This window comes from Durio zibethinus, chromosome 18 (assembly GCF_047325235.1).
Source record: "Durio zibethinus cultivar Kanyao isolate XHJ-2024 chromosome 18, ASM4732523v1, whole genome shotgun sequence".
Lineage (NCBI taxonomy): Eukaryota > Viridiplantae > Streptophyta > Magnoliopsida > Malvales > Malvaceae > Durio > Durio zibethinus.
The window spans coordinates 16506185-16578273 of record NC_143179.1 but is presented as its reverse complement, the minus strand read 5'-3'; the positions used below and the strand labels follow the sequence as shown (position 1 = coordinate 16578273).

Genomic DNA, 72089 nt, shown 5'->3' with positions numbered 1-72089 from the left:
GGGTACTTAAAAAATTTTATTTCATTAAGTTTTTCATATGATTCCTTAGCAAAAAAAAAAAGATTAAATAAAAATAAAAATGAGATTTTAAATATAAATAGTCATACCTAAACTATACCTAAAAGTTAGAGAGTTCTGCTGGTCTTTTTATATCTAAAAATTTAATTTCAAAATGTTACAACATCATGCATGACATCCATTTGCATTTTCTTTATTACATTGTTGTTTGCATTCATTTCACATGCTTATATCCTTTAATTATTACTATTTATTTGTTAATTATTACATCATCAATTTTTTGCATAAAATGTTTTTCATGAAAAATGTTATTAAAAAAAATAGATTTTGAAATAAAATTAAAATAATATTCTAAGTAAAATAATTCTTGATACTTCATCTAAAGGTTGAAGTATCACCAGCAATTATCATTTACGAAAAATATTATTCCATTTTAAAAGAATATCATAATGAATTTTAGATGAAAAGAGTTATATTTAAATTCTTTCTAAATGTTGAAGAATTTTAAAGTAATTCTTTAACGTAAAGATTTCACAATATTTCTAAATAATATTCTCTTTTATAAAAAAGATAAAATTGATTTTTTTTCTTGTAAAAGAAATGAAATGAACTATTATTAAACATCAAGTTGAAACCATTTTCATCCAATACCAATAGATAATACATGATTAATTGGTATTGTTTTTAAATAGGTATTATGGAAGTGCTAATCCTTCTTTATACGTAACCATATATCCGAATCCAAATTTGTTTTCAAAGATCAAAAATATCTTTTTGATAAACTTTAAACAAGTTTTAGGATTTTATTAAAAAGACAAATTTTTAGGTAGCTAATCACACCTAACAAAAAAGATTGGTGGTGACTTTATGTTTATTAATTTTCAAATTTTTACATCCCATGGTCAAGTTCACGAACTTAGACATTAGGACAAAGACTTAAAAATACCTTCTAGTTGTTGAGAGCATGTAAATCCACACATTTGTACTCCATACGCAAAATGTATTTAGAGACTTATAAATGCTCATTGTAATGCATGATGATTTGGATATATACTCATATTGACATTTTTCGTTTATAGCCATTCTGTTAATCCAGATTCATATTTAATGACATGTTTTTCAAGTGGAAGATTGTTGTAATTACCTCAATCAGTAGACTAACAAAGCCATTATCTAGTGTTTGACCAAGAATTGCATTTTCAAAAAATATTTTTTTCATATTTTCCAACAAAAGGAAAAACTACAAAAGAAAAACAAAGAAATTTCAAGAAAAAAATAGAATGATGTTTTCTTAATTTTTATGTTAGCCAAATAAAAAGCAAAAGCATGAAAAAAAAAGTCTTAAAAAAGATTTTACCCCTTTTTATTTCAGTTAAATACTTAATTTAGGATTAAATTTTGGGTGATTGCTCAATTCAAGACTAGACATTTTATTTTATATAAATAAAAATTAAACATTATCAAGTTGTAACAATGTAAGATTTTTCTAATAGAATTGAGGAAGTGTATTGAAACACTATCAACTCAAGTAAAACATTGAATTACTCAGCACACATGTCATTTTTGTTGATGTAGCAAGTTAATGGTGTATTTTTTTACGGATGTGGCAATATTATTACCCACATATTCAAGATAATAAAATATATATTTAAATTATAATTTAATAAATTAGTTTAATTAATTAACTTTTAAAAAGAATTTATCTCTCCAAATTTTTCCCCACGTCGCCTTCTTAAAAAACTCTTCTTACACATCAACAACTTTCCTTCATTTGCCTTGCTTGTTTCCCATAAAAATATCACAATCATTTTTCAATGTTTTTCTCTTTTTTCTTCCTTTAAGTTTTCAAAACAACAAAAACTCAACAACCCAAGCACTAATAATCTCATTCACAACAATTAGATTCAGAAAACCATAAGGGTTCAACCTTGAATTAGAATCACAAAGTTGTGAATCAACAAAGATTCTTATCATGTTCATCCATGGCAGAGCTAAGGTTATATTGATTCAAGATAAGATCATATTTTTTAATCAAAACCCTAGAAATAGAAAAGTTAAGGGAAGGATTTCTGGCTTTTGATAGTGGGTATTATTTATTGGGAAATCAAAGCTTTGGAAGTGTTTGGTTATGGAAAAAAAAATATTGAATTTTGCTTGGATTTTCTTTTAAAAGTTTGTAAACAAGAAGACGATATTGTATTTTTAAAATGTTCACTTGCATTCCATTTACTCTAGAATCTTCCACACTACTTATGGGTTTTGGTTTTCAATTGAGCTTTTTTTTAGATCTTTTGGCATTAGTTCTTTTTTAAAACTAATTTTGGGTTTTAATTGTTGATTGAAAATGTATCTTGATTTTAATTGTTGATTGAAATTGTATCTGGGCTTTAATTTTTCGTTGAATTATATCATTTTGATATTCTTTTTCAAGCAAGCAATTAGAAAATAAAAACAAAAAATATTAAAATCTTTTTGAAACTCAAAGAATTCCACGTTATTTTTATCTATTAAGTTTAACGACGCGTGTCTTTCATAACCACATTTTCATTTAAAAAAGTCCTATATTATTACAAGTCGATAACATTTAATCCTTGTTCATAGAAATAAAATGTTTATTCCTGAATTGAGCAACCAAGCAAACGTTTACTCTAAATTGAGCATTTAGCATTTTATTTCAAACAAAAATTTTCTTAGGTAAATTTGAAATCAAGTTGTTTTGTATTCTATATATTTTTGTATTTTTACATATAAATATTTTTTAGATATTACTTTTTTTAAATAAATAAAAATAAAAATTTTAGAACTAATCAAATTGTCTAATGAGTTTTTTAAAAATAATCTAGTAAAGAGTTCAAAAAAAAATGAAAAAAATGAAAAATGAAAACAAGAAAGAAAGAAAGTGTAAAAAAGGATTTAGGATAAGTAAAAAGTTTATTGTTTCTTTTTGATTCAATCATCGCATTTCACATTCATTATTAATGTGATTTTTATATTTTTGGCCTCATGCATAAGGAATTCCATTTTGTATGCATATTTGCATTGTTATCATACTCATGCCTTCATAAGCATATTTTGTATATTATGTAATTTAAGAACTATTTTACGATGTTCATTCAATAAGAGTGATAACACATACTTTTTAGTTTAAACCCCTAAAATAAGTATGTATCATAATGGGTATTAGAAGGGTGAAAATGGGGAATCAACTAGAAAAAATAGTTAATGCATTAGAACTTAATCAAGAAGAATTTGGGCATGAGGTTTGAGAGATAAAACAATAGATAACCTAATTGGCAAAAATGGTTAAAGATTATGGTAGAGTCAAGTTTGTTTCTCCTCAAAGATCTTTATCATTTTCAATTCAATTAGTTGATCATGGCTAGGTTTAACATTTCTAAAAAAGATTCCAATGCATGCAATGTCTTAAGTGAACATCAGAGTTTGAATAAGCTCATGAAAAGAATGGATGAGTTGATCGTACAAATAAAGAAACTCCAAAGTTTAATGTTTAAATTAGAGTCACTGGGTCTTATTCAACCCTCACAAATTATTTCAAATCCAAACATGCATTCAAACTTTTATGGTCCTTGTTTTCAACCTCTTTTTCAAATGCTTAGGACCAAGCCCCTAAACGTCATGCAACCTTTGAGGATTTCACATCTAAATTTACATTCTTAACCTACTATTCTCTAAGCACTTGTTCAACCAATGTCCTAAGCTCAAGCCTTTGCATCATCGTCAAATAATTGGACTCCTAAGTAACCTATTACCAAAAAAAAAAAAAAGCCTAAAAAAAAACATGTATAATTGGATCCTATTTCCATCCCATATGTAAAACTCTCACCTTAATTAGTCCAAAAATACCTTGTTGTACATGTACCTTTAAAACCCTAGAAAGCCTTTTTATCCAAAGTGGTATGATTATAATGCCAAATGTGAATATCATGACAGGATCAAAGAATATTCCATAAAAAATTGTACTACATTTAAGGATAAGGTTTAGTCTTTGATCGATGCAAATCCTACAAAATTTAAAGAACTAGATCATGATTATGATAATTGATGGTGATAGAATTAAGGGCCAAAGTTCTAAGGTTGGAATACCAATTAGGGTAGTTTTTTGTTTAAGTTTGTATATCCTTGTGAATATTGGAATGGGCTTGAATATTTATATTAAATGAATGGACATTAAGTTTCAATTTTGATACATCACATTGTCTTATGAATTTGTAAATATTGTCATTTGAAGTTTTTTTTAATTTCTTATAAGTTTTGGATTCATAGCATTTTTTTGAAGAAAAAAGAGAAAATGAAAAGATAAAATTAGATTTGAGAATAAAGCCCCATATAATCATTTTTCAAAACCATAAAAAGATAAAGAAAAGAAAAAGAAAAAAAAATCTCTCTTGTAATAAAAGGTGAAAAGAGTCTTGAAAAAGTTAGTGATTACTATTAAAAATAAACTCAACCCAACAAAAACCTTCACATTTTCTCTACAGATATTCCTATACCATGAACCACTTAAACGAGACCAAAGCCCTAATATTTCAAGTGGCACTAATTCTAATACCTTGAACCTTGTTTTCACTTAAACATGCTTTGATAGTCTTTTCTTCAGCGATAAACAATGAAATGGTCTATTTGAAATTTTGAGGTTTCTAGAAAACTAAATAAACATGAAACCTCTTTAAAGATTCTAGATGTAGGTATTTTAATAAATGTCAAAGCTACATAGTAGCTTCAAATTTTGCTAAAATCGAAGCCACCCAAATCTCTTTAAATGACCTCAAGCATACCAACTTTTCAATTCTCGACCGTCCAATGCCTTATGGCATATTGACAAAAAAAAAAGATTTCATTACCTTTAAGACAACTTGAGTTATAATAAAATCATTTTTTTAAAGTGACATGAACCATTTGACACCTCAAATAAGTTCATTCAACATGATTATTTTATCACATTAACCTTCATTGGGGGTGGTTTGGCAAAATGACGAATCTTTATCGAATTATGATATGGATAATAAATAATAATAATAAAATAGGAAAAAAAGCAAAAAAAAAATGACATGAAAAGAAATTTTTAAAAAAAAAAGAAAGACAAATAAAATTTTTTATTATGGCATCATGCACTTGGGTTATTCAAACGAATCTAAGAAATAAATATCTTAATAAATGTATGAAGAAACCAAAGAGAGAAAATCAAAGAGTTCAAAGAAAGTTAGAAAGACTAAGAAAATCCCAAACAAAAAAAATTTTGAAAAAAAAAAATTCTTTAAACCTTTTTTTTTAAAAGAAAATTACTATTCAAATTTAAGTAATTGTGCTTGAGATAATAAAATGACCTTCATTTATCATCCCTTCGCAAATATGAAAATTTATCCCTTGCTACCCCTTTAAACTTAATAAAATTCTTTCTAAATGAACCTTAACTAAAGATCTCTAATTATGGGGAAAAAAGAAAGATGTATTCAAGAGTTAAGTATAATAAAGTCCAAAAAGAAACCCTATACGTTGAAAGTGATATCCAATAAAAGATTCCCAAAACTTTTGAATCCACTCAAGGAAAAGAAAAGGAAAAGAATGAGAATGAGAAAATAAGAAAAGAGAAAAAAATAAAAGAAATAAGAAAGAAAAAAGGAAAAATAAAAGAAAAATAAATAAATAAATAAAATGATTGAGCGAAAAATATGGGACAATGAAAGTGCAATGCGCCAAAGTGAATCTTCTAAATGAGAAAGAATGATCCTTAGTTTAATCACTATTAAACACTTTTTAAGGGCCTTTTTATCCCTTTCTTTCAAAATCTTATACCTTAACTTAAGTTATGTTCTTAGAAAAATCCATATTGGATCAAGCATAGATGTTTAAATCAATAAGCTTCATTTTGAAGAACAACCATAAAACCTATAAACCTTTTTTTCTTCCTTCATTACTTAATTACTTGTTTGGACCATTAGCCCATTTTGGATAAACTTGAATTTTAAGCGCATAATGTAATAATAAAAAGGAAGAAAAAAAAAATGTGGCTCGTGTAAGCCCTATAAAAAGGCAGTCCAAAGCAAACCTTAAGAGCTTTAAAGCCACCTCTAATGCTAATTGAGATAGATGCTAATCAAAAGCAACTTAAACCCTTTGACAAATCAAAGAATATCAAGGTCGCAAAAGTTTGAAATCCATAAAGGGGATTGATATTGAAATTTTAAGCCCCTTTCCATTTTAAAATGACCTTTTAAAATCTTAAGCTCATTCCAGCTAGCTTCAATATTTATTAGAATGCCATATTTGAAGACTAAAAAGAGTGTCACAATGTTTAGTTTCAAAAAACTCATACCTTTTAAGTTATGAAGCCTTCTTGACTAAGCAAAGACCTTGATGAGCTAAATCATTCAATGCAATTCCTTTATTTCTAATAAGGAACACCAATTCTCAAAAGGCTCCTAGTCACATTTGCTTAGATATTTTATTGATTAGGAAATTTAATTATGTGAGGCAATTTTATTGGTCATTGAAAAAAAATTTGAATGATTAATTAGGCATTTTTGCAATAAATAAAGAAATTGTTTTTAGAATAAACATTTTTTTAAGGAACAAATTAAGTTTTTCAATGAGTAGAGGAAATGCATGATTTATGTTCATGATTCAAGTAATCATAGGCATAAGGTATATTGGGATCAATGTTAGAAATAAAAAGAAAAGATAAAATTAGAGTGAAAATTAAAGGAAAGTTGAGAAATCCTATCTAAAAAGAAAAGAGAGTAAAAGCTAGTAGAAAAACAATAAGAAAAATGAGTGAAAGAATGAGAGAATGGTAAGTTGAGATACTTTGGGAAAAAGTTGAACCCTAAACCCTAACCAAGCTTTAAACCCTTAACTTAACCTAAACCCTACACCCTAACCTTAAACTCTAAACCGAATCTTAAACCCTATACCCTAAACCCTAAATTTCACCTTCTAATCCAAGTCTAACCCAAACCCTAAATCCTACCTAAAACTTTACATTGTTTGGTCATTGAAACCAATCAAATCCCAAAACTTTAAACCCATTTCAAAACCCAAAGCCTTCCCAAAATGCAAAGAATTTGCAAGAAAATCTCATAAAATAACTTGCTCCTAAATACCGCATAAAAGATGGAGTACTTAGAAAATTTTATTTTATTAAATTTTTCATATGATTCCTTAACCAAAAAAATAAGATCAAATAAAAAGAATAGGATTTTAAATATAAATAGTCATACTTAAACTTTATTTAGATGTTGAAGATTCTGGGTGGTATCTTTATATTTAAAGATCCAATTTCAAAATTTCATCTCAACATCATACATGATATCCATTTGCATATCTTTATAATATATTATTGTTTGCATTTATTTCACATGCTTTTTTTAATTATTACTATTTATTTGTTAATTGCAACATCATTGGTTTTTTCACATAAAATGTTTTTCATGGAAAATGTTATTAAAAAAAATGATTTTGAAATAAAACTAAAATAACATTCCAAAGGAAAAGAAATTTTGGTACTTTGTCTAGAGGTTGAAGAGTCATCAACAATTATTATCTAAGAATAATGTTATTTTCATTTTAAAAGAATATCATGGTGAATCTTACGCGAAAAAAATTATTTTTAAATTCTACATAGATGTTAGAGAATTTAAGGTAATTCAACCTAAAGATTTTCACAATATTCATAAATAAGGTTTTCTTCCATAAAAAAATAAAATTGATTTTTTTCTTTCAAAAAAATGAAAGGAATTATTATTAAACATCAAGTTGAAACTATTTTCATCCAATACCAAAAGATAATGCATGATTAATTGGTACCATTTTTAAATACGCGTTGTGGGTGCTAATCCTTCCTTATACCTAAACCCAGCTCTATTTTCAAAGACCAAAAATATCTTTTTAATAAAATTTAAACTAGTTTTAGGTTTTGATTAAAAAGATAAATTTTTAGGTAACCAATCACATCTAACAAACAAGATTAGTGGTAACTCCATTATTTTAATTTATAATTTTTTACGTCCTATGGTCAGGTTCACAAACCCATATGTTGTGACAAAGACTTATAAATACTTTCTAGTTGTTGAAAGCATATAAATCCATATGTAAAATGTATTCAGGGACTTATAGATACTCATTGTGTTGTATAATGATTTGGGTATATACTCCTATTAACATTTTTCGTTTATGGCCATTTGATTGACCTAGATTCAGATTTAACAACTTATGTTTCCAAGTGGGGGATTGTTATAATTACCTCCATTAGTGGACTAACAAAGTCATTATATACCTAATTATATTAATTAATGTCAATTAATGAGTAATTTTTGTAGTACCATGTTGTAATATACTCAAATTAGTAGTATGATATTCGTCAAGTGTGATCCTGAATTAATTTTATATTTAGACCTATTATGGATTGATAAATTTTAATTAATGTGTTAAATGAGGTCTTTACTCTCATCCTATATACATGAGACTAGCCTATTAGATTACATAACTTCAGTTTCGAGTAGAAAACAATTTTCTTTCATATCTTTTTGTACAGGTCTTTATTCGGACCCTCGAAAAAAGCATCGAGAAACATAGGACTATAGCTACAATTTTGTGGACTTCAATTTAACGGGATTGAGCTCTCACCCATATCCAAATCAATTTTAATTTTCGTATAAAATTATGTTAGTGAATTGATAAATTTTTGTTTAATTTCATCAAAACATTGTTTTTCTTTTTCCTTTCTTCACAACATTTTTAACTTTAAAAATTATCTTTGTTTTGGTTCATTAATAAATGTTTTTCATGTTGATGTGATAAAACTTGTAAACTCTATTAAGTACAATGAGTACTAATTTACTTATACCAATTCAAGTTTTATATTTTTTCAACTGATCCTTATGAATAGTATAAAGTATATAGACCCCTCCATTACCAAAGGCATTGCATTTATGGAAACTTTCACTCATGAGGACAAGCAAGGAAGTGAGGCTCTCCACTTATAAATGTTGTGAGTTCATGGTATAAATCATAGTATGTCTAATAGGTACCCTAACGAGCTATTGCATGACCTTTAAAGCATGTCCCAACACAAAGGCAAAACCTTTACGACACCTCTGCTACATCATCCTTGTGAATGGTATTTAAAGAAATAGATTCAACAATTTTTAGGCATAGTGAATTATATGAATAATTTTTTTTAGATCTCGCTCAAATAACTTATCCTCTTAGACAAATACTAAAGAAAAAACCTCATAGATGGTCTCAAAGACAGACATATACAATAAAGATGCTCAAGGTCAAATCAAATTCTATTTCAAACCTGAAGATTACCTCAGATGGCAGAAAAATCTTACAGACTGATGCAAGTGATAGGTCTATAATTCTTCTTGAAGAGAAAAATAAAAAAAGACAAATATGCATATACAAATGCAACAGATTCAAAGATTCAAAAATTCATTATCATTCTACACTCAAAGAGATTTTAGCAATAAAACATAAAAACCCAAATATTTGAATTTCATCTCATTGGTTATCATTTCCTTATGGAATTAGACATGATAGCCTTTGATTAGATGAAAATTTTCAAGAAAAAACATATACCAAATGCATAATTGCTAAAACTCTCCTAATGATTTTTAAAGTATTCTTTTACCACAAAACATATAAATGAAAAGGATAATGTTCTTTCAGACATATTATCCATACCTCTTCCTCATACTTTGAAGATCATTCTAATCATTGCAATGATGAATCCCTTATCCTCTTCTCAACCTTCATCTTCCATCTTAGACATCCAGGTGAGAAATCTTCTTCCAAATATCCAACAAATAATTGTAAAAAAAAAAACGCTTGATAACAAAGCAAAAAAACTAATTTATAAACTCCAACTTGGTCTTATAAGAGCTCATACTGACCATGGATTTAGATTAATTGGCCTACACCCACAACACCCTTTTCTTTACTTGCTTCAAATACCTCCCCCAAACCATATGTACAAAGAAGCCTTTATCCTTTTGTGGTACTTTTGTCTAGTGTACACCATTACCATTGAATTTAATGGGTCAGATCTCCATTGTGAATTATTCCATTTGAGCAAAAAATTACTTCTAGGCTCTTAGGTCAACCATAACTTAAGATTTTCTTTGAATGGTTTAAGCCCATTCACCAATGGCTTCAATACACTTCATAGATCAGGCATATTTCTTTATGTTATTATGTCATTTTCATGTTTCACAAACATGCCAGATAAATGATGATGTTACAATCAACTTTAAGGTATATTCAGATATTTATGCCTATAACCCTTACTCTTTGTACAAAAATATTGTTCCTATACCTTGAAGAATTTCAACTTTTGCTCAAATAACTTTACAAAATCAATAAGGAACACATTCTCAAGATTCTAAAGAATTGCAATCCTTCAAAAAAGAACCATGGTGGTGGTACCCCCATAATACATCAAAGAATTATATAGTCATCTTGATAAGTGGATCTTAACACCTCCTTGGACTAATTGGTGAAGTGATTTTATCACAAAAACTTGTGAATTTTGATCTCTTGAGTTTTGCAGAATTGATGTAACTTCCTATATTGGCAAGATCTATATGATATCACATGGATTAGAGAGAAATTTAAATTAAAGCTTTATGATCAGTAGTTGAAACCTCAAGAAAGAGATCCAAAAATTTTGAAGAAGAACTATTTGAATGGGTTGATCATCACTTGTTTAGTTAATTTTGTGATCGATTTAGAGAATAAAGATCCCATGTTATCTTTCTTGTTTTAATCCAAGTTATGTATAATTATATGTATAACTTTGTTCAGTTTGTTTAGTGTGAAAATATCCAAGTTTAAAGCTCTTACTACAATAAGACAAAATTGGTGATGACAAATCAACATCAACTTTTGTCAACATCAACTTTATGTCAAGCATTATGTCAAATATATTTTACGTTTACTTTATGTTAAAGTTATATCAACTTTATTAAAAGAACTTTAATAAATAGAAAGGAATATATTCTCTTACATTAACTTTATATCAAGTTTTATGTTAAGTTTACTTTATATCTACTTTATGTCAAAATCATTTCAACTTTATTAAAGGGACTTTGATAAAAAGAAATGAATATTTCTCTCACATTAACTTTATGTCAAGTTAATGGCAAGTTTACTTTATGTTTACTTTATGTCTACTTTATATCAAAATTATATCAACTTTATTAAAAGAACTTTGATAAAGAAAAATGATTATATTCTCTCTTTATTAAAGCTACTTTATTAAAATTACCTTACTATTTATTTTTATTACTTTATGTCATAGTCTTAGGTCATATCATGTCTAAGTTATTTGCTTTTCCTTTTTCTATATAAGCTTGTAACCTCTATCTTGTAAATTGTGAATGCATCCTATCTACCACGTAGACCTTATCCTCTAGTTGTAAAATCTATTGTGAAATACTAAGTATGTGTTTCTAAACTTCCTCTTTTTTTACTACTCTATTCCATTCCCATCTTAATCTTATAAGTAATTCTTAACCTTTATATCAATGGTTTATAGTGATATAAGTTAGTATATTTTACAGTTGCTATGGTATTATAGATCTTCTACATTATAATTCTTATAAATTTGTAAACAAACTATCGCTTCATTTAATAAAGAAAAGTTACTGTACCAAATAATATTAAAACAGGCTACCATAGCAAAAGGTATAGTTTCATAAAAGTCATGTCACTAGCTTGTTGTCATGTCAAGAGGGCACTTATTTTTTAACATTGACTAAAATACATTGATCTTATGCCTAAACTATGAATTATTTATATTTGGTATCTCTTTGAGAAAGGGAATCAATCTTTGTGAATAGTATTATAATATTTTTAATTTTAACTATTTTAATTTAAAGATAAAAAATTTATAAATTTGACATTAATTTAAATAGATACCTCCTCAATAAGTAAATGCTTTTACTTTTTGTTTTCAATCCTATGTTAATTTTTAATTTATTTTTTAATTTTCTCCTATTCTATTATTTTTTGGATTTTATTGACAGGTATCATAAAGTCCTTCTTTAAAGTTAGTCAATATACTATTTTTAATAATATTTTTATTAAATATGATAGTTGACAATTAAAATTATAAATTTTAACACATTGAAAAATAAATTATTTAATATAATAACTAAAAAATACTCTTAAAATACAAGTTAACAAATTTTTATTTTTATGATAAAAATATAAAATATAATTATAAAAAAGTATTAAATATTTTTTTAATATAATCAAAGGTATCCCTGACCATATAAAAACATAAACGGACCGATACTCGCTATGATTAAAAAACCAATTTAGGAAAGTTTTCTCATTTTATCACATAGTCAACCATTAAAGTAAAAGAAAAGGAATTCAAAATTTAAAAAAAAAAATTGTGCATTCAAAATTTTTTTCCTAATTAAAAAAATTTGGAAGCTAGCAAGAATCCAATTAAGATAGTTGGTTATTATAGTTGGACTTCGAAATTTAAAAAAAAAAAAAATTTGAATCACGCGAAAAAAAAATTTTTTAACCAAGCTTTTATTATTTAGTGTTATATACTAGTATATATATAATAGTATTAAATTTTTTTATTTTGAGAAATTATTTTTATAGCATAGAAATATGTTATATAATAATACTAGAGTGTTTTATTTTTATACCATAGAAATAGAATGAAGTAAAAGTAAGGGGAAGAACTTAAAAAAAAAGAAAAGAAAAAACACGTTTTCCTAGCAAAGCAAAGACCGCGTCTATAAAACGCATGCCTTAGTCTTCTCTTCATATTTTGCTCGTATCAGCTCTTGTCTAACTCTCTCGGTCTTCCTCGGTTCTCTCTCGCGCGGATCTCTTCTCACCGGGTAATTTCTAGGGTTTCTCTTTTTCTTCTAATTATAATTCTTCTTTGCTACAAACACAGGTCTTTGCTTCGATCTGTTACTCTTTTTTTTTTTCTTTCGTCTTCTTCGATTTTGCGATTTAGGGTTTTTTTATTTGAATAAATTGATTATTGCGGTTGATTAATTTGTAATGATATGGGAACCTTAATGTTGTTGTAAACAGGGTTCATATCGTACGCCAAATGACTTTTGACCTCAGTTGGGAACAGTCGCCATCGATTCTTTGGTGTGATTTTGGGTTTACGAACCGTGGGAGGCTGTGGTGTTGTTCTCAAAAATTCTCTTTTAGGCATTGGACTTGGCCCGTTTTCCACGCGTCAAGCATTATTTGATCCTTTTTCTTTTTTGGATTACTTGATTTGGTTCTGTTGCTTTACCTTTATTCTTAGCGGAATCACAAGTTTCTAATTCACTTGCTCGTGAGTTAACTCATTTATTATTGGGTATTGGGACTTCAATTTTGGGACTTTAGTGATGGGGAAAAACTCTTTGCCACCGGGGTTTCGTTTTCACCCTACTGATGTTGAATTAGTTAAGTATTATTTGAAGGGGAAAATTTTGGGCAAGAAGATTTCTTTCAATGCCATTGCTGAGGTTGACATTTATAAATACGCTCCCTGGGATTTACCAGCTATGTCGAGTTTAAAAACTGGGGATCTGAAGTGGTTCTTCTACTGTCCAATTGAGAAGAAATACGCCAGAGGGGCTAGGTTGAATCGTGCTACTGTATTTGGGTATTGGAAAACTACTGGAAAGGATAGGCCTGTTAAGTACAATGAAGAAGTTGTGGGGATGATAAAAACTTTGGTTTTTCACCAAGGTAAAGCTCCACGTGGGGACAGAACAGATTGGGTAATGCATGAATATAGACTTGAGGAAAAAGATTTGGCTGACAGAGGGGTTGTTCAAGATACATATGTGCTTTGTGTTGTTTTCAAGAAGGATGGTATGGGCCCAAGAAATGGTGCCCAATATGGAGCACCATTTAAGGAGGAGGATTGGAGTGATGATGAGGATAAAAATTTGCCTGTGACTGGCTCTCTTTCCAGTATGTCAATGCTAGCCATTGGTGGTGCTAGTAGCTCATGTGTCCCTGAGAGCCTATGTGCTGGACCATCTGTTGAATCAAGTGGGTTGTACACTCTACCTCTGGTGGTTCATGCTAATGCTGCTGTTAGTGTTACCGCTGATATTGATAGTAATGCTTATGCCGCCCCTATATGCATGGATGCTCCCCAAGTTCCAGTGGTTGCCAATGCTATGGCTGTTCCTGCATTGATGGAGGCTCCTCAACTTGCCCAGGTTCCTCAAGTTCAAGAATCAAATGATAACATTTTATCAATGTTGGAGAACTTCATTGAAGATGAGGCATTTATTACATATGACAGAGGTCAAATGACTGGTAATGCTAATGATTCTTTCTTCCAGGCTCCTCAAGTTTCTGATGATGATGATATCACATTCATGTTGGCACCCTTCACGGAAGAAAGCGATTTGAACAATGTTTTATATCCCTTTGAATAAGATGTCATAAGATATATACTTTTAACTATTGAAACAGCTAGTCTGCATTTGGGCAATGTTTTTAGACGAGTTCTTGTATTATTAGGAACAAGTTTTTCAATTGTGTTGCTGCTGTTTGGTTTACCATTTGAGATAAAAGTTGTAACAACTCCCTTTGGGATTTGTTTCTTAGTTTGTTTCGGTTTGATTATCAGCTTATGCTTTTATAATTGTTTTTATGGAAATTCAGTTTTAACATGCAATGTGTGGTGGCCTTGACTGATATATGTTCATATCATGTTTCAATGAATGCTTCATAGTCACATCTGTGGAATTAATGGTTCACTATGGCTGTGTGGAATTTTTTTTTTTAATAAGGTTTAAAGACATTCCTGCATTCAGTTTCTACATGTTTTTAAATGGTCCTCTTTTTTATATTCGGATAGAATCGTAAGGCAAGTACATACAAGCAATATTACAGGTATATGAGATTTTACAGGTTTTGAAAATTTGAAAATTGAAAACCGACTTGACCAACTTGGGAACCGACTGTGGGATCTGAGAAGCCAATAGCATTGGCCGTAGAGGAAAATGAGATTAGGAGAGTGGTTGGATTCTAAAATAAATCTACTTTCTGTTTGCTTACCTTAATACTCAACTTGCAGTGATCTCAGAAGTTTGTTTACAAAAGCACTGCTACATAGAAAAGCATTTCCTTATTCTAATTTCCTATGATTCTTTTAGTTGCCGAAAAAGCTGTATCCGAATTTTTTTTATGTCCGGACAATGTCCGCTGTCTGACTACTCGTAGAAAATTAAAGCTCTTGTGGGTGGTCATCCGACTGTTATCGGTCCAAAAAACCTCCGCTTGAGTAGCATATCTGTTTTTTTCTTCTTTTTTTAAATCAAGTATCCCGTAAGAAACTAAGGAAATAAATTAAATAGAGAAAGGTGTCATGGGCTCATGAATCGCCAACTGACAATTTCCATCAAAATGTTCCCATTTCAGTCAAATCGACCAAAATGTCTTGCTGATGCAAATCATTTCAAATATTCAAAAAACTCACCAGCAAAATGTTTTATGAATGGTCATTGTTCAAGCTTTTTTAATGAACTGAGTTCAAAAACCAAAAAAATCTGAAATCTCTATACTTTTGTAATACTAAATATGTTCAAGAATTGAGGTATTAATTTATAATCTAAACTACCATACAATATGAACATAAAACTTCTATGGTGTAAACAGAACATATGATTAACACAAATCAAAGGATCTCATCAACGGCAACAATTAATCATTAAGGATAGTCAAAATCTTCATTGCTATAATATATAGTGCATAAAATTATACTCCCTCTAATATAAAATATTTGCCATGTATTGATTTTTAAGAAGTTTAAGAAAAAAAATTTGATTTTAATGTAGTCACTATTAAAATTTAATTTTTTTTATAAAACTAAGTTTCATGATTTTTAATGTAAAAAATTTCAAAAAATCATAAAAAAAATAATTTCAAAAAATAAAAAGTAAAAGTTTTAGATATTCAAAAAAGAAAATAAAACATAATTTTGGGACACCCCATAAAGGAAATATGAATAAAGAAAATGGGACAAAAAAAGTAGTAAAATAAGATAAAATAATATTATGAATATTAATAGATTAAAAAAATATCATTTTATCTTGTATTTGATATGTGCAATAATTAAGATAAGGTAATTTTATTTATTAATCAAAATTATCCTTCATCGAAATTTATATAGTTAAAATTATTGATTATGATTTTTAATGGTATAATAGGACATATAAGTTCAATCTCATAAATTAAAAATAATCATTTTCACTTTAGGAGAATTAAATCATCTTATGCCAAGAAGATTAATTTTCTTTGCAATCATATCATTTTCTTTTGATACAAACCAAATATTATATAAAATTATTATCATTCCATCTTATCTATTATTTTATACACCAAACATAACTTCATATTTTGCAAGAATAATAGTAATACATAGCGTAGCATAAAGTAAGAAAAGAAATTAAATTTTTATTTTTTTGTTTCTTTTTATTTTAATTTAAGTACAATTTTTGAAAAAAAAAGTACTCAAGCCAAATTTTTTAGTAAGACACATGTACACTTATTATCAAAAGAGTTTTTGGCAACGTGAACATGGTAGGATTTCTCATCGCATTGAACATTATAATTAAGAAATAATTAGGATTGCAGTGTGATAAAAGAGATGGACATTGCATGGCACAACGGTCGAACATGATAAGTTTATAACTGGTTTAGCTGGTCTCCAATTTAATATGTGCCAAAATGAGGTATGTAAATTGCATGACACATTATATGTAGGTGACAGAGAAGAAAGGGAAAATTGAGGGACTCATCAGACAATTCAAAAGATTAAAGCAACATTGGCTTTTTAGGTAAAAGAATATATTAGTTATGAAGTGATCAAAAAGTAGAAGGGTATACATAAAAGAACCATTAGACAAGTTTCTCCCAAATCAAAACATAACTGGTTTTAGGACCAAGAACCAAAGGCAAACCATACTGTCTTTCCTCATTTACTCCACCAACTCTTCCCCTGCCCCCTCTACTTGACAAATAAGGTAACAAAGTTGATGAGCCTAAGGAAAAATGAAAAGGGATGGGGACCAAATGAAAGGAAGAATGTACGCAACTGGCAAGGTCAAAAAAGGTTTACAAGACTATAAAGAAGTAATAATGCCAATTGCGAAGTTTGATTGATGGCTATATTGGGGCAAAACCTGGATGGACAAGAGTTAACTTTGCTTAGCACATGCAAATGTAACTGTTGGGGATATTTAGTGGTTAAAAGGGCATAGTTGTCTTTTTCTATGTTAGAAGGCTTCAGCAGACAACTAAGAATAATTTCAACATTTGTGATGACCTAATATGTTAGGTCAATATGACATATCCAATGCCATATCAGCTCAGCATTGTCATTTTTATCCCTAATGGTTTTCCGTTAATTATCTATAAATATGAAAGTCTAGACACCATAAAGTCAAGTTCATACTACTCATATTTCTCCTTATTACTCTCCTTTCAACCTAACATATTCTGACTTACGCATTGAAGTGCAAGCGTAGGAAACACCCATTGTTTTTACCTCAACTGCCATTCTCTTCTATCTTTCCAAGAATATCCTAAGATCAGAGCTTAGCATAAACATTTGACGCGCCAGGTAGGGATCTTTTTCGACTCACTAGTCAAGCACAAAACAATACCACGAAGGAAAATAACCTTAAAGGAAAAAGAGACAGCCATCTTAACCAAAATAGAAACACATAATAGTTAGCACTCAGAACGACCTCCCTCGCCACAAACAGGTCGACTATATACCAATTTCAGGCCTTAACCGAACAAATCCAGGCTCTTAAATAGATGTTGTAGACCATAACTCCATCACAAGCTTCAAAATTGTTTAATCTAATCACCCCTAGCCAAGGAGTCATGATAAGACAACCAAGCTATAAGGAGCTAGAAGCCTTCTAAGCCTCCAAAGAAGAGGAGTATAACACTCCAGTTCACCATTATGCCAGTCACAATTCGACACACTCCATAACCTAAAAATCTAAATAGACAAACCCTAAACCCCAATCAAACAAGGACTTGAAAGCTTGGATGTAGGTCATAGAGAAAAAATTGAAAACAAAAGTAGTGGCATTTGGGGATAAGCTTAAGTTCTTGGAAACCTCGCCCTTTACCGAAAAAATTGATAGAGTCATGCCTCCCAAGAGATTTAAAATGCTGACCTTGAAAACTTACGACGGTATTTCCAATCCCTTCAATTATTTGAAACTTTATAGGACTAACATGATGATGAAAGGAGATGTGTAAAGGCCTTACTACCACTCTAAAGGGTGTAGCACGATCTTGGTATAACAATCTAGAGTTGAGGTCAATTATGACATTCAAAAAGCTCAACCATTATTTCTTATCTCGATTTGTAAGTAACTAAAGAGCAAAGAAGATAATTTTAAGTCTGATGTTGATCCACCAAGGTCATAATGAATCTTTAAAAAGCTATGTTACACATTTTAACGTGAATGTTCTATAGGTTAAAGATGTGGAGCAAACGGTCCTTGTAACCACTCTGACAAGTGGACTCAATTATAAAAAATATCACTTAAAATTAACCTTATTGTTAAAACCACCTAAAACTCTAGCCGACATCCTACTGATAGCTGAAAAATATAAATGCCGAACCTATAATGAGAAACAACCGAGGTGAAAGAAACCCATCTCCTCTTTTTAACGGTGAAGGTGAGAAAGGTTCATCATCCCTCTTCAATCGTAAGAAAAGCAACGATTTTTATGATCCTTCTGCATGAGAGAGACAAAATAGAGCTAGAAACCCTAGTGGAGAAAAAAACTACATTGCACTGAATACCTCTTCAGAAAGGACTTTGATGCAAATTGAAAGAAATCTAACCTCATATGGCTTAAACCATCGAAATAGAGCACAAAGAGAGATCTAACTAAAAGATATGCCTTTTATAAGGACATAGACTATAATGTTGAAGATTGTATCGACCCAAAAAATGAGATCAAAGCCCTGCTATAGAGATGTCAATTAAAGCAGCGAAGATAGGGCCAACCCAAAATAGACTACAGACAAGGTCGAAGAGAGCCCACCCAAGGTAAAGAGACAAAGCCAAAAAATAAAAGAAAGAAAGTTCAAAAAAATGAGGCAATTCAAGAAAAGTTTCAAATTTATAACAATAGGCTGATCGTTAGAGAGATTAGTATGATCACTGGAGGCAGCTCTACCTCGGCTAAAAAAAAATTCAATCTAAGCATGGTTATGGCAGTAAGCACCTTGATAAAGAGAGAAAAATATTGAAGAGATGAATTGATCTCATTCAATCCAAAAGATCTTAAAAGAATCTAGCAGCCACATAGTGATCATTGTCATAGTGTACAACGATGTAGTTAAAAGAATCCTATTTGATAATGGGAACTCGATCGATGTCTTGTATTACGATACATGAAAAAAATGGGAATCAGTGAAAACTAGCTACAACCGATCACTATGGCACTAATAAGATTTAAAAATAAACAAGTACCGATGAAAAGAACAATCAAGCTACCAATCTTTTTAGGGATAGAATCGAAGACTATCACCTCGATCGTAGAATTTATGATCGTCGATGTCCTATTAGCCTACAACATAATATTGAGCCAACCTAGCTAGACTGTTATATGGCTTATAAGCTTTGCTCTCCATCTAAAAATAAAACTTTCAACACCCAATAGGGTTGGAATAGTTATGAGAGATCGGTTCATGGCACAATAGTGTTATGTCATAATAATAAAAGAGGAGACTAGGAAGCAGACTAGCAATTTGATCGAAATTGAGACCAAAAGTATGAAAGAAGGGTAACTAGCAAAAATTAACAAGAAACAGAAAGCCATGAATAAGAATATAAAACATAAGACTAACCTAGTAAAAGTGCACTCTTAAGCTACTTTGAGCTCTTAAGCTTTAACAAAAAGAAAACTTTTATTCTATTTTTTAATTTTTTTTAGATAACTTCAAAGACAACGGAGCTCTTAAACTAGAGTGAACAATTATATGTTATTTGGATCGAGCTAATACGCTAGCCAAAATACAATATGAAATAAAAAATACATACCAATTTCACTACATATATATTCAACAAGTCATCAATAACATACTGATCATCATGTCAGGATCTATTTTAAAAAAAAAATAGTTTCAACCTAATCAAACAAAAAGAGATCATTGATCAAAGATCAAACTCAGATGAAAATCAACCTGAGCCAATCAAAGAACTCGTAATCTGGGATAGCATTCATAAAAAACATATGCAAATCGAAATCAAACTTCAACATAAGGATTAGTTAATTCAACTTTTGAGAGATAATGTCGATTTATTTGCCTAGACACCATTCGATATGCCTAGAATTGATGCCAAAGTAATGGTCTATAAGCTACATACTAATCCTAAGGTAGAACTAGTTTAACAAAAGGAAAAAATATTTACCCTAAAAAGTCAAAGGGCTATCGAGAATGAGGTTTATAGATTACTATAGGCAAGCTTTATTAGAGAGATCTACTACCTTGAATAGATAGGCAACATAGTCATGGTCAATAAACACAGAGGAAATGGAGGATGTGTTTTAACTTTATTAACCTGAACAAAGTATGCCTAAAAGATAACTCTTTTCTCTCTAGCATAAATTGGCTAATGGATGATAATACCAAGCATGGCCTCCTCAGCTTTATGAATGTTTATTCTAGCTACAATCAAATCAAAATGCTAAAAGATGACAAGGAAAAGACAGCTTTTATTATTGAGAAAAGCTTTTACTGTTATAAGGTAATGTTTTTTGGATAAAAGAATGCAATGACGACCTACCAAAAGTTGATAAATAAGGTCTTTAAAAATCAGATCGATCGTAACAGGGAAATATATATAGATAATATGATATCAAAAGCAAGAGCTTGACCAAGCACCTAGAAGACCTCAGAGAGGCCTTTAACACCTTGAGAAAGTATAAATTGAGGCTTAACCCAAGTAAATGTGCCTTTAAGGTCACATTATGAAAGTCCTCTAGTTACATGATCAACCAAAAGAGGATAAAAATAAACCTAAAAAAGGTTTAGGCAATCCTAAACATGAAGGCACCGACTTCGATAAAAAAAGTATAAAAGTTAACTAGTAGATAGTCATTCTAAGCCTATTTATGCCATTATTCAAAATTCTCAAAAACATCAATGACTTCAAGTGGACTCTTCAATATCAAAAAGCTTTTGAAGAACTCATATAGTTTTTATCCTTTTCACTTATTTTGTCTAAGCCAAGACCTGATGAAATCTTAAACTTATACATGACCATCACGGACCAGACCTTTAGTTCGATCTTGATCAGAGAAAAAGAAAAAAAATAAAAATCGACCTATTTTATGAACAAGGTATTGACAGGGCCAAAAATTAACTATAGTGACATAGAAAAACTAGCATATACAATTTTCATTTCGACCAAAAAAGGTCGTATTTCCAAGCTTATGCGATACATATGCTGATCGACCAACCACTAAGATTACAAAAGTTAAAAATATTAGGAAGGCTAATTAAATGAGTAGTAAAGCTTAGCAAGTTCAACCTATATATACTACCCAAGTCAGTCTTAAAATCTTAAGTACTAGTGAACTTCATTGTAAAGCTTACATTGGCCCAACTTGCAAGACAACCTAAGGAAAATGTGAAAACCCTGAAAAAAAATTGAAAGTTTTATATTGATAGATCAACCACAAACCATAGCAAAGAAGCTGACCTTATTCTAATCAACTCAAAAGGATTACAATATCTATACACCCTAATATTTAAGTTCGGGGCATCTAACAATGAGACAAAGTATGAGGCATCGATAACTAGTTTAAGGTTGGCAACCGAGCTACAAATCTAATATATAACCGCTTATAGCGATTCCCAACTAGTGGTTGACCAAATAAATTGAGAGTTTGGAGCTCAAAAAGATAAAATTCAAAAATACCTAGATAAAGCATTGGTCATAGTGGTTGAGTTCAAGAAGGCTGATTTAAAGAAAATGTCAAAGTCAAAAAATTTACTGACAAACTCTTTATCTAAGTTGACCTTACGAATAACAACAAAAATGTCTAGATCAAGTCTTGGTAAAAGAACGATGCATAAAAACATCGAGGACAAGCTCGTAGGATAGATAACAGAAAAAAAACCTAGAAGACATCGATCAAAGCGTATCTGACCATGAAAACATTACATAAAGATAGAATTTGAGCTAAAGCATTAATGAAAAAAGCTTTTCAATACACAATAATTAAGAAAAAATTATATAGAAGATCTTTTAGTCTACCTTATTTAAAATGTGTTAACGATGAAGAAGCAAACTATGTCTTGTGAGAAATCTACAAAAGAATATATGGAAGCCACTTTGGACCTTAGCCATTAGCCTACAAAGTACTTAGGCAAGGCTATTATTGATCAACTATCAAAAAGGATACAATCGAACTAGTAAAAAAATGTGATAAGTGTCAGAGGTTTGCTCCATGCAATATCTCCCCTCGATCGAAGTAACCCCTATCATCAGCTCATGACCCTTCATGTAGTGAGAACTAGATAGCCACATATCAGAGGAGATTTATCTTAGTAACAGTAAATTACTTCACAAAATAGCTTAAAGATAAGGTTCTACAGAAGCTCAAGTAGAGAAATTTGTGTGAAAAAATATAATATATAGATTCGACTTACCTCAATCCATAAAAACGGATAATGACAAACAATTTAAAAATTCGAGGTTCAAGGAATAGTGTTTAAACCTTCACATCGACTTAAGATTCACGTCGATCTCCCTTTCTTAATCTAATGGCTAGGCCAAAATGATGAACAAGACAATATTAAAAATCCTAAAAAAAAAAGACTAGATGCAGCAAAAAGGAAATAGGTCGATGAACTATAATGGGTGTTATGGATCTTGTAGACAACCACCAAAGTACCAATAAGAGAAATCTCGTTCTATCTGGCATTTAGAACGAAGGTTGTAATACCTATTGAGATCAACCTTTTGAGCTTAAAAGTCTAATTAGGGTTAGAAGAAAAAAATAAAAAAGCATTTAAGGCTGACCTAGACCTTATCGAAGAATAAAAAGATATAACCCTAACACGGATAACAGCTTATTAGTAAAAAGTGTCCAGTTATTATAAAAAAGGTTCTATTATAAGCACATCAAGAAGAGTAACCTGATACTTTAAAAAGTTAAAGCCTTAGGAGTAAATGACCAAGGTAGCAAATTAACTCCAACCTACGAATGACCATATATAGTTAAAGAAATCATCCATGAAGCAACCTATAAATTACAGAATATGAATGGAATTGTCATCCTAAGGACATGGAATGTGAATAACTTAAAGGTCTATTATCAATAACTCAACCTAAATTAAGCTCACACTTATACTTGAATACAAAAATCAAATTACACTCAACGACCTCACACCTAATTGACCTAACATAATCTAACCTAAATCTTAGATGGATTTTCAAGTTAATTTAATTCGAGTGACTAAGTAAATCCTCGATTCATTAAACCAAGCTCAAACTTCTTTGATTAACCGTGCTTATACGAATAAAGAAAAATTGTAATAACAAAACTGAGCTAAAGCTTGGACTGAATTGAACAAAATTTTTTATTTGATTTTTTATCAAATACAAAAGTTGTTAACAAATAGTTTGTCAAACAGGTCATTCCAATCCGAGTCATTACAAAAATTGACCCATACATTAGTAAAAATTTACAAAAGTTAAAAACAAAAAAAGAATCATGTGTTAGTAACATCAGTAGCAGCAATAGTATGAGCAGTGTCCTCATCAACAAGAGCAGCAATGATGACTTTATCCTCTTCAGCCTTCTCTATCTTATGCTCAGGCCCCAAAGTTGCCTTAAACTAAGCATTTATAGCCTCATCATCATCCTCTTCCACTTCTTCCTCTTTTTTATGCTAATTTAGAGGAGGCTTTGATCTAATATTGTTGATATCAAAATTAAAAAGATCAAGGTTAAGGTGAAAAATTTTAAATTGTACCTCATCATTGGTCAGGCAAAAAGCATTTAGCACATTTTTCCCAGAGAATTCCACTTTTAGCTAAAAGAATTCGTTGGAAGCCTTGAACTCCTCCATAAGTTTTTTCTTCATATCTTCTCTCTTTCTCTCTCTCTCTTTAACCTCTAACTCAAACTTCAACCTCATTATCTCGACCAAAACATCATTAAGCTTGAGCTCGATCTGCTTCTTTATAAACTTGACTAAGGTTTTATCAACCAGGATGGCTTCTAGCTTTACTGTCAACTCATCATTCATCTTTTTTTGCTCAACCTTTTTCTTATAGGATGCACTTAGGTTGGATTTGACATTGCTCAGAGCATCCAAGCTTTTTTTATTTTCCTCGATCAGGGCAACCACATCCTTTTCAGCTTTGGTAGGCAGGTCATAACTAAGTAGGCATGGTGGAGGGCCTAGCTAGTGTTGTCTAAGGCTTAAGCTAGGAATTTCTATTGGACTACATAAAACTAACTCAGACTTAAGAAAATTAAAAACAATAAGAAATTGAGCTGAAGTCAAGTAGTACTTACTAAGAAAAGATACCATGACCTTGCAAAACATCCTCGCTATATTGAGGTTCTTGGTGGGTCGTAAGAACGAAATCTAACCTTGTAAAGATCTTCTTCAAGCTGGGTTTTAACACCCTGGCTTTGGGATTCTCTAAGGTGAAAGGAGACCTTCACCATTGGTTTTTTAATAGAATGAGGCACTTATGCTGAGGAGAGATCTCGACCAACCCTAACTTTCATCTTTCACGCTATTGGAGAGCACTGCACTGGGTGGTTGACAACCTTGTCCCCCTAGCAAGATGGGGTCTTGAGCTAAATTTTCTTTTAGTCTCTTTTGGGCTTAGGGGCATACTAGTACAAGGCAAAGTCAAAGTCATCGTTGGTGGATAGCTCTCTAAAATCGAGCTAATAGTTAGATAAAAATTAGGTTAAAATAAATCATACAAGGTTACCTTAAACTTACCCTAGTACTTTGTCTCATCTATTACTTCGGGGAAGTCAACTTATGGGCATTAATAATGAGCTTTGCCTATAAGTGTACTCTATTATTTTATCTTGATCTGATAAATTTAGGATGAAAAAAGCCACTGGTGCATCCATAAAAATGTCAGGCACAATTATTATTCCCACACCTCGACCTCGATAGTACCTTCAACCATGATCGCATTATCTTTATTTATTTTTTGTTTTTGAAGGCAAAGGAAGAGTAGCTTTCTATTTTTTATTGAGCTCGAACAATCGACAAATAGTTTTTTATTAGGTCAAGCTATTACATAATATCACCTCTTATCATTGGGGTGCATTTAATATAAAAGAATTCCCTGAATAAAGAGAGAGAAAAAAGAATGTTTAGATGTTGATAAAGAATAATGAAAGCAATTATATACCATATAAAGTTTGGAGTGAGCTGAGTGACAGTCAAATTGTAAAAATTAAAAATTGAAACAAATAAAAAATGAAGTGAAAACCTCAGACCAACCATGAAAGAATCTCAATATACATAGAGCCAATGTGACTCCAATTTATCAATAAGCCAGTCTGAAGAGTTCAACATTATTATACTGTACCCCTCTTTAGAAAAAAGGTCATCATGAAAGTGCGAACGTAATGAGTTGAACATATGTTAGGACAGTCTTCAGGATTTACCCTACCCTTTAATTCACTTATCACATCCTTGGGTGTCATACCAAGGTCACAAAGATTTTATATAGGGACCTTAGCCAGTTTGTCCTACTTTATAGGATTCCCTTCCCCGTCATCACTTTTCCCAACTGAGGTAGTCTCTTCTCCTTATTCCTCTTCGAACCCCTCATCATCATAAGAATCTTCATAGCCAGAAGACTTTGACTCTTAAACAAGAGCAAGATTTCAAGGTTGAACCCTAGCTAAGAGCAACTTAACTTTTGAGGAAGAAGGATGAGGTGGAGACCCTTTAGAAAAAAAATGATCATAAAAAAAACTGACCGAAGGGGATAGAAATGACAACAGGAGTATCAATATGTGGAAGAGTAAAAATAGAAGAAAATTGATGTGACTAAACCCCAAAAAATAGAATAGCCAAATATGGAAAAAAGTGATGGATTTTGTAAGTCGAAGTATATTTGAGCACATAGTTCCTTTATACTCAAGACTTATTTTCTTCTTGCCCGAGCATTTTTTTCATTTTGTCACAGCCTTACCTTGGACATTGGGTTGAACCAAAAAGCCATCTTTTGACAATCATGACCTCTAATGACTGGCAGAATCAAGTCGTCATCATCCTGCTTGAGCTAACCCCCCTAGGTTTTACCTTAAAACTTTCAGCCTCTTCAAAACTTACACTAGAAGACATAGTTAAAAATACGTACCAAAAAAATTAAAAAAAAAACTTTAAAGTCGAAAAGCTTTTTAGATCAAAAAATTCAAATCGAACTAAGAGCAAAAAAAGTAAAAAAATGGAAAATGAAGCCTCACTAGCCTTTCATATAGTCGCACACAGATCAGATAAACAGTACAAACCACATCATGCGTCAAAGTGAAGATAGAAAAATATCTTTTCGTCGTTCTTCTTTAAATTTTTTCGCTTAGACTACCTCTCTCCTAATGCCATCAAACCGGCTAGATCGAACGAATTCCAAGTTAGATCGACAAAACTCAACAACCTTTTGGGATAAGCCAGATGCTCGATTCATCACCAGAGTTCAAAGTTAAAACTCAAATCCAAACTTCTAAAATAAAACACAAGTCTCACATCAACCAGACAAACCCCACCACTAATATCCCGAACCATTCTGAATAATTAATACCTTGGCAACCTTTAAGTTGGCTATGCATTCAACTTAAGAAATAAATATAAGATCAGATGCTCACCAAGTCGAATCACGACTCAAGGCTATTTATCTCTCAATACCAATCTCTTCCATGACATCGGCTTCAAAGAACCAAGTTTCACGTCATCTTCCTTTACCTATCAGATCTACATTGAGCATATTAATCATACATACAGTAATCTAATACTCAGAGTGCTTAATAAGGAAATAGAATGTTGGGGGCATTTAGTGATCAAAATGGCATAGTGGTCTTTTTCCCTGTTAGAAACCTTCAATAGACAACCAAAGGTAATTTTAATATTTGTGCTGACTTGACATGTTAGGTTAATCTGACACATCCAGTGCCAAATCAGCTCGACATTGTCTTTGTTATCCTTAATGGTTTTCCATTGCTTATCTATAAATATAAAGGTCTAGACACCATGAATACAAGTTCATACTACTCATATTTCTCCTCATTACTCTTTTTTCGACCTCAACTATTCAGACTTGTGCATAGAAGTGTAAACGCAGAGAACACCTTTCCCATTTGCCTCTAACCGTCTTTTTCTTTTGTCTTTCTAGGGATACCCTAAGATCGAAGCTCGGCACAAACATTTGGTGCACCAGGTAGGGATCTTATTCCACTCACTAGCCAAGCACGAAACAATGCCACCAAGAAAGATAACGTTAAATGAAGAAGAAACAGCCATCCCAGCTAGAATAAAAACACATAATAGTTAACACTCAGAACGACCTCTCCCACCACAGACAGGCTTGACCATGGAATAATTCTAGACCTTGAACGAGCAAATCCAGGCTCTTAAATAGATGTTGCAAACTATAACCCCATCATAAGCTTCAAAAGTGCCTAACCTAATCACCCATGACTAAGGAGTCGCAGAAAGACAACCAAGCTATGAGAAGCTGAAAGCCTCTTCGGCCTCCAAAAAAGAGGAACATAACACTCCAGTTCATCATTACCCAACCATAATTTGCCACATGTCACAACCTAAAAATCCAAACAAATAAACCCTGAACCCCAACCAAACAAGGACTTGAAAGCTCGGATGTAAAACATGACAAAAAGTGTTGAAAGCAAAAGCAATGGCATTTAAGGATAAGCTTAAGTTCCTGGAGACCTTGCCTTTCACCGAAGAAATTGATAAAGCCATGCCTTCTAAGGGGTTTAAAATGCCAACTTGGGAAACTTATGATGATACTTTCGACCCATTCAATCATTTGAAACTTTATAGGACTAACATGATGATGCAGGGTGTAGACGAACCCTTGATGTGCAAAGGCCTTGCTACTACTTTAAAAGGCACAATTTGGTATAGTCTAGAGTCAAGGTCAATTATGATATTCAAAGAGCTAAGCCATTCTTTTCTGTCTCGATTTGTAAGTAGTCGAAGTGTACAAAAGACAACTTTAAATTTGATGTTGATCCACCAAGGTCACAATAAATCTTTGAAGATCTATATCACCGTTTTAACATAGAAACTCTACAGGTTAAAGACCTAGAGCAAATAACAATTGTAGCCACCATGACAAATGAATCAATGATAAAAGAGTACCACCTGAAGTTAACGTTGTCGTTAGAAGCACCTAAAACTCTGGCCAATGTCTACTGATAACTAAGAAATATATAAATGCTAAAGCTACAATGGAAAACAACCGAGGTGAAAGAGGCTCATCCCCTCCCTCAATGATCGAGGTGAGAGAGGCTTATCCCCTTCTTCGATTATAAGAAAAGCAAAGATTTCTACAATCCTCTCTTAAAAGGAAGACAATAATAGGCTAAGAGCCCCAATGGAGAAAGGATCTACACTACATTAAATACCTCCTAATAGAGGATTTTGATTCAAATTGAAAGAATTTTCAACCTCAGATGGCTGAAACAACTAGGATAGAATACAAGGAGAGATCCGACTAAAAGATATGTCTTTCATAGGGACATAGGCCATAATACTGAAGATTGAGTCAATCTGAAAAAGAGATCGAAGCTCTAATAAGGAGAGGTCAATTGAGAAAGTTTGTAGAGTAGCAAAGATAGGGCCAACCTAGAATGGACTACAAACAAAACCAAAAAAAGCCAACCCAAGGCAAAAAGGGAAGGCCAGAAAATGAAAAAAGGGAAGTCTGAGGAGACGTTCCAATTTAAGAAGAGGTCTAAACTAGTAACAACAAGCCAATCGTCGAGGTAATTAATGTGATCACTGAAGGCAACTCCACCTCGACCAAAAAGAAATTCAATCCAGGCATGGTCATGGCAATAGACACCTTGATAAAGAGAGAAAAAGATTGGAGAGATGAGCTGATCTCATTCAGTCCAAAAGATCTTGAAGGAATCCAATACCTACAATAACCCTTCCTAGAAAAGTGATCCCATGAGTTCCCCATCCCTTAGCATAAATTAGTGCTCCATTTTCATCAACTGATTGACCATCGGCTGTACAATGGGCAAAAGCATCAATCATGCAATCGTCAAAAAGAATTCAAGATAAATCCGTCATCCAAAATACTTAACTGGTAGTCATAAAACAATAAACATAATTCTACCGTTTAAACTGTACCTTTATAGCTCAAAAATATAACTCTGACAAATAATGCTCTAATTGCAAATCACAACAATCATATAAAACCAAGTTTCCAGTCTAAATCAATACCAAGGAACGGTTCCAATCAATTCAAAAGTCTGTTTCATATTCAAGAAATTTGTCATGGATTCTCCATGTATCTGTTGGATTCAAGTAAATTGATTTTCCCTTACATAACTACCATCTGATCTTATCAAGAGACTATCATTTTAATCTTGCATACTGCGACAAGATATACAGTACTCAATGGTGATAGAACTTCTAAAACTAGTTTCATGCAAAGTAATTTTGTCCAGTGACTGGTTAATTGTCTCTCGGATGACGAGCCAACAGAAACAATGTCTAAAAATTGAAAGTAAAGAAGGAAAAAAGGTGATTTGGACATTGAATTTCTCTCAATTAACCAAACTCTCAAATAATAGAACCCTGCTATTGTTAGATAAATGTTACTTGGAGTAGCATAGCAATTTATCATTTGCAGTATGACTGACTCTCTGCAAAGATGATCGACCTGTAAGGGTTTTGCTCTTGAGCAGTTCAATTCAATGATGCTTCAGTTATTTTTCACTCAAGCATTTGTAATGGATCAAATATAGAGAATAGCATGATTATCTAATAAAAAACAAACTTTTGTACAATTCATTTCTTCTTTATCTAGGATGCTCTTTCATATGGGCTGGTTATAGTCACTCATAATCAGGTGAATCTCTTAGTGGCAAATAAACCACTAGTTATTTGATGTGCATAGCACATGAAAGAGATTTCTTTTTTACTTTTTTTGAAATTTTTAATCTATCTTTGAATCTCTCTTACTTTTATAGTTACTTGTTGAAAAGTACATTAAACACAAATTTATTCGAATCTATAATTTTTAGACACTAATTTCAATATCATGTCAATTAATTCAAAAATAAATTTATACGAAAGATAAGTTTTAAATGTATAGTTTGATTGAAAATTTTTCACTTTGTATATTTACAGTATTGGGCACGTCTAATTCTTTCGATGACTGCGTTTGGTTCCATATATATAACTAGAAAAATATCAATAAAATATAACAGGACGGCTAGAAATATGCTGCAATTTTCTAGAGAGAAGTGCAGCACCAGCTTGAGCATCGATCACAACTCTCAAGGATTAACATTGTTTTGTCCGATGATTTATGCTCCTAAAAGATTTTTTTTATATAATAAGGTAATTAACACAACTTCCCTCATTTAATCCACACGAAAAGATGTTCAAGTTTCAGCTCTTTCTTCTCCAAGTGCTCGGAATTCTGTTCTTCTCACAGCAATTTTGTCGTAAGTATCTAATGGCATCTGGGTATATGTATCTTTAGGGAATCCTTTTTTTTTTATCCCCTGTCAAATCTTGACTTCAAACAAACGAAAATATTTATCATTTCTTGTCCACAAGTTTTAGTCATAATGCCATCTAAATTTATATACATATGACCATATATGCTTGATTTTCATGGCAGTCTAATGGTTTCCCAGCAGCATGTTCTAAATCCATTGTCTGATATGATTCAGATGGCAAGGTGATGATGGAGTACATTGGAGCCACAGGCGCTCCTGTAAAATTTGACCCTGTTCCAAATGAAGATGGCATTGATTTCCACTTCATACTTAGTTTTGCTATTGATGCTGATCCCTCTGGCAATGCACAGAATGGCAAATTCTCACCATATTGGGCATACACGTTAACCCCAGAATCCGTCGCAGCAATCAAGAAGAGCCACCCCAATGTGAAAGCCTTAGCTAGTCTTTCTGGATGGAGCCTAGGGGATACAGTCCTCCGCTGGTACAACCCTCTCGACAACCAGCTATGGATATCTAATGCCTTCTCATCTTTGAAATCAATGGTCGAAGAATATCATCTTGATGGCATTGACATCGACTATGAAAACTTCCCCAAACATAATTCAACTTTTGCTTATTGCATAGGTGAACTGATCACCCTCCTGAAGAACCAAAGTGTCATTTCTATAGCCACCATTGCTCCATTTCATGCTACAACTATACCTTACATTGAGCTATTTGACAATTATGGAGATGTAATTGACTTCGTTAACCATCAGTTCTATACTGATAAGGTGAGGAAACCAAAAGGATATTTGGAAGCTTTCAAGCTTCGAGCTGGACAATTCGATAAGAATAAATTGTTGCCTAGCTATGAAGTCAATGGAAGGGGTATTCAAGGTGATGCATTTTTTTATGCATTGAGTCTTTTGGAGGAAAATGGATATACTGTTAATGGAGTTATGATCTTCTCAGCCGATGCTTCTTCCTCCAATGACTATTACTACGAGAGGAAATCACAAGATTTCTTGCTAAATTCCACTAGTGTTTGGAAAGTTGTTGCCCAAATTACCTATTAATAAAAGTAGGAATAAATTTTGGCCATAGGTGAGTGCTGCTCATTGCTGTAATTAGAACTATATTAATTTTATATATTGTTAGTAAATTATATAATGTAATTTTATTAATAAAAATATAAATCAAGTATCATTATATATTTTATTGATAATATATCAAATGTAAATTATATAAATAATTAAACTATACGATAAATATTAATTACTTTTGGTTTGGTTTGAGAAATGCATTGATAATCATGGATTCTTGATTTCTCAAAATGCGATGGTATAAGATGATTAGTACTATTCTCTTAGTTTAGCTAAATAATTTTTTTAATTTACTTTTGCTTAATCGATCAATTTTGCTTTATAATAGTAGAAAGCAAAAAGCCCCCCCCCCCCCCCCAGGGAAAAAGAAATAATAAAAGGATAACGGAAACCCAATAAATTACCCTATCAGGCAAGAGAGTGATAAAGATAAAATCCTCCTGCAAGGAAGGCAATTTCACTTCTCCAATTTTTTTTAACTTGTAACTCTCTTAGTGTCCTCAGCAATGGCCTTTGCATCCGTTGACGTTCCAAACAGTCCCCTCCTTTTTATCAACAAAATTGATAAATCTGTTAATAATTTTTTATATAAAATATTTATTATTGGAAATATTCTCTCCATTGTAACAATGACGATTGAACCAATGTGAGTTCCAATAACAAATAAATTAAATTAATAAATTTTTTTAAATTTTATCTTAAATATAAATAATTTTAAATGTCTTTTAGTCTCAGTGGGTCCCTCTAGCCCCAATAGAGCTCCGCCCTCCAAAAATTAACTCCAAAAACTTTACGAAACATTTCCTAATTTGTTAAAATCTTTTTGATTGAATGTTATAATATTAAAAAATGCTTATATGAATTGAATAATTTGGATGAGTTAAGTAACAACTATTTTATTTGAAAGAATGCTTTTTTAATTATTTTAACTAACAGATTTTATTTAAAAAAAAAAAAAAACTAACGGATTTTATTCACTCATTCTTTTTTAAATTTAATGTATGTAATTATAAGAGATTAAGGACGTATTTTTGCATCTTTTAATAAAATTTAAAAATTTATTTGAGTGTCGTTGCTTCTAAAAATTAGAGTCCAAAATAAAGTAAAGATTAACAACAAAATCAAAAAAAAATTTCAAAAGTAAAACTGAAATTTTGGAAAAGTCATGGGGCTCGACACCCTCTTGGAATGGTCTTTAGCAAAAGAAAAAATATTATCAAACTAGATTTGACAAGGTGTAGAGCATTTTCAACCTCATATTGTCGGAGTTGCAAACAACGTATATTCAATTTTCTGAAATCAGAAATGACTTCAACTGATCAGATCTGGCTGGATCGCTGCAAATATAGTAACAAGGTCATATATGGTTGTCGGTGAAACAAGAAATGGGTTAAAGAAATTCCAAACTTTTTAAAAAGCGAAAATTACAAATTAGAAACAAAGAAGTTGAACAAGCTTGCAGAAATTTGATTCAATGAAAGAGTTCAATAACTCAAACAAAATATCAATGCCAATAACAACAACACTCTTTCTATATGAAGGAATTTCTCACAGATGAAAATGTGATCAATAATGCTATGATACAAACAAGAACCCTTCACTGACAAACAATGTAAAGGGAGAATTACAACCTGAAACAGATGGAACCAGAATGCATTGTGAACCATCCTTTTATCATAAAACGTCTCGCAGGTACAAAATCATAAATGCTTTACCTGCTTTCGATGGCAAACTGGTGTAAGATTTGCAGTAACTGCAATTTCAACCTGCAACAGCCGTCTCATGTCTTGACGTATTGTCCATGTTGAAATCACTCTGTACAGTATGCGATGTCCGAAGATGGGTAGAAACATTCGATACCAACTCCTAGTAACTTAATCACCAATAGCCTGCAGAGCAGAATTCACGACTGGAAGTCGCAAGCTGCAAAGGTATATTTTGCCTGCTAGTTTTCCTACATTTACATATGCCGATTCAATTACAAATTCCTCAAACCAAGGAAAGACAGGCCACAAACTGGTATCAATCATCCTTTCCCCTCTTAAAAAAATAAAAACAACCTCTGAATCCATTGCATAGCGAATCAAATGTCCTGATATCACACAGCTAGTATCTTTTCCTGTGAAAATCTTCACTAGTCTGGCTTTACCAGAGGTACAACAATGCGGCAACAAATCAAAATCAGAATTCACAATATTCCATTCAAAACCCTTTGATAATAATCATACTGCCTTGTCCGCCAAGCATCTAAACTGCTGCTGATCAGGGAAAGCACCAATGACACGCATTGCTGCAAGAAACCAACAGATACTATCTGAACACCATAAACATGAAAATGCGCTGCTGTGTTAAACAGGATCAACAAAAGCTGAAGACAAACCTCTTCGGTCAAACTTAAATGGAATCGTTTTCTTAAATTTTGTATTGTTCGAGGGCCACCTTTGAAGCATGGGAAACCAGAATCCTAACACACACACACACAAACACAGACAAAAAAAATTAAAGTCAAGTAAATAAAGGACCTTTATTGTTCTATCTCCAGTATCACAAGTTACCTAATATATACTCTAGGCAGCTCAACTTTCTTCTGTTTTACTAACTACATATGTTGTATGCTAGGAAAAATATACACAGGAAGAGTTAAACCAGCATGATACACCAAGTATGGTGCATTGTAATCAAACTCCAGTCTCAGTGACAATAGCAGACTATGCTGTACAAAAGATACCACCACCATCATCCTCTATTATTATCATTTATAACTAGTTAATTATGCAAATATTAGTGATAAGTGCAAGCAAAGTTAACCAGCGACCACTCTGGGAAACTCTCAAAGATCAGAAAGAAAACTACCAGACCATCAGGTCACATAAAAGTATAGTATGACCACCAATAAACTAATAGGCATGTTACCTGCAGCATTTCAACAAGAAGAATTATGCGCTCTGCATGCTTACGGCATGTTAGGAAGCCTTGGATGCATAATACCTGAATTTGAGGGGCAAAGACATCAACACCAATTTAGCACAAGAAGAATCTATAGTACACAAGGTAGACCAGTGGATTTCAGTTGGTAGAGACCAACTTGGTTTCAAATTTACAAAATCACACACGAAATTATAAAGAATTACATAAAGTTTGGACATATTAGTCCTTTAGTGTGTTTTAGAATGTCTTCATCATCCACTTCAAGTTTTCATAATATTTCTCTTCAATAAGCAAGCAACTCCAAATTAATTATGCTAATTTTTGCTACTCAACCCCCCCTCTTTAAATAGTTTTGTTATATACTAGCGTTTAAGTCTCAGTGTACACTATGCTAGCCAAAAACCTATTCAAGAGTGAACAAACCACACAGGCCTTAAACAGAGAAAGAAAGAGTCATAAATACCTTAAAGTAGTCAAAAAATTCACTTGGAACTCCCTCGGCATCAGAATCCATGACCTAGCACACCAAGCACTTAAGGACTAAGAGCAAATCCAAAATGAACTGATAGAATAATATCAGGACCAACAAAAATTGAACTCTAAGATAGAATTTATGTTCAGCAGACTTACCTCAAGAAGTTCACGGGTTAATTTGAATGGTGCACTCTCAAAATTTACACCACCAGGTGAATTGGAGAGCATGAAGCCAAAATCTATATGTATGATGTGACCTTCTTCATCCAGTAGGAGATTTCCGTTGTGCCTATCCTTCACCTACACTTGGATAAAATGGTAAATAAAAAAATGGACTATATAACATACTAGATCATCAAATTTGTAAGAACTTGGTGGATATCAAGGCCAACACTTTTTCCACCAAGAATCAATGCTATTATAATAAGATTTTAGTACAAAAATAAGACCATAAAAGCAATCAGATGGCACTCTCAAGTTCAGTTTCTATGCAAGCAAAGATAGATTAACTATGCTGCTATCTACTCAGAAGACCCAACGTAAATTCATTTTATTTTGATTTGCTTATTTATTTCTTTTCATTTCAAGAGGGTAGGTTACGGAAAAGGAATACCTGGATCGTAGCATAAATGAAACTTTTTGTATGCATTTCACTACTGCCCAACAAAAATAAGCAGTTTACCCTACTTACACGTGTCAATGATTCACAAGGGTGGCTAGAAACTGCCGAATAGACTTAAACCAACAAGTCCAAAGGACAAAGAGTAAGAACTTAAGAATACAGCAGACCAAAAAAAAAAGGAAACGGCTCATATCAAGGAGTTAATAAATACAATGGAAATCTGGACACACTTGGCAAAAAGTCCATATTTGTAACAGAAGAGCTTACCAAAGAAGGCTATTAATGCCCAAGTTAGTTTTTTGGTGAAGTTGCATGATATTATTCACCAGCTATATGAAACAGACCATTAAAACAAGGGAAACCATACATAACTCGCAAATCCCATAAGAGACTACATACATATAGCCACCAGAAAATGCAATTTCCTATTCTTTCCTATTGTTTGAGCTTGGTAACCCAAACATAACAGGAAAGAAAAGTTAACGAGTAAAGAAGGGTAAAAAAAGGAACAAAGTAATGTAAAAGATAAAAGAGATAAAAATGAGAGACTATGCAAGTCATTGGCCAGATAGAAGAGCTTAGAAGGGACAATAACAGTTAGTAGGTCCAAAACCCTTACTTTCAAAATTTTGCACATCTTAAGAAATAGGCAGCACTAGAAAATTTTAAAAACTTCACTTGAGCAGCATTTGAATTTAAATGACAGCTGACGATTAACTCGGGATCCTCTTTTGACCGTTCACTTGCTTTTATTTTGTATTGTAATTTAGTTCTCAATCTTTCTTAGGTATCCATCACAGCAGGGGTAATTTAGCATTCATTACTAAACAAAAAGATTAAGGAAGACACCTTTAGAGGATCATGCCTTGAAATCTGAATTATTCTTGCCTTTACATAACCACCAAGTTTGATGTCCAGAACCAAAGAATTACTTCTAACCTTTTAAATTTGTTTTATTTATTATTAAATAAATTTGTTGTCTTTTATAATGTAATTTAATTCTTCATCTTTCTTGGGTATCCATCAGAGCAGGGGTAATTTAGTATTCAATACTAAACAAATGGATTAAGGAAGACAACACCATTAAAGGATCTTGCCTTAACACACCACCCAGTTTGATGTCCACAGCCAAAGAATTACTAACCCTTTAAATTTGTTTTATTTATTAGACTAGCAATGTAACAGCAAAAACAATGTAAAATCCACTATCCAAAAGACATGCTACATGAAAAATATTTACTTTACTGCCACTGATAATACACCAACACAGAGTTTCTTTTAACAACTGCATTCAATTGATAATAATAGTTATAAAAAAGACGTATCAATGCATGCAGAGAACCTATCAAGATTTCAATAATTATCATAGACAACTCCTTGGTGAAGTAGAAGCTGAATAATTTCTCGGTAGCATTGAAGTGAATGAACATCACTCAACAGAATGAGGGGAAAAGAAAGCAAAAGCAAAAAAATGTGCCTTTAACAAAGAAAGAGTAGCAAAAAAAGTGCATTTAACAAAAAGCAAATGGCAAACAGAATGACTATACACAAATATAAAGTTTCTTTTAACAAGTGAATTCAATTGATAACAGTTTTAGAAAAGGCAGTTCAATGCACACAGAGCACATAATAAGATGTTGGTAATTAGCATAGAGAATGAGCTGATAAAGTAGAAGTTAAACAATTTCTTGTTTGCATTGAAGTCAATGAGCATCATTTAAAACTAGAGTTGGCAAAACTGACCTCAACCCAGAAAAACCATGCAACCCAATACAAACCTAAAAACAACCCAAACTCAAAACTACCTAAATCTGAAACGACTCAAACTAAAAATGAACCAAACTCGAAAGAGCCGAAATGACCCAAGCTTTACTTTTATTTTTTAAAAAACATTAATTAATAAAATGATAAATATAATACAAACTATTAGTCTACTAGGAATATGTCATAACTTTAAATTATCTTCTAAAATATCTTTTCTCCTTTTATATTTTTATATATCTTTGGAGATTATCCTTATTAATTATGAGTAAAAATGAGTAAAATTTCATCCTATTATTATAATTAAATTCAATTTCTACAAGTATATACCATAAAAGTTCTTTTTTTCACTCTTAAGAAATAATAAAATAAATAATTGGAATAGATGGTAATAACTTTAAAAAAAAAAGAAGTAATTCATAAACTAGAAATATAATTGATAATAATTTAATAAAATTAATCTTGACACATTCTTTTTAACATTTTATTTTATTTTGTCTTAAGTAGATATTAGATTATCAAAGACAATAACTTAAAACACAGTTAGAACAAGATTAAAGAATCTTTCTTCATGTCACTTAGAAAAAGTTGCCATTACAAATCATTTAAATTTAATATAGCAAACCTAACTTTTAATGGCCAAAAAACATCATAACTCTTAAAATTAATTAAAGAGAGAATTAAATATTATTTTTATTCAAATTTTCAAATAATTTATTATTTTTAATATTATTTATATTAAAATTTTCAAATTATTTTTATTTTCTACTTCTCAATTAAGTTCTAATATTCAAGATATTAATTTGTAACTTTTGGAGTTATGATTGACCTTGAAAATCATAATCATGGTGAATCACTAATAAAACTCAATGCAATAAAAATGAAAATTAAATATCAACCAATAAAAAGTAATTAATAATTTTTTGGGAGCAAATTGTTAATTTCTTATATAAAATAATCCTATTTTACAAATTACTTTTAATTCACTTTTCTTTTCTTGTTATATAATTTAATGATTTTCTGAAAAATATTTTTTATAATATAAGACATCAAAATGAAAGATATGTTACAAGTTGATGAAAATGTGACCTTGAATAACTTAACTACCATTTAATAAAATCTAGCTTCATCTGAATAATTCGTTCAAGATCCAATTTGATTTTACTTCAAAAGTTAACAGCCTAAACCCAAAATGACCTAAATCCAAGTAATCAGAGTGTCAAACCCGAAATCATCCAAACTTGAATCCACCCCAAACCCAAACCCAAAAATAACCTAAATTTCCTTCGGCCAGAAATCACCTGACCCAACCCGTCCAATTGCCACCTCTACTTGAAACAAAATGAGGCTAAAAGAAAGAAATATCAAAAGAAAAAAAAAATGTTGCATGTTGAGTTACACCAAACAATAAATCCTGTAAGCCAGAGCAACGTAGACATAGCAGCAGAAAGCTACCAACAATGAACTTTCTATTACCAATACATTTATAGTTAAATTTAATAGTATATTAACACATTTAGAAAGTGACATCTGTCATCTCAGCCATCTTATTCAATGCTTAAACTCTTAACAAGTTCCATTCCATGACACTCGTTCCATTTATGAATTGAGCAACAAAATAGAGAAGAGGGAAAACCATACATACCTGTAGAAGATAGCACACAAGGGAATACCCAGCCATACTTTCAACAAAATTTCTCTGCAATAAATATACCTTAAAGTAAGCTATAGACTCATTCAATACGTGAAAATCAGAGCATCTTCTATAGACAAAATAACATCACAATGAGAATAATTAGATCAGTAAGGAAACACACTAACAACATACATTAGAAATAATAGAAGACAACAAAAAATAGCCACAACTATAAATGACTTCTAATTCATCCAGAAAATGCCAAAAATGAAAAAACAAAACATAGGATTTCATTAACTCTAGATAATACACATGGAACACGTGCATGCACAATAATAAGGCATATTAACAGTAAATCCTTCACATAACTCTGGGTAAGTTCAATTATATCAGCAGACCACTGCAAATATTCATCTTTATAAAACAAATGTATACATTACAGCATTCCAAACAGGAGAGATTGATTACCATCCAACAGAACACTGCCAACCAAAGTATCTTGCTCCTACATCCCATTATCACAAAAGGCTTGGATTTGGCCCATTAAGGTAATCACGAAAGATCAAACAATCACTAATTTTATGACTAAAGAAAGCTGCCAACCAAGAGTGCATCCACCTACTTGCAGATATTGAGATAATTCACAAAAATAGAACCCCACACAACACCTTAGGCAGTAAACATATGCTACATGGTAACTACTGTCTGCTGGCAAGATGATTGACTCATGATGGAAGTAACTTTAAGCTTACTCAGGAAAATGATTTTAAAATAACATAAAATTGCAAGTCCAATAGCAGCATAGAAATGAGTGGGAAAGTTTTCATCAACAACCCAAAATTGCTAGAGTCTAAAACAGTACAGAAGAGGAAAGTAACGTGCCTGTCTCCTCTTATTTAACAAGATACCTTTAAATTACTAGAGCATTACAATCACAGCATCTGCAGCTATATGTAAAAATAACAACTCATTCCAGGGGAAAAAGAGAGACAAAAGCATATTTTGACTCCAAATGGTCCAACCACACTCCTAATCAGCTTAAATACAATGCCACAAATTTTAGTAATAAGTTCATTAAATGCAACAATTATTTGAAACATAAAAATGAAAACAGTTGCCTAACAAAAACAATAACTGGATAAACCTGCCTCTTTGCAACTTTACCTGTGCCAGCTTAAAACTTGGAGAATTTTCCTGATACTTAGCAGCAAAGAATTCACGTAAGCTTGATATATTGGGATATCGACTTTTGATAGAATGAAGAGAAGCCTGCAGAAAACATCAAAGCTAATACCATTGAAGCAGCCAAACTTTCCCATCATCTACACAAGCCAGTTAGTTAAAGAGAAAAAGTTTAAATTACCGTATCTGGAATTGTTTCTATAAGAGCTGTGTAAGAAGATGTAACTAAAACTTCGTAAGGACGCAACCAAAGTGGAAGACCGGCTTCTTGGAATATATCTGGCATTGAAAACCATTATGAACACACTTCAACCAACTATAAAAATCAACCAATAACAAGTTCTAAGATCTTCAGCACTGATGCCTGATAATATGGGATTTTTTTCAGCGGGGAGGGGGATTCAACTGATAATAAGGTATTCAACCATGCAATATATATATGTGTGTGTGTGTGTAATTTTTCAGTCTATTCAACAGATGCATTCTTAATCATCTTCTTGCATGAAAAATTATATGTTTCCCCTTGTATAGGTAAAAAAACAATACCCTTCTTTGGTATTATCACATATCATTTTATGATAACATATGATGTAGAAAGAAAACCTGGCTCCAAACGTGGGTCGTTTTAAAGCAACTGGATTGGACAGAAATAAGGGAGAGGAAGCAAATGAGCTAGATAAGTATACAAATTTGTAATAATGGACCATACCATAAAAATGAGAGATAAGCTGCACAGCAAGGTGTTCTTGCCTACAATCATCACCACTCTTTACAATAACCTTCATGATACCGAAAAAAAAGGCATATTCACTTACACCAAACTATGTAATATAGCACATAATACGAAATAAAAAGTCTAATATGGTATTAAATTACATTAACCAAAGAAAGTCAGCATTAGACAAAATTGATAAAATTCAATACCTTAAGCCATCAAATTAAAGTCAATTATACATGGAAAAAAAGGACAGAAAAAGGTCCGATCCAAGGTCGTAAATAAAAGAATTAGATGTAACCCTTACGCATTGATCCAACACCAATTAGTTGTAAATTGACTCATACATATTTCATTGAATACTAATATACCAGATTCAATACTCCAGGACTAGTATCTTTTGGAGGAACAACAAACTTTTTCATGCAATTGAACAAGCATCTTTACCAGCTCCTACAATGGCATTAAAGATGCTAAAGTTTGACATATTACCAATTTCCTGATACTAAATATCCACATCAACAGCTCTACTGGTGACATGGTGCAGTTTCAAGACAGCAATGAAATGAAACTAAATGGATCTGAGGGTCTGTTTGTTTCATGGAAAATGGCTTCCAGAAATTGTTTTCCATATTTTTTTTATTTTGGTTGTTAAAAAGGGCCATGGTCAACAGGAAAATGGCTTCCTGTCAACGCAATAGAGCCACACTATTTTGAAGCTTGTCTTCCTTTGTTCAAAAAAAAGAAGACAATTTCACTTTTCTCTCATGACACAGCCAACTAACTCTTTACATTTCACAGCCGACCCATTACCCACGACCATCAAATACCGCCTACGCAACCAGAACCTTTCCCTCTTCCTTCAATCTCACTTTTCACTTCAACAAATCTCCATTTCTTTCCACTTTCATCATTGGTAATCACAGCCTTTTTCTCCCTCTCTCTCCCCCTTCATCACCAGTTACCATAACCTCTCACACATGAAAGGCTTCGTTCTCCATTTCTCTCCCTTTTCATTGCCACTCCCAACAGCCCCTTCCTACTTTCTCTTATAGACCAAGACTTTTCCATTTTCTTCTCTCCCTGTTTCTCTTCTCTCTGTCTTCCTCAACTTTAACATATGCAAACCCTATTCAGATTTCTCTCTTCTCTTTCCTTCTCAAACTAGACATCAAACACATCTCAGCACTATATCTAAAATTTCAACATCATCACCATCTTTTTTTTCAGTTTTTGTTATTTGATAGAGATTTTTCAGTATTGTGTATATTTTGTTGGTTAGAGGTTCACAGTTAGACAATGGTTAGGACTTGTGATAGTTTAGTATATGGTGCGAATGAAATTTTCCATGCAAGCCAAACATGATAACATACTTGTAGGAGTTTACCAAACAACAGAAATTGGTTTCTTTTCTGGAAAATTTTCTTTTCTTCAAAAGTTCATTTCCGTGAAACAACTAAGAGACAATTATATAACTCAAAAATTAAAAAAAAAAAAAAGAATACAACAAATATAAGATAAAAACTATATAGAACCATCCACAAGTAATTAAGGACCTTTAAGCATGTCAAATTTCAAATCCATCTGTAATCTTTTGAGACCTTTACAATATAAGGTTTGAAACCAGTTCACATGTTAAGCCATCAAAATCAATTTCATAGTTGTAACCAGTATTATCAATTCCATGTCAAAGCAAATAAAAACAGTTTACCATTTAGATCTGGAAATGTACGGAGTAAATCATTTGCTGAAAGCTGTTGCTGGAAAAAAATTTCCCAAAGCTCATGGTAACTAATCCCTAGTCTGTCCTATGATAATTTTCCTCTATGAAAAGTGTTTATAGTAACTATTGTGAACATGATATTCTAGTTCAATCACTTCGTAAATGGAGTAACTTATTTTATTTTTTGTCCCAGTAGATAAATTTCATAATACATCCCAAAAGAAAATGTTTGGTCCTCGGCTTTTGATTGACAACTCTTTTAGACATCTCAAAAGTGAAATTATTTTGGGAAAGAGGTTATAGATTACAGAAGACAAGGATCACATTTGACAAACCCTTCAAAAAGAAAAAGAATGAGCTCCACGAAAGCAATCTTTAACCTTGCCAAAGGTTTCATCTCATCAAGTCACTTGGAAAATTGACATTGTTATACAGGATATACTACTATACATTCCAAAGGTAATAATACCCTAGAATGATTCAATCTGATATATCCGCAGACCACGGAAAAAGTCCATAAACACTTCTTAGATAAAATTCCATAAGAAAGGTAATTTGAATGCCAAAGAGATCTTCAATTCAAAGAAATGCCATCAAGACGGTGGTTAGCTATGACTAATTGACGCTAATAGTGGAAGATCATTGAAAAACTATTAAGTGGTTGTACTCAACATACTTGCCAATATTTTAATCTAATAAAGACTCTCTTCTTAGCAGCAGAGAATGTTAAAATGCCCTCATTTCTAATTATGCACTTGGAATCACAAAGCTGAAAGGAAATAAATAAACAAAAACAGCTATTGCTTGTAAGCAGAACTTACAGAGCGCAAGTCCCAACCAAGCAATTTCCCAAATACTGAAGCTTTCCGTATTCTCTCCTTCTTCAACTCCCAAAGTTCACCAGATAATGCATCACCAGCTTTAGGCATACCCCCATTAGCCTATTGGAGATTTACAAAGTTTCAGAAACAAAAAAGAGACTCAGAAATATAAAAAGGTTTTAAGTAACACCAATATTCACCCTTGGTTGTGCATCAGATGAATCCTGACCGGCCCCTTTCAGAGGGAGTCCAGGAGGTGCTTCTCCCTTTGCAGCAGCTGCCTGCACAACAATTTTATGTTTCAATAATAGTGTCTAAAATGGAACACAAATCACATAAATTTATAGAAGGAAACTCATTTCAAAGATATAGAAGCCAGTGGACTGAATACAAAACATTTCTTCCACTATTAAACTTGATACTTCTGAGCATAAATTGAATGTGCTCAAAGAAAATAAGCATCTATGGAAATTTTTTACCACAATGACAATAAAACCATGATGTATGACAAGAAGAAACACCTCTAGACAACGGTTTATTAAATTGTTACAGGCAAGAGCAATCATAAATTCAATATTTAACTTGAAATCAACACATAGGAATGAAAACGCTACTCGTTCCAGCATATGCCAAACATATTTTAATATATTCTCAGAGGAATTCTTGTTTTACACATCTATATCTGACACATTTTTTGCTTCATAGATGCTCATAACCAATCTAAGCTAGACAATTTAACAACCCCAACATCTACGACTAAAAGAATTAAATTGTAAAAAACATGTTCTCAGGTGTTCCATGTAAATCATGTTGTCACTGATGAAACGATCATGCTTTCATGTTGAAGTGGGATGCGACATCAAATGGGCCTTTAGATTGATAAGTAATTGAGCATGAGGTCAAACAAACTAAAAAATTGCCACAAATTAGAATGTAGTTAAAACCTTGCTCACTTCTAAGACTTAAAGAACTACAAATCTGCAAACAAAAAGATAAACATAATCTAGCAAAACTAAACAACACATTAGATGTAAAAATTTATCAAGTTTATGTATCTAGGTATCTGCATTGACAAACCCTTAAAAAGTTTTACCCACACACTCAAAATATATAGGTTAATACCTCAACCATTATCAAAAATAATGTCAACTACACAATCAGGCGGCACCTTTACTTCAATGCAGATACGCACATAAAAGTTTATAGGCTTAATATGTTAACTATGATAGAATAATGTCATCTACTTCAAATGTATAATCAAATGTCCACCTTAACTTCCTCTATGGCAACTGTACTTGGAACACGGCGGTGCTCCTTCCGACGTGTTGCACCTTGACCCTCAATGTCTTTCATTCGGAGCCCAGGATCTGCTGTTAGCACCACCCTTACCAACTCCAAATCACTAGCACGTGCAGCTTTTAGTTTTTGAGTTATATCTTGTCCACCCTGAACTGAAACAGCACTCAAATTGCTACAACACATGCCAGACTGTAAATCAGGTGCTTCAACACTACCTGATTGCCCGACTGATCGCTTTTCGAGAGAAAAACTCACATTGACAAATTTCACTTTTGCCTCAGACATATGTGTCATTGCTTGGTCAATGGCTTGAGCAGTGGAACTTGACATCCTATCACTACTATTACGATACACCTCCTGAGCAGTCCATAAAGGATAAGCCCATGGAGGAGGCTTTGGCAATAATGCATCACCATTTGCTAGAGGAATTCCTCCTCTAGAGAGCTTCTGAGCATTAGATGTGTCCTTTGTACTGCCAAAATAAGTTTCATGAAAAGGATTAAGAAACCACACTAAGTTCACTTGAGTTATGTATATGTTTTCTACAATAAATTGAAAAAACTGAGACTGCATCTGAGTAATACAAACAATGGACTCAAAGCTTACCTTGGCAATTCACTTTTCAAAACTTCAACGCAGATGAGAAATGGTGCTTTTTCCCTAGAATTCAAAAGAACAGCTTCATCTTCAGGTATATGAACCACACGATACAGCCCTTTTCCCATTGGAAAGCAAACTCCTAAAAATATTCCCGGCAATACTCAAATAAGGGTATGGAGCAATATATCACAAGCACAATCGAGTTCACTTAATATATCAAAAATAACAATAAAAGTGCAGGGTAACTGCCAATAACTAATGTCGAAAATTCATCATAAGCGAAAACAAGCCTCTCAAAAGATTGAATAGCATAATAACTCAAAGAAGAAAAAGAAAAATATATTTTACGTGGTAAATTTCATTGACAAATATGAAAGCTTAATATTGACTTTGCATCACCAAATTACTAACAAGTCACAGAACCCAACAGACCTTGCTATTTTTGGGTTGGGTCCAACTGAAGGCAATTCATTTGGGAGACAGGTTGGTTAAGCGGTTTAGCCACCTTACTCAGGACCCAACCCGTGTTAACACAGCTTGGGTTGCATCAATTCTTGAGTTTTTCTTCTCTTTCTTCTTAAAGTAACAAAAAGAAAAAAAAATGAATAAATTCTTCTAATTTTATTTCCAAAATTAGATTAATTACTTATACATTGTAATTTGATTGAATCCAAGTATAAGTATTACTGTATTAAAATATTGAAAAATGATAAAAAAAATTCTTCAAAGAAATTTGTATAGAAAAATTATCATCACATAAGAGAGTTCATAGTAATTTCTTTACTATAAAGTTGTATTATTGCTAAGAGGTGATTAAATCATATTAAAGAAAAATTTTAGGGGATAAAAAAGTAAATTTAAAATTTTTTTCTTAATTAATATAAAGTGAAAAATAAGCCAAGTCAGATGGGATTGCCTGCAGGTTGAACCATGATTCAACCCAGGCCGACCCAACCCTACCCACATTGTCAAGGAACCGAGATAGAACTGAGTATTAAAGGACCCAACACAACCTGATCTGAACTAGCCGGATCAGGTCGGTTCTCAATTTTGCCCAACCCAAGTTGCACCTCTAATTTTAGATATCACGTGTTCATAACCAATATCAACATAAGTAGAAACCCACATATGTCCAGTCATTTACAGTCTGTTTCTTTTTTTAATGAAAGAAATAGCTGTACTAAGAAAGAAAGAATGGTACAACAAAAGATTAAAAAAAGATAAGAAAATATTTCAGAACAGAAAAATAAATTGCTTCCAACTAAATGAAATACTTCACACATCAGTTAAATAATGTATTCACGTGACAGCAGATTGCGAAGAAACATTATAGAAATTAGAGGCTGGACGCTAAAACTAAATTTCAACTTCAGCGGAAATTTCTAGCACTCCAACTCTCAAATAATAATAGCAACAACATCTCAAATATGTTACAGAGATTTCCTCTTTAATGGACGGACTATGCAACAGAAACATTGTCAACAGCACCAGTAAAAAATTACCCCTTTTCAAAGGACCATATAGATATTCTCAGAGATGATATAATAACTAAAAACTATGAAAAAGATTAAAATCTCACCAAAAAAGGTTTTAAGAAGTCATAATCAGACTAACACTAGTAAACAAGATACTGGTAATCCTAGTCACAAATTGAGAATTCGGACCACTTTGGGAAATCATAAGTAAACTTATTAAATATAATAAATGGTGCCTCTCAATTGCCATTGCTTTAATCAAATTCATCACAAATAAATATGTACCTCCATTATTTTGGGCGTCAGCTACATGCGAATTAATCTCTGCAAGTGACTAGAGATACAAAAATGACAAGAAAAAAATAACATGTTAGATAACATCCTAACAGAATATTTCATAACACTTAATTGAAGCATTAATAAAACTTTGGAAATGTGCAATCCACCTCACGGAGAGCAGTCTTGCGATCTTCAATTGGAAAAACATCCACCAAGCCATATGATGTGTCACATAATGATGATACAAATTCCAAAGAATCATGATAAGCCCCCTTTCGAAATTGTGATACAGAATTATTTGGAAGCGGAGGTTTGGCATTTGACCTATCATTCTGTTGCTTAGGTGAAGCAAGGCGCTTCTGCCAAATTAAGGTCACAGAAAATTAACATAAATGACTGGAGGCACATATCAAGTAAACAACACTAATAACAAAAGATTAAAGAGCAGAGAAATCATAAGAAACAAACCACCAGCAAATATCCTTGCTTCAAATCCTTCTCCGAATAAAGAAAGGAAGTTTTCCCACCATCAAAAACCTTTAAGATATTCTTTATGATATTTTCCATCATTTAGTTATACCATTTCATGCACAACATTCAAACAAAACTTCCAGTATATAAGTACAGAAATTAATTTACTTCAGAGGAAAAATAAATAAATTAAACCACAAACTAGAATACCATCACTTATATTTATGCTCTTTTTGGACATCTTAGGATTCTACAACTTTCATGCTCTTCTTCAATGTAATTCAGCTTATTATTTACTACAGGAGACAATATTTATTTTCTTACCTATGTGAATCTATTTCATCAAGTTCCAATACTATAATAAGTGCATGCTCTGCATCAAAGTTCTGAGTAGGCCTAAAAGTCGGTACATCCAAGCCAAAATAATCCAAAAACAAACCACACAGATTTCAAATTTTATCTATCCCACTGACCAGAAAGCAAAACAATCTGATCCATCCGAAGTCCCCTTGTGTTCTTAAGTAAGAGGCATCTTCCACAACCTTTTCCAATAATGACATACGAAAATGTGTTTATGACAGTACAAGACATCCAGACTTTAAAAACCAGAAATTCTAAAACCAATTTGAGCACAGAGGCAGACATACCAATAACCAAGCAATATAACAGGAAAGAAAGGAAAAGAAAGAAGACTCAAAAGCCTTGATATCCAAGCCAAACTAATAAGAAAGGAGTTAGTAGTTCACAACTTCAGATACAATCATCATGGTTACTACAATAAATTCTCATTTTCCATCCTCTCTGCCCAGTACATAAACCATATTAAACTAACCTTAATCAAAGGCAATTATTTCTGAACCAATCTACACATCTATGGTCAATAAAGCTTTGCACTCCTTTGTGATAAGAATCAGATGTCAGGCAAAAGGGGAAAGGGTAAAGGCTCTTAAACTCCATAACTAGATAGACTGAAGGACAGGCAGAAGAGAATATTTCCTGGATCAATCAATTCGTCTAGTTCTATTATGGTAACCACAAAATTACTTATGTGGCAGAAGCTGTTCTTTGTCCAAATAATTCTTTATGAAAATATAGCAATGGCGAAAGGGATAAAACTTCAGTACACAAGACTCAAACAACAGAATAACTATATAGGAACAAAAATAGATAAACACAAATATACAAATCAAGAAAAGATGAGGAAAATAGAAGTGGTATAGATCAACATCCAATTAATACTCCTATCTTTGGACCAAATCAGGTAAATTCACCATCCAGCGAATGTTATCTTCCATTCATGGCACACCAAATAAAGGACACACAAATATTAAAAATGTCAAAAAGAGCTTCAAATGGATAATCTTTCTGAAGTATAAATACAGAGGAGGAGAAATTCTGTGCATGGGCAGATTTAACAAACATTCATTGTAGGATTGAGTAGAACAGTTACAGGCAAAGCAGAGGTTAACTTTGTGTACTCAGATTCCAATCTCAAAGACAGCAGTGTTCAACCATCACTTAATCAATAAAAGCTTTATAGTTTATTGGATTACAATACTAGATGATATTCCATTGGAAGTTGTCATATAAGCTAAATAAGAGGGAAGAACCATACAGAAAACTAATTTAGGATAAATATCCTACTCTTGCAGTCATCGCAAACAACAAAGTAATAACAGTTCATGCCACTTTAAGGATACCTAGAAGCAAGATAATGGGTGTGTGAATCATGCATGCTCTGGAGTGATTATTAGCCTAAGGATCTCCGATTTCATCCATCTGAAAGAACTAAAAGACCTATAAAAACATTAGAAAAGGTTGAAAAAAGACTTACGACACTAGGAATTATGAATGGAAAACATTTTAAAAAACCTAGGAAGACTGAGATACAATTGGAAGACCACCTTCCGTGTTTAAGCATATGGTAAGATTCATAATGATTATGCATAGATAGGTTGGCAACTAGAGTGCAAATGGTAGAATCAAAAAGGTTACTATACACTATTTTTCCAATTGTGACTACAACAATGAAACACAATCTGATATTTATCTTTGAAATGTGTAATGAAAAGTATTGCATCACATTAAAGAACATCTACATAATAGGATTAAGTAAACTAGTTCAAGGGGTTATATAATTCAGGAATTTTGGACTGATTAATGTGACACTGAAAGTTATCAGATTTCACTTCAAAGTTCAAACAATTCCAGTAAATTATGAGTGCATAAGTAGGAGGTTCAAGCAAAGGATTAAAATGAAGGACAGACCTCAAAGCATGCAGGTAACATCTCAACAAAAATAAAAGTGCACAAACCTCTTTATGCTTCTTTGAACTGAACAGCTCCGAATCTTCAATTGAACGATCCCGGTCCCTAAAAAGTTTGCGGAAGAAGTTCTCAGTCCCTGGACTGCTCTCAAACAAACCACCACTATTGCTGCTTTCATTTGCCATACTAGTTTTATTCTCTTCGGGATGCACTCGGAACAGTCTCCTGAAGAGCGAGAAATCTGAAGATTCTTCTTCCTCACCATCATCATTCTTATCATTCCCATCTTTCTTGTCCTCAAATTTATCCTTAAAAAGTTTCCGAAAAAAACCCTCCTTTTCATCATCTTCAGCAGATTTTGAAAATTTTTCCCCCCGGTCACCATTCACATTCCCATCATCAATTTTGTCATTCCCATCTTTCTTGTCTTCAAATTTATCCTTAAAAAATTTCCGGAAAAACCCCTCTTTTTCATCATCTTCAGCTGGTTTTGAAGCTTTTTCTACAGAGTTCACCATATGTACATCATCAATTCTATCACTCACATCTTTCTTATCCTCAATTTTATCTTTAAATAACTTCTTAAAGAATCCCTCTTTCTCATCATCTTCCACTGGCTTAGAAACCGATTTATCATCAGAATCACTCCTACTATCTCGAAACAACCTCTTAAAAAATCCTTCAGAACTTGAAGTCGTTTCTTCCTCCTCTCCTCTACTATCCCTTAAAAGCCTCTTAAAAAACCTGTCTGAGCTCAATGTCATCTCCTCATCCTCTCCGCCTCTGCTGTCCCTCAAAAGCCTCTTGAAAAACCCATCCTTTTCATTCTCCTCTTCATCTCTCTCAGCTGACTTCCTAAACAACAAGGCATCTCTAACTTTTGAACCTGGAATAAACTTTTTAAAGATCTTATTCTCTTCTGGAGACAATAATTGATTACCACCATCCTCCTGCAAATGGTTCCCAGAAGATGGGGAGAAGGACAATGATCTCTGGCTAGGAGGAGAAGATGTCAATGACAAAAACCGTTGTTTCGATGATAGGATTCGATTCAAAACTTGGTTTTTACTCCCTGGACTTGAACCTGCATTTGGTGGTGGCACAAGGGGCGGCCACTCACCCATCAAAGTAGCGGAAATTTGACACTTTTCTTGAATCCTACTAATGCCTTCATTATCATCCAAATCCTCTAACTCAGCCAACAAAAACCAATGCACCTTCATTGCCATTTTTAGTGATTTCGAGCACATGTCAATAACGAACTTATCCAATGAAGGGCTCGGCTTATGAACCATCATGTAACAAATCTGGAACAGATAGCTTTCAATTCCAGATAACGGAAGCGTGTACATTCTGTTACAGAGGTAATCTCGTACCCCGGCATGATCATGCTTGTAAAGATAGCTAACTGCAATCCACTCACAGAAAAACGCCGAGTCAAAGAATCTGATGAGCCATCCGTTTTCACCTGACTCACTCGTTAGAGGAGTCCTCGAGGTGGTGATTTCGCGAGGTGACTCGTCCGATTCTCCTCGACTCAATCCTAGAAACCTCACCATCGTTACCAATCTACCATCATAAAACCCTAATTTCTCTCTCTAGTTTGGAAAGATCGAAACCAAATCATTAAGTAGATATTTTTGAAATCTAATATAAAACCCTAGAATCTTCTAAAACCTTCCAATGAAAACCCTAATTCCCTCTCACCTGAGATAATTCGGAAGCGCTTCGCGAATCCAAAATCGGAAATGCTCTCACTGTTGAAGCCCTTTCAGAAATCGCAGTGGTTGAAGCGGAAACCCTAATTCGGAGGTGTGAAATACAGAAGAGTAGAATTGATAGTGTTTTTTGAGCTGTTTGATAGTCGGGAAAAGAGGGGAAAATAAGAGAAAGTTTGAAAAAGGTGATTTTTTGTTTTCAATTAGAGAAAGAGAGAATTATGGATTTTTAGTTTTACAGCGTATAATAAAATAGAAATCTGAATTTTGTGTGATAAGGAAGGAAGAAGGTGAGGATGGATTGTTTTGGAAACGATGACGAGATAGTGGCGGACGTGGTGGCGATGCAGGCGGTGGTGGCCTTCTTTGTTGTTGTTGGAGAAGCAAAGGCTATGGCGAGGTAATTAAGTTTATTTTTAGTAAGTATTTTATTTATTTATTGTTTACTTTTATTTTTTTTAAGTATAATAAAAATATATATTTTCAAGACAAGGGTTTTGCTAACTTGAACGGGGAAAATAGCAGCGCATTTTATGAAATTTCATTTCCTTCCTCCCCCCCCCTCCCCTTTTCTCCCTCACTCCCTCGAAGGAAAGAAATAAAGTGTTCCTTTTTAAGCTGGGGGAGGATCTGAGCATGTCAAAATATTCCAGAAAATAAAAACTGATTTGAACCGTGATTTGGATTAAATTTTTTATAATATATTTGATTCTATTTTCATTTGAAATAAAAAATATAAGTAAATCAATTGTCAATTAATATATTTTTATCCAAATAAAAATTCTATATTTCAAGAATGAAGTTGAAAAGAAATTGAAAGAAAATGTACATGGTAAAATTAAAAGTGAAAAATTACATGAAAAAAAAAATTGAGAAAAAAAATTTTGATATTTGATTGAAATTTTGAAATTTCATTAAACAAGTTAGAAAATTAATTGAATTTTTTTTTAAATTCACATGATGATTGTGATTTAATATTTGTGATAAATCTCTTGATTTTAAAAATTTATAAATAATGATGGGTGAATATAACAAATCCACAAAATAGCATTATAATTTTAATTTCTGTTAAATTAGAATGCACAAATTAAGTTATGGAATCACAAAAATAAATAAAATAATTAAAATGTACATAGGAAGAAGATTTTCAGCAAGGAGGAGATCAGATTAGTATAAATACACAAAATTGAAGACCAAAAGGGAATGATTTTTAGTGCAGATTTGGGTGCTGTTCTGCAAAATTTGAATGTAAAATTAGAAATATCAAAAGCACTATTTTAATGGAGACCATGTCCAAGAAAGGGAGGTACATTACCTGATCATCAGGGTTTCATTTCACAGTTTAAGATCAGATTTAACATTGTGAAGTCCAGAAAATAGTTTTACAATGCGACGAGTGCTGTGTTTGTGATATGGATTGATGCAGAATTCCAGGATGATAGGGTTGATTGCATTGCAAAAGACCAGAAAAGTGTTGGCAGCCATTAGATAAATTAATAGTAGCTTTTTGGCTGTCTGATACGAAAATTATAGAACAGTTACTGTATTGGTAGAAAACAACAATTTCATTTATCTTATAGAAACTTTCATGGCATTTACAACAGATGGTTGCAGGCATATTGATAGGTTTTTCTGAGACAAAATAAGCGGACACAACCGAATTTCTGTCCCAGATTGAAATGCCCCAAGACCTAGAGGAATTGGATTTCTTCATCTATATTTTGGAGGATATGGGAATGCAAATAAATGCACAATGAACTCTGCTATATTCTTCATTCAATCAGATGACAACTTCAACCATGAATCCAGTATTTGATTGACATGGCAGGTTTCTCATGCTTCTCTGCCGAAACTTGTTATCTCTGGACTCAAACAGATTTTTATTAATCAGATTTCTTGCACACATTAGCAATTTAATAACATGAATATTGAGTTTTTATTAATTAAACTATGCCTTGAACACTAACCAAACTAAACATAAGCCTTTAACAGGGCTTAACAAATTCCCCAACAACACATAAATCTCAAGTTCTAGACTAGTCTATATTGTGGGAGAACTTGAATCTCTGCATTTGATAGATCCGCCTGAGCTCCTTTGCCACATCAGTTATTGTTGGCCTATCTCCTGGTGATTCACAAATGCAGTTCATGGCAAGTACTTTAAAAGCTTCTACTTGCCGCTCTTTCTCCTCCAACATCTCCTCTCTGAAAATCATTGGATCCAAAATGTCATTGAAGTTATTGTTATGTACATATTTTTTCACATAATCTGCTAAATAGATTCTTTTATTGTTTTCAAGATGGTCGTTGCAGATTTCTTTTTGTCCTGTCAAAAGTATTAGCAGAACAATACCAAAAGAGCAAACATCCTGCTTAGCCATATACTCAGCTGTAGAAAGTCCCATTATTCCTTCCATTCCATCTTTCATATCCATTTCATCATCAGAAACTGCATAACACACTGAGAAATCTGATAGTTTGGCAGTACAATGTTCACTCAGGTGTATATTTAAGCAGTGGATATTTCTATGGACAATAGGCCTGCGGAATGAATTGTGGAGATAAGTTACCACATTGGCAATGTCCATTGCAATTTTTAATCTACATCCCCACGATAAAGGCTGAACATGACAATTATTGTTCTTACTAGAAATTTGATCATCAAGATTTCCTCTCTCCGCAAATTCGAATACTAAAGTAGGAACTTTAGTCTCTAAGCAGCATCCCAGTAATTTCAACACATTCTTATGGATACTCATCAGTGATGCAATCACGATCTCATTGAACACAACTTCGCTTCGTTGAAAGTTGCCTTTAAACTTCTTAATGAGCACAGGTTGGTCTCTCAGAAAACCTTTGTAGAACTTGTAAAATCCATTCTCATGTAAAAGTTGTCTCAGGTCATAGTTATTTGTTGCTCTCTTGAGCTCCTTGGCAGAGAAGCCACAAATAGGATTACATTTACCATTACAAAAGGCAATGAGCTGCTGTAATAATATGCTTCCATTCCTTATGAATGCTTTCTCTTCTTTTGATTTCAACGTAGCCCTAATCCTGAAACACATAGTCATCCTACCTGCCCACACAGTTTAAATTAATAGCATTCTGATTTAGATCTAAAGTCTCGTGCAGAAATATTTTCAACTACTTTAATTTGTTGGAATTTAAACCTTATACTGAAAAAAAAAAAAAAAAAAAACAAAGGATTCGAAAGGAAACTGCACCAAGAAGATCATGTCAAACATATCCCATGAAGAACTTTACCTGCTAGCTGGATCCTCCCTGAACTTTTATTGTAACTCAGCATTAAAATGATAACTTTCTCTGTTTTCCACCCCACATATAAACCATGAACCGCAGCAGAAATAAACACAAGACTACAACTAGATACAGACCAAATTTCAAATTTTTGATTCTTAGTTCTTAATCAACATCAAAACACGAACAGAGAACGAGATAAAATCATAGAATGAACAACATATAACAGACATAAGGTTTTAATATTAAGAACAAATATTTAGCAAAAAATAGGGACAAAAAAACAAATATATAGAATGAATATACTGCAGAGCTTAAGCTACATATTCCAGACTTATGAGCTTGTGTCTGTCTGTCTAATCCATAAGAGGGATAGGGAGAGAGTACCTCTAAAAGATTGGTCTCTGCGAATAGATGGGATCTTGCAAAGTGATTTACAATTCAGTGAAATGATCTGTAGCAGGTAAAACCAAGTTGAACTTGAAGAATTGTTGCCGGTCAAGGTTTTTTTTAAAGGTATAGTCCAAGTCTATTGAATATCAAAAAGAAAAGACAAGTCAATCATGAATTACCCCTTTTCTTACTCTCACCAACTAGGTAGCCCTTCTTCAACAAGGATTTTGACACTTTTCCCACTCTGCAAAAGTTCACTTTTTTTTTGCAAAAAATGCCGTGAGTAGAGATTTGAATGATTAAAATAATAAAAAAAATGTTTGAATTTTATTACTCTACTTAAATAAGTATTTATATTTTTATTATATCTAAATAAATTCTTAAATTTTAATTTACTTTTAAATAAATCTTTAATATTTAATTTGTACTTAAATAAATTTTTAATATAAATTAATTTTTTTAAATAAAAATTTATTTGTATACAAATTAAAAAATAAAAATTTATTTAGATACAATAAAAAAATATAGACTTGCTTAAGAAAAATAAAATAGTTCAAGGGCTTTTTTAACATTTTAATCAATTTAAATCCTATAGTTACGATATGCTAACTCTTAAAAATAACTATATAAAATAATTGAGTTAATTCAATGTATAAAAGAATTGAAGTGGGAATAATTGTAATAAATTCTTATGGAAGTACGGTTTCAAGAAGTGGAGAATAAGACCAATGTCATATTCTACATTAACTTATAAAATATTATAAATTTTGGTCCATTAAATTTCATAATTTTATTTTAATTTTATCTCATAAAAAATATTTTAAAAATTAAAAATAATATAAATATTTATATTCGAAAACCAACTCTAATAATGTAAGATTTATGACCCTTGTCTAATATCAGGGCAACCAAGCATAAAATGAATGGTGGCTGAGGCCTTAGCAGTCCCAAAAAAAAGTCAAATTAGCTGTAAATGAGAAATATTGGGTGATCTTTGAAATGGACTTTCAGATTGTACATTCTCAGCTATCAAGTGACGAGGGAACTAAGAAATGGAGAGTAACAAGGCTCATCATCGATGACATTATTTCTCAGTTTAATTCCGGAAAAGAAGCTTTCCGTTGTGAGAAGAAATGGTAATAGAGCAGCTGACAGGGTGGCAGCCCAATCTGAGATGTGGGACAACCTCCATCCTCGTTGGTGATGATTCACCTGCTCCACAGTAAATGGAAGAATGTAGCAGGAAGTACATGAGCTATTTTTTTTAAGCAGAAATGGTTTCCTGGGTTTTGTTCGGTAATTTTTTTAATGGATCCGGACAAATTTATTTACGTAAGATTTAACAAAATCATACACAAATTAGAGATAGTATATGTATTCTAGTTGACATGCATCTGAACTTGTTGCTTTGTCAAGAATATTCATCTTTGTTTCAGACACAATTCCATTGAAGTTATCGTTAAATCTTGATTTATCTTTACATAGTCATAATTTTAATTTATTTTATAGTAAAAAAAATTATAAAAATTTTTTAAGCTAATAAAACTTAAATTAAGAGGGAAATTGTAGTTTTATAAAAAATAATAATAATAAATTTCTACTGAGCGTAAAATTAAATCCACTCTAGACAGGAATCTACTGCATTAAAAGGTAGTATTATCTAACTAATACATCCAACCAAATCCTACCATGTCGAAATCCCTCCAAAATTTATGATTAATAAATCATTTTCTTTACTCCCATTAGTAACTTTTGATTGGATGCGACAATATTTTCTTTTGTCCTCTCCTTTTTTCATTTTTTTTTTTTAATTTGAGAGACGCATGCATAATTAACCCAATTTCTTTGTTCGATTTTGTTTTCCAACATTTGATATCCAATCTCCAATCAAGTAGGAAAATTTGTGTGACTCAAATGTAAAAACAGTGAAAGACCAAAACATACCTTATATAGGGCCAAAGATGTCGATTTAGGAAATTTAAAGAAAATAAAGTAGAGCTGGGCATAAATATTTTAGAAATCCAAGCCCAATCTCCGCTTTCTCTGGGATCTCTCCTCCCTCTTCTGCCATTTTAAAAACCTTTTTAGAAATTTTATTTTAAATTTTTTTTTATTTTTTAATAAAAATATCACGTAATAATCTCATATCATATAACAATCATGTGCCATCCACTTTAATATTAAAGATTGGGTAACTTAATACACAAAAATAAAATTTAAATACTTAATTAAATATTTTTTTGTTTAAGTATCATATTAAAAAAAGTACAAAAATTTAAAAATCAAACGAGGTATTATCGCTTTTCATTTTCTCTCTTCTTTCCCTTATCTTCATTGAGATTTTATTAAAAATTTGATAATTTTAATTTTTGAATATTAAGTTCAAGTTATTATTTGGGTAGTATAAATCTCACATTTTAATTTATGTTAAAATTCTTTTGAATTTAAATTATCCCAAGTTTAAATCATTTGAAATATGAATTCTTTCTTGTATGACTCTTTTAACTTTTGAGTCTATACAACCTAATGGAGTTTGGCTTTAAATTTTTGGGACAGCTTTTTATATTTGAATTAATTTTATCTATGTCTCATTTTCTATTTATGATAGATGAAAATAAAGGTTTTTTTTTATTATTTTAATGCCTTCCTCCTGTAAATAAATCATTATGATGTCCTCCAATGCATTTAGTTCTAATTAGACATCCTTTTTAGTCATCCCATTTATAATCATATAAAGATAAGAATAAAGTACATGATTATTCTTAACTTTTAATAAAGCTACACTTTAATCTCTAATCTCTCGGTTATTTCTTAAAATTTAAATTTTAATCTTTTAGTATTTTTTTATGTAATTATAAATATGAAATACAATAATAAAATATTATATCATATCTAATAAATCATTAAATAATGAAATAAATTAATTAATCAACAAATCAAAATATAATTAAATAAATTCAACATAAATTATGTTAAATTTATATATTAAAACTTAAATCTCAAATTTTAAGGTTCTAAAACCTCTTTTTATCGTTAAGCCAATGCATCATTAGCAACATTTTAGTCAAATGTTAAAAAATTATTGTTTCATTTGATAATAATGATATTAGTTTCATTCATATTACATATTGATAGAGTTTTTGTATAGACGGCATTATAAATAAATTGCTTCCCATATAGAGCCAACAAAGCATATCAATAAATGATTGATTTAATTAATTAAGGTTCATCTTATTCGATAAAGAAGTTTTAGGTTCGAATCTTTATGATGGTTATTTGTTGAAATCATTTCGAATATAAAACTTACAATCACTTATTTTAAACCATTAAGTACGTAATATCTTATCCTAATCTAAGAGATTAAACAAATTATTCACTTTGAATTTTTGAAAAAATAAAAATAAAACAAAACAAAGCATATCAAAAGAGCATACAAAATGTTGTTTTCAAGAATAAGATTTATTTCTTTTGAAATTTTGGAAAAAACAATGTTTCCTGTCGACTTATTTCGAATCAATCTAATTAATAATTTTTTCTCAATTTTCAATTGAGAAAGTGGAATAATTTTTTTTAGAAAACACATTGCTATGGATAATACAAAAGGATTTATATTATGTATAAAATTGAAATTGAAATTTTATATTTATGAAAAAAGATTTTTAAATAATTACATAAACTATTCCAACTAAACATTGAATTCCAAAAGTGCAATATTGGCTTTTACTTTAATAATTCTCAGTCTATGGTCGAATATAAAAACAAAGCCATGACATGAAGTAATGAACAATAATTGTTGGTTGTGTCAATTATTCTTGTCTTGTGCACAACACATTTTTTGTTGGAATGCTTTTTATTCTCCAAATATTCTTCCACATTGTAGCTAACAAAACAAAGAGCTTTGTTAAATACACAACTAAAATTTAATCATGAAAACAAGCACCACTTTCTAATTATATATCTAATTGGTGCTTTTGACACTTTGGTGCAAGAAATCCCAATTCCATGCTTGTACCATTAGAGAGTGATACTTTTTATTTGCTTAAATTTAATTGATGCTCTTTTATCTTTCTTGGCAACAAATTAAATAGGTATCTTTACATGTGGATTATAGGATAACAAATTTAACACCTTTTTTTTTTATAACATGGTCGATGATATTTATCTCCAAGTTAGGCTTGTTCGAATCTAATTTTATTTACGAATGATTTTAAGAGTGTATTTTTCAACATTAATCTAGTGTATTAATGACTACACTAGAGTTAATTTAATGTAATATAATTTTATTTTGAATTACAATTAGAATTAATGATTTTGATGAAAAAGAAAATGAAATGGTAAAAACATTTTACCTATTTTATGAATAGTAAAAAAGTGATTAACTTTTTGGTTTAATACTTAAAACAGTTTAAAAAAATATGTAAAGTGAAAATTCGAATTCTATCGTCTTCATTTTCTATCTTGTAAAAAAAAAAGGTGATCATTGTTGAGTTATGGAAGCCATTTCTACTTACGAAGAAATCAATAATAGAAAACATAAATGAAACTTAAAAAAAAAAAATGAAGGTTTAATTAGGAAAGCCTTATTGAGAATGTAATCTAATTACAATTTCCTTAAATTTTAAGAAAATTCATAGTTTACTCCTTGAAATTTTACACATTGATGTTGAGATGAAAATTTTTTTCAAACGCTAATAAGTTTTTGGTTTAGTGGTAAGAAAGAAATCCTAAAATTTTTAGATTTTAAGTTCAAATTCAAATGTGTATGAATTTAATTATTTAATTAAATTATAATTTATTAGTTGATAATATGAATATACTATTTGATTATAAGCATAACGATAGTAAAAAAAAAAAAAGAAAAAAGAAAACTCCTCAGCAATCTAAAAATTTTAACATATATTAATTTTATAATTGCTAAACTTTTATTTCGATTTCATTTTATCATTATTTTGAATTGGTTCTATTTGGATCACTGACTTTTTAAAGAGAGCATTTATTGCAATTGTTGCATTAAAATAAATTAATTATAATTTAAAATTATATGAATTTTGTAGAATATTTTAATAAATTTTACACAATTTAAATTTATAATTAATTTATTATAAAAATTATAAATAATATTATCGTAATGAAAGAATCAAACTAAAATAATGTTTACCGTACAAACTTTCGTTTTTTATAATACATAAAAATTTCAGATAAATAGATTAATTTAATCTCAATTAAAACATAAATACTAAGAATTATGTCCCCCATTGAAAAATATAAAGACAGATGTACGATGAGATTTAACCCAATATCACTTAAGTAGTCTGGATCTGTCTTTACCGATTGATGATACCTTCTCTCACTATTACACAACCTCAAAAGAAAGAAGAAAAAAAAAGTAGTCACATTGGCCATATGACAGCTTTTAGGTTAAGGAAGGAAAGCATGGTAGAATATTTCAAATTTGATAATTTTAAATATGTTACAATAATATAAAATATGAAAATATTAAAATTTAAAATTTTAATAAAAACTAAATTTATTATAAGTAAAAAATTTTTCATGTTTGTTATATGGATGCAAATTATAATATAATAATTTTTATATTTTATATGTGTGAGATACAAAATAAATACAAGCAAATTCTATTATATATCCACAAATGTATTTCCAAACATGTTTCTTGAAAATAATTTTTTTTTACGAGAGTATATCAATTATAATTTTTTTATTATAATATTATAATTGTCTAATCTTAATACAAAGTTGTGTAAAATACATTATTATAAGTGTAAGCTTCACATAAATTTTTTTTATAAATCTTATATAATTTTAAATTATAATGAATTAATTATAATATAATATTTATAAATGAAATGCTAGCTCATTATACCTTTAAAAAATTGCCTCATTTTCTACATCCCTTAAATTAAAAAAAGAACTAACATATTTGAATTATCCAAAAAAATTTTCTAAATATACCATAAAAATTTTTTTAAACACTTCTTAATTTAAAAAAAAATACTCACATAGTAAATACTAATTTTAACCTTTAATAAATGATAAAAATCCATCAATAATTTATGCACCAAATCCTTCTTTTAAATTCATCGATAAAGAGAATTATATTGCATTATTAGAAATGAGCTTTCGAAAATGTAATTATATTTTTTAAAAATATAATATAATTTTTAAAAATTTATTTTTAAGAGTGCAATATAATTCTTAAAAATTCATGAAAACTTAGGAAAATAGATTATGAAAAGACTTTAAACTTCTTGTACATTTACTTTCGATAAATTTGATTTTACTTAAATCTTATTGTGAATTTCTATCTATATTTATATAATTTCAACTACTATTCAATTAAAATAGATTGAAAATAAGATAGGAATATTTCTTTTAATCACTATAAAACTAAAATACATAGATGATTTGGAGTTAATTTGATGGATTTAAGTTTTTTTTTAATTGAAAAGTGAAGAGAGAAATATGTAAAAAAAATTAAAGATAAATCATTGAAAGTGAGGAATGGAGGGGTATTTAATAAAAATAAAAAATTAAATTTTAAATTCAGGAGATATTTAAAAATGAGGAGCATAGATATAGTGTGAATAGAAATTAAAAAAAAAAAAAAAAAAAAAGGAGAAAACAACAATCCACGAAAATGATAAAACAAAATTTTTATATAGTTTCGTTTCTATTTTTCTCCGTCAGAAAACACAGAGCAAAAAGGAAAAAAAGAAAAGTGAGAGACAATGTTTGCACTCCGCTGCTTTCTTGATTCTCAACTCGGCTCCTGACTCGTTCTTCTCCTAACTTGGTTTTCTTTGACTCAGTTTTTAACTCGAGTCTTTTCACCATGGACGATCGTACTCGTCTGAGACATTGCTCTCGCCGCCGGTGGTGTTGCACGTTCAATGTGCCTCCGTCGAGTCCTGAAAACCCTCATTTGTCGCAGCATTACCGTAACAATAACAGCAACTGCAAAACCAAAGTCGGTCCACAAAAGGCTGACTTTCTCTCCAAACTCACAATCCCCAACTCTGTCCCCAACTCACCCCAAAGTTCAAAATCCGGGTTAACTCTAGTGAGTCGGATCGACCGGCGTAGGATCCTTTCACCCGGCCGAGTCTCCCCCATAGACCACAACGATTCCTTGGAAGAAGATCACCACTCTTCGCGCGCCACCCCATCCGCCGCCGCAGTTGATTCCATACCCAGACGATCGCGGAGTTTTCGGGCCAAAATAGAGAGCCCGGATACTCATCCGGGTGGGGATCAAGGTCGGGTGGAAGGAGGGAGAGTAGGAGCGTACGATGTGAGGCTGAATTTGAAAGGAAAAAATGGTGGGTTTTTGGTGCTGGAGCTGAATTCGGGTGTTTTGGCTTCGAATTCAGAAGTTTTTGCGGGTTTGATTGTTGCAGGTTCTTTGGGGAAGAGAATGTGTAGAATAGAGGTTCCTGAGGTGGAAAATTTAGGGGTTTTTAGAGCAACCCTTGAGCTTATGTTTGAAGAAGATATAGCCAAGAGGCTTGTCAAAATTGGGGTTTATAGAGCTATTGATATACTTGAGGTAAGCCCTCTTTTCTTTGATTTTCCAATAGTTTTGTAAATTTTGGTCTGTTTCTTTTTATCCTCTTGCATTGAAATATTTAGTATGTGTTGATATTATTGTTTAGGGAAAAGATAAACTGTTACAAGAAAATAAGAAGTTTTTATGTTCTGAAAAAAGACCAACATTTTCACAAATGGAAATTCATGAGTTCTTGTTAAATTCTAAGTTTTTCTTTTTCTTTTTAATATGCAAACTTTAAAGATTGATCAAGTCGAAGGGATGGGAATATATGAAACTGTGATTCTTTTATCATGTAGACGATCATTTTGATATGATATTTGCTGCTGGAAACCAATGACTTGGAAGTTATTAGTTGTTTTGTTGGTCGAACATCCTTTTAGATTTATAGGGATATCTTTGAGCATTGTTTCATGCCCTTATTTGACAAATCAAGGACTTTTAAACAGAGAGATGACAAAAAGTTATTTTCTCAGCATGCAAGTCTTGAATCAAGAATTCTTGTTCGAGGAGCTTTCTCTGGATTTTGGAGATTGTGAAGCTCATTTGGGAGAACTTTTTTATTGTTGTCTAGTTCTTTCTTTTCCTTTTTTGTCACTAATTGGTCCCTACTGCTCAATCTGCTGCTATGCCCCTACCTATTAACTGATATGAATATCATCCAGTGGAGAAGACACCGCACAAGTGTTTTGAGTAGAATTACACTGAAAAAAATGTTAGAGCATTCTGCTTTACTGATTTCAAGAGAATTTTTAAGTTAAAGAACATGAATTGGCAAACTAATTGTATGAAACGTGTGTGTGTGTGTGTGTGTGTGTGTGTATATATATATTTGCAAGGACCATCAATAAAGTAATTTTTGATACCTCATTTTTACATAAAACCCAAGAATACAGTAAACTTTGATAGCATTGCTAGAATTTCCATCCTCAAAAGTGTAAATATCCCAACAAGTAATTATTTCTCATTACTAAAATTTAATCCTATGGAAAATATAGAGTGCTTCTCTTCATGAAGGTTTATCAATGACATGTGCTAAGGTTTTTAAATGCCTTTAGGTGCCAACAGGAAAACAAACTTTTTCCTCCCACCCAATTGTTAGCGAATTAAGATTTTTATTTTATGAGTTGTGCTTCTTATCTCCAATTCGTGTTACTTTTATTATCTGGTCTATTCTTTCTTGCTGCAATTTTCTCTAGATGTCTTTGCATTTCCTCCTTTTCCAAAGCATGAAATCATAATCACCAATCATAATTGCCGAAGATCATTCTGGAAATTTCAGTTTTCCCTACAAAATCTATTGAATTGGTTCCTGTTTTTTGGTTTCAGAAGCTATTTCTCTCTAACTGTTACTGCCACCAATTCAAGCTTTATTTCAAGTGAAAAGCTTGATCCCCTTTTAGATATTACTATTTTTTTTCTTTAAAATACTGATATCATTTGAAATTGCAATCAGGTATCAGCGACCATTATGTTTAGCAGAGGTGTTTTGTCTTGCCTAAAGTACCTAGAAGCTGTTCCTTGGACTGAGGAAGAAGAAGAAAAATTAAGGAGCTTGTTTACAAGGTTCAAGTTTGATGACCCAACAAGTAGAGATATCTTGGGTAGACTATATTCTCAGCAATCAACAGATACCCACCAAAATTTATCCAGGCATCTTCTTTCATCCATCACCACCTGCTCTGATGCCAATGCAAGAAATGAGCTGAAGTCACTGGTGAAGGGTCTCCTCTGCAAAAGCTCAGTCTATGAGAAGGAGCAACCTGATGTCAACAGGGAGGATTTCTATGCTGTTTGCCAATCTTGTGTGAGTGTGCTAGTCAACCTCTTTGAGGAGGCCTCCGATGCTATACCCTATGAAAGAATGGCCCAAAAGGAGATGGGTAAGCCTCTAATTGAACGCATCTCCAGACAGGTGGATAATATCAATTGGCTGTTAGAGATCCTGCTTGATCGACAGATAGCGGAGGAATTTGTGGATCAGTGGGCCCATCAAGGGAATTTGCTTAAAATGCATGAGAGAGCATCTCCCATGGTTAGGTATGAGCTAAGCCGTGTTTCTGCAATTTTGTTCATTGCAATGGGTACAAGAAAACTGCACTGCCGTTCAGATGCCAGGTCAGCACTTCTCCTAGCATGGTTTGGCCCAATGTTATTGGACTTTGGTTGGCTTCAAAGATGCAGAAAGGGGCTTGACATGAAGGCACTGGAGGAAGCTATGGGTCAAACCCTCCTTACACTTCCTTTGAAGCAACAGTATGTTCTGTTTATGGAGTGGTTCCGATGTTTCTCTATGCATGGCACTGAATGTCCTAATCTCAGCAAGGCCTTCCAGATTTGGTGGCGCAGATCTTTCCTTAGGGGCTCTGAAACATATGCCATTGAATCTAGGTAATTGAGTAATATTCTTTTAATATTGTTTCCCACTTGTGTGTGATATTGCGATAGCGTAGCATGAAAGATTCACAAACATCTGTAAGAAGTGAATAATGTAGAATCTATGTAGAATTGTTGTAATCACTTTAACCTGTAAGATGAAAATGGCATCCTATTTTCTGGGAAACGATGCTTGTCTTTTATATATGCCGACAAGGATGCCGTTGTCAAGTTAGAGAGAAGGAAATACAATAAGATGCAGGTTAAGACTAACCTAAAAACTACAGAAACTTCTTTTGGTTTCCAAGAATAGTGATCTTGAGGTGTTTTTATAGTAGAATTTATACTTTGTAGTTGATCAAAGGATCAAAGGTGCAAGGTTAGGAATGATATATGATTCATTTCATTTTAATTGGCATTGTCCCGATCTTACCAACTAAAAATAACAGAGATTTACAAGAGTTAAAAGAGGCAGGATAGTTGGTATGGCTTAAGTGTATTATTCATTAGTGATTAATAGACACAGGTTCAAACATGTTTAAAACCATCAGAGAGTCGGTCCTTAGCTTAATTAGGGCAAGGATAATGTCGGCAAATTCACTTGAATCAAATATAGAGAAGAGTTGGGTTCCAATATCGTTTTCTCATATATATTAAGCCGATTTGAACTTGGAAGACGTCTTTTGTGGACTATCGTTTAACCTCCATTGACTTCGGATAAATGGCTCATAATCTTAAGTCATAATTGTACTTCTATTTTTATTTATGAGTTATTTTATGTATGTTTGATTCTTTTTTTTAACAAATCATTATATAAATGACGGACATCAACATAATTTTAACTTAAATTAATTAAATTTGATATTATTTTAATTACTTTTTACATGTATTTAATTGTATTATGATTTTTAATTTTATATATTTATAATTTATTGATGTATAAAAATTAATTTGCAAAAACTAGTTTGAGTTGTACTGTTAATAAGAAAATAACAAATGACTATATATATATATATGTGTGTTATTTTCTTTGGTAAGGAAATTCACTCTCAGGAAAATTCTTTGACTCCATAAATGGGTTAATAAATGGACACATTAGTTTTAAAAAAATGGGACATGAATAAATTTCTTAATCTTGTAAAATTTAAAATTTATAATCACTCTGATACTAACTTTATTATAGAATAATGCAATCATATATAATTTATAATATTATATTATAACATACATAAAAATTTGATAAGATTTATTTACGTAAATACTTAAGTGGATAATTTATATTATTGATACATAAAATATTTTTAAATAATTTTATTCAATCAATTATTTAATTTTTAAAAATTTTAAAGTTTTAAATTTTATATTTATCAAAATCTTTCAAAATATATAATATTTTTTTAATTTAAATCTAATAAAATATATCTTCTCATATCTCACTTTTATTCAAGTCAAATAATTTTTAAAAGTTAAATCCTTACATCTTAAGAATCATAAAAAATTATATACTGTCTAAATCAATATTCACATAAATTTAAATAAATAAAGTTTGTGATTGATTCAGTGTTATTTATCAATTTTTTGCCTTTATTTTCTTATAATTTAAAATAAAAAAAATATTTTATCTCAATTTAAAATTACGCGTATTTCTAAATTTAAAATTATACTAACTTTTTTATCTTAATTTAAAATTAAATTTAGATAAATTACATTTTTAAAAATTTAAATTTTTTTAAATTAAATAATTATCAAATATATATTTATGATTTCTTCTCACAATCAATATTTTTTTCTTTTCGCCATAAAAGTTTGACATAATAAAGTTTTAAAATTAAATATGAAAAAATCTTTCATGATATATCACATGTATAAATATTAATTTTTATACTATAATAATATATACTTTTAAAAGTGTATGTAATTGTGAATACGAGATTAACTTTCTCACTGGTATTTGTATATAATTTTACTTTCATAATTTAAAACATTCATAATACTTATTCAGATTCTTTCATAATAATTTATATATAAACGATTTTTGTAAATTTAAACTACAAATTATAGATGATTATGAATATTTTTATTTATTTATATATAATATAAAAATTAGTATAAATTAAAATTTTAAATTATGAAAAATATAATAAAAAACTCTGTTCTAGTAAAAAAAACTAGTCTAATACATATTATATTATAACATATAAAGTTACATGATAAAAGTTACTTATGTAAATGTTTAGATAAATAATCTCTTTTAATGACACATAAGATAATGTTTATATTATTTTATTTATCAATAAATTTCTTTAATAAATTATTTAAATTTAATATTTGGATAATTATTTAAATTCAAATTAAAATCTATCTATGATTGAAAATTTTGCATAAATTTTGAATTCAAATATATTAAATCATAATTTATCTTTTTTTCTTAAATTTAATCACAATTCCAAATATATATACTTAATAAAATTTTATTTTCTACCAAATAATTTTATTTAATAAATTATTTAAATTCAAATCAAAATCTATCAAAATATAAAAATTTAGAATAAATTTTAAATTCAAATATATTAAATATCAATTTATCATATTTTTAATTTAATCATGGCTCAAAATATATATATATCTGCTTAATAAATTATTTTCTATTAAAATTAAAATTTGAGAGTGAAAATAAAGAGCATAAAGGAGATCATCTTATTCAAATCAAAATTATTTTATTTGTTATTATTAGAATTAGAAATTGAATAAGATAATGTTTTATTTGACGGTTATAATTCATTGGTTTTGAGAGAAATTGACAAAAGCGAGAAAAAAGTAGAAGCCATGATATACTCATGAACAAGCAAGCCCCTTTTCTACCTTTATTATTCCTCAAAATATGGTTTATATTGAAATTAATAATTAAGACTCCATTAGTTTCCAGAAAATGATTTTAGAAAATGATTTTTGCATTTTTAGGTATTTGTTTGGTAAAAAAATTTATTGGTCAACAAAAAAATAAGATAATTTTTCTGAAAATTATCTTTTTTTTTAATAAGAAAACAATTTTTGAAAAAGAACTGTCTATGAGTAGAATTATTTATTAATGTGTTTAAGTATAATTTTAGTCAAGTCAAACCTTATACATTTTTTTTTTAAACTCAAACTTAATTTAAGTCATCCAAAAATATTATTATATTAATAAATAATATTTTTATTTAATTTTTCTTAAAAATTAAAATATTAATATTAAAAGTCTTTTGTTATTTTAATTTTAAATATTTTTATAGTTTTACTCAAGTAAAACTTTGAATATAATATTTTAAACTCAAACTTAATTTAGTTCGACTTAAAATATTATATTAATAAAAATATATTATTTAATTTTAATTAAAATATTAACATTAAAAGTTTTTAATTTTTCAATTTAAATATTTTTATTTTGTATATTATTAAACATAAATATTTTTAATATTTCACTAATAAATAGTATTATATTATTATTTTAATGATAAATAATAACATATATAATAATATTTTTATTATTTTAATAATTAATGTTATATAATATAATAATAATATTTTCTTAATGTGAATATTTTTAATAATTTATTTTTTTTAGTTTAACATATATAAGTTTATATTTTTATTTATTAAGGTATCTATATCACTATTTTAATAATAAATATAAATAAAAATATTTTTTGTTTTGATTTAATAATAGATATTTTCAATATAAAATAAAAAATTTTAACAATATAAATATTTTAATAATCAATATTACTATTTTAATATTTATAAAAATAATATTTTAAGAATAGTAGTACTATTTTAAATATTTTAAAATATTAATATAAAGAATAATAAATAGTTTTATTTTAAGTATTTTTATATTAATATAATATTTTAATATTAAACAATTTCAATATACTTTAATAATAAATATATTTTAATATTTTAATAGTTATATTAATGTTGTTTGAAAAAATAAACAAATTTTTTCAGAAAACAGCTAAACAACAAAAAAAAAATTTCATTAACTCTTCCAAACAACAAAAAATCTTTATTTATTTTTAAATATAAATATTTTTCAAAAAATATTTTCTGAAAGTTAATTTCAGTGAAACAAACAGAGCCTAAAGAAAAGAAAATAAACTGGAATTTGAATTGAATAGCTATTAAGAATTATTTAGAACTTATGTGGTGGTTAACTCTAAACTAATGAATTATTGATTAAAAAGCATGTATTACTAAAGTAATAAGAGTTCGCATCTTTATATGAAAAGATAGGATATTTGAATGTTATTAAAAAAGTTAGATAAAAATATAATTTTGTCTTTCGAAACAAATATAATGTTTTATTTATGTTATAATTCAAATATTTTTATATTATTTATTTGGTTAATTTATTTGTTTTTCTTTATTAAATTACTTTTTAAAATTTTGTTTAGATAAATCATAATTAACTTTTCATTTTTTTTTGTTTTATTCATTTCTTTAATGTTTTTATTTTCTGTTAAATCATTAACATATTTGCTCTTATTATTGTATATTTTTAATATTTACAAATTAATATATTAACTTATATCATCCGTTTCCTTTTTCAGTACTTTTTTGTTATTGATTTTTTTTGCTTACAATGGATGATATGATAAGAATGATAATCACTATCATATATGACAAAAAGTACTTTATCAATTTGTTAAAAACAATTCAAAATAAATAATATTTTAAAAAATGATATATTTTTAAGTCTAACATAAAGAATCATTGTTTCCCTTTTATATATAAAAAAATAACTTTATTTTGTTGACATAGAAATAATTGTTAGGCAATATATTTGTATAATAATTACTTGAAGTATGTCAAAAATAAGAACTAATAAAAAGCAAATGTTATGACCAAATTGATAATTATGATTTGTTGTTCAATCAAATATATATATATATAAGAAATTATAAAATAGTATGATTCAAGGATAATTCTACTAATATAAAGTGTCTTTCACAATTTAATCAAATGATATATATTTTTATATATATCCATATCAATATTATCATAAAAACAATTATTAATCTTAACTATTAAAAGATTGATTCTTAATTTTTTATTGAACAAAAAAGAAGCAATAATAGAATTTTTAATGTTTAGCAAATGAATTGAAGAAAATATTTTTTTATGAAAAAGAAAGGATTTTTGAAATTCTCGAAAACTTATAAACACTTAAATTTTTTTTAAATGAATAATATTATTTATAATATGTTATATATGGATTGTCATTTACTTATAATTTAACATTTATTAATGTATAATTATATATTAGATCAATACAAATTTGTATTTTTATATTAAAATAATATAAAAATTAAAATTATAAAAATTTTAATAAAAAATCTCGTGTAATGTGCGGATTAAAAAATCTAATTATACTATAAGGGGCGTTTGGTTTTGGGGAATCCATGCATTTTTCTCCCAAAATCTTATTGGTAGGTATTTGATTCAAACGTTTGGTTCAAAGTAATTCAATTTTGGGAGAAAGTAACAGATTTCCAACAGTATCCAAAGCTTCAAAATCAGAAATCCACCTAAAAAAATTGATTAGCATTATTTAAGGTGTTTTCTAGCAAAAAACATATTAAATAATCCCTTAAAAAATTGATCAATATTATTTAAAGTATTTTCTGACAAAAACTCCTTAAATAATAATAATAAAATCTTGTAAGTAATCCTAAAAAATAAGTGCTAGAGAAAGAGGTCAAATCTACAATCTTATAATTAATAGATATATGTTATAACCAATTGAGTTACTCTAATTTTTTTATATTTTATCTCTTAAATCTTGTAAGTAATGAATATGAATTATTTAATGCGTTTTTAATTAAAAACACTTTAAATAATACCCTTCAAAAACATTAAAACGCTAGAGGAAATGATTAAACCTATGATTTTATAATTAAAACTATATGCGCTAATCGACTGAGCTATTATAGTTTTTTATATTTTATCTTTTAAATCTTATAAGTAATGAAAAAGATTATTTAATATATTTTTTGTAAAAAATACATTATTTTTTGAAAGGTATTATTTAAGATGTTTTTTACCAAAACACCTTAAATAATCCTATCATATTTTTTAAATGGCATTTATTGAAAGAGCTTTTAGATAAAAAAATCTTAAATAATCATTTTAAAAAAATAAAAAGTGATTATTTAAGGCATTTCTCAATCAACAACTCATAAAATAATTTCTAATATTTTTTTTATTGATGACATTTTATAAATAAAAATAGCAATCAAATAAAATATTTATCTTTTTTTTGTTTGCTGTTAAAGGCATAATTTCTAATTTTAAATACTTATTATTAATAAAAATTAATAAAAAATTATCATCATGTATGTTAAGGAGATTATAATAATTATTTAAGAATTAATATATATGAATTCTCTTTAACTAACGAGTAAATTTAAACACATGATGCTCTAAAAATAAAATAAAACTTTGAATATCATACATTTTTAGGAATAATATTTTTTTCAAAAATTTAAAATTTCGTGAACTAATCAACCTTAAATAAATGCATGTGGAGATGTGATTTAGAAATGTCATGTCAACTAGATATTTTTCTCGGTTATTATGTTAAGAAGGAAGGTAATTCAAAGGT

General features: G+C 30.5%; 3 protein-coding genes and 2 pseudogenes across 7 annotated transcripts; 3 read left to right on the top strand and 2 right to left on the bottom strand.

The window, feature by feature from the left end:
• The first annotated feature begins 12767 nt into the window (after window positions 1-12767).
• On the top strand, window positions 12768-14710 carry LOC111299768 (NAC domain-containing protein 82 pseudogene; annotated as a pseudogene). Its single transcript, XR_016329924.1, has 2 exons — window positions 12768-12905; window positions 13108-14710. The product of XR_016329924.1 is annotated as an NAC domain-containing protein 82 pseudogene (transcript).
• A 15941-nt stretch (window positions 14711-30651) lies between these two features.
• On the top strand, window positions 30652-31856 carry LOC111300981 (chitinase 2 pseudogene; annotated as a pseudogene).
• A 1473-nt stretch (window positions 31857-33329) lies between these two features.
• Window positions 33330-52257, bottom strand: LOC111299767 (phosphatidylinositol 4-kinase beta 1-like). 3 transcript variants are annotated; one of them, XR_002691342.2, is made up of 17 exons: window positions 50185-52257; window positions 47566-47757; window positions 47405-47453; window positions 45651-45783; window positions 45015-45516; window positions 43946-44026; window positions 43746-43865; window positions 41196-41265; window positions 40668-40765; window positions 40469-40573; window positions 39314-39367; window positions 35442-35585; window positions 35275-35328; window positions 34797-34871; window positions 34264-34347; window positions 33599-34173; window positions 33330-33514 (listed from the first exon to the last, which is right to left on the bottom strand). XR_002691342.2 is itself a non-coding variant. In XM_022895211.2 (17 exons), the coding sequence occupies exons 2-17, from the start codon at window positions 51487-51489 to the stop codon at window positions 34072-34074; spliced, it is 3168 nt and encodes a 1055-aa protein (XP_022750946.2). In that variant the 5' UTR covers window positions 51490-51680; window positions 51845-52257; the 3' UTR covers window positions 33330-34071. The 3 variants fall into 3 exon arrangements, 2 of the variants coding, with proteins under 2 accessions (XP_022750946.2, XP_022750942.2); XM_022895211.2 differs by having other exon boundaries at window positions 33330-34173; window positions 50185-51680; window positions 51845-52257; XM_022895207.2 differs by having other exon boundaries at window positions 33330-34173.
• A 1512-nt stretch (window positions 52258-53769) lies between these two features.
• On the bottom strand, window positions 53770-55723 carry LOC111300628 (non-functional pseudokinase ZED1-like). Of its 2 annotated transcripts, none has more exons than XM_022896255.2 (2): window positions 55501-55723; window positions 53770-54927 (listed from the first exon to the last, which is right to left on the bottom strand). In XM_022896255.2, exon 2 carries the CDS (start codon window positions 54924-54926, stop codon window positions 53892-53894), a length of 1035 nt encoding a protein of 344 aa, XP_022751990.1. In that variant the 5' UTR covers window position 54927; window positions 55501-55723; the 3' UTR covers window positions 53770-53891. The 2 variants fall into 2 exon arrangements, with proteins under 2 accessions (XP_022751990.1, XP_022751989.1); XM_022896254.2 differs by having other exon boundaries at window positions 53770-54931; window positions 55501-55722.
• A 6434-nt stretch (window positions 55724-62157) lies between these two features.
• On the top strand, window positions 62158-65633 carry LOC111299765 (BTB/POZ domain-containing protein At2g13690-like). The gene is made up of 2 exons (XM_022895206.2): window positions 62158-63070; window positions 64527-65633. Exons 1-2 carry the CDS (start codon window positions 62357-62359, stop codon window positions 65463-65465), a joined length of 1653 nt encoding a protein of 550 aa, XP_022750941.2. The 5' UTR covers window positions 62158-62356; the 3' UTR covers window positions 65466-65633.
• The last annotated feature ends 6456 nt before the right edge of the window (window positions 65634-72089 follow it).

Coding starts and splice junctions, on each gene's coding strand:
- LOC111300628 (XM_022896255.2), bottom strand. CDS start 54,926: ATGACTATGTGTTTCAGGATTAGGGCTACGTTGAAATCAAAAGAAGAG.
- LOC111299767 (XM_022895207.2), bottom strand. CDS start 51,696: ATGGTGAGGTTTCTAGGATTGAGTCGAGGAGAATCGGACGAGTCACCT. Junction 40,766..41,195: donor GCTTATCTCTCATTTTTATG/GTATGGTCCATT, acceptor TTTCAATGCCAG/ATATATTCCAAGAAGCCGGT. Junction 34,174..34,263: donor ATTTAAGTTTGACCGAAGAG/GTTTGTCTTCAG, acceptor GGTTTCTTGCAG/CAATGCGTGTCATTGGTGCT.
- LOC111299765 (XM_022895206.2), top strand. CDS start 62,357: ATGGACGATCGTACTCGTCTGAGACATTGCTCTCGCCGCCGGTGGTGT. Junction 63,071..64,526: donor GAGCTATTGATATACTTGAG/GTAAGCCCTCTT, acceptor AATTGCAATCAG/GTATCAGCGACCATTATGTT.